We start from the raw sequence: 61,409 nt of genomic DNA on the forward strand, positions 1-61,409 counted from the left end.
CCCCATACAGTGTAACGCCTCCTTGTGGCCCCCCATACAGTGTAACGCCTCCTTGTGGCCCCCCATACAGTGTAACGCCTCCTTGTGGCCCCCCATACAGTGTAACGCCTCCTTGTGGCCCCCCATACAGTGTAACGCCTCCTTGTGGCCCCCCATACAGTGTAACGACGTCTCCCTGTGGCTGCCCCCATACAGTGTAACGACGTCTCCCTGTGGCTGCCCCCATACAGTGTAACGACGTCTCCCTGTGGCTGCCCCCATACAGTGTAACAACGTCTCCCTGTGGCTGCCCCCATACAGTGTAACAACGTCTCCCTGTGGCTGCCCCCATACAGTGTAACGTCTCCCTGTGGCTGCCCCCATACAGTGTAACGTCTCCCTGTGGCTGCCCCCATACAGTGTAACGTCTCCCTGTGGCTGCCCCCATACAGTGTAACGTCTCCCTGTGGCTGCCCCCATACAGTGTAACGTCTCCCTGTGGCTGCCCCCATACAGTGTAACGTCTCCCTGTGGCTGCCCCCATACAGTGTAACGTCTCCTTGTGGCTGCCCCCATACAGTGTAACGTCTCCTTGTGGCTGCCCCCATACAGTGTAACGTCTCCTTGTGGCTGCCCCCATACAGTGTAACGTCTCCTTGTGGCTGCCCCCATACAGTGTAACGTCTCCTTGTGGCTGCCCCCATACAGTGTAACGTCTCCTTGTGGCTGCCCCCATACAGTGTAACGTCTCCTTGTGGCTGCCCCCATACAGTGTAACGTCTCCTTGTGGCTGCCCCCATACAGTGTAACGTCTCCTTGTGGCTGCCCCCATACAGTGTAACGTCTCCTTGTGGCTGCCCCCATACAGTGTAACGTCTCCCTGTGGCTGTCCCCATACAGTATAACGCCTTGTGTTTTTTTTTCTTTTAAATGGGCATTTATCGCGATATATATCGTTATCGCGATAACTTTTTTAATATCGTTATCGTCTGAATATTTTTGATATCGTCCAACCCTACTCGAACCTTTTCTTGGTCCCCAAAAAAGAAGGCTCGGTGTGGCTGATCCTCGACTTAAAACGGCTGAACCGTTTTCTCCGCCTTCAGCGTTTCCGGATGGAGTCCCTCCGATCCGCGGTGGTTTCCCTGGAGAAGGGGGACTTTATGTCATCAATCGACATTCAGGATGCCTACCTCCACGTTCCGGTAGCTCGGTGTCACCATCGTTTCCTTCGCTTTGCAGTGGGGAACGATCACTATCAGTTTGTCGCCCTTCCCTTCGGCCTGGCGACGGCTCCTCGGGTGTTCACCAAGGTCTTGGCTCCTGTCCTGGCCTTGCTCTGCTCCAGGGGTGTTTTTCTGCTGCCTTACTTGGATGACGTCTTCCAACGGACAAGCGCCTGACCCTCCACCATTTGGTTCGCAATCTTCTTCTCCACCGCCGTCCGTCCTTTTGGTCAAGCATGCGGGTGTTGGGACAAATGGTTGCTTGCTTTGAGGCGATTCCGTTCGCACAGTTTCATTCCCACACCTTTCAGAGAGATCGATCCACTCTGCCTGGGACAAGTCTCCGGAGATTCTGGACCGGCCCTTCCTTCTGACCCCCCAGGTTCGGGCCTCCCTCTGCTGGTGGCTGCAAACCCCTCTCCAGGGCAAATCCTTCCTTCCAATGACATGGCAGGTGGTTACCCAGGGTTGGGGGGGGTGTTTCCTCCCCGGTCCGTCCAGGGCACTTGGTCTCCATCGGAGTCCAAGCTTCAGATCAACATCCTGAAATTGAGGGCGATCTTCTTGTCGCTCCGACACTGGACTTCCCTGCTAAAAGGCTATCCTGTCCGAGTCCAATCGGACAATGCCACGGCCGTGGCATACATAAACCACCAGGGAGGCACTCGCAGCGCCGCGGCAATGCAAGAAGCTACCTGCATTCTCCTCTGGGCCGACGCTCACGTTCAGGCCTTGTCACGGATGATGTTGCAGAAAGCTGGAACTTATAAATAAACATCCGACTGGCTTGATCCCAAACTAAGGAGCATATGGGTGAGCCCTATAAAACCTCTAGAGCTCTCCCTGACTGCTATGCCCATGCAAAGGTCTCTATGGTAGACGATTGCATGCCCACGTACCTAATACTGTGTGACACCTGAAAACCCTATAATAGTGAGGGGACACGACCACCGGCTCCCTGTGCTTAATACGGACGGAGTCAGGGTCACCTAGCATCAAGCCAGCAAGGAAACACAAATAAAGGAAAAAAGACTTATCTGAGGAAACAGCAGCCTCCAGCAGTGAACACCTCATCCAGGAAGTAGTATAAACCGCAAAGTGAGGCAGTATGGGAGGGAATATAAAGGGAGACAATTAGTCTCAATAGGTGACACCTGGGAGAAGGAAAGGAGATGAAAAAGTGAAACCAAAACAAAGAACGTCATGCAAGAGGTAGAGAAGAACGTCTGCCAGACCTTCTCACAGAATTAGCTGTGACAGGCCCTGTCAGCGATTTATATTCCTGGGGTGGAGAAATGGTCGGCGGACTTCCTCAGCCGGACCACCATCGACCCGGGCGAGTGGTCGCTACACCCGGACGTGTTTGAGTCCATTTGCCTTCGTTGGGGCTGTCCGGACATGGACCTCATGTCCTCCAGGTTAAATCACACGCTTCCCACCTTCCTGGCCAGGGCAAGGGACCCCAGGGTGTATGGCGCCGACACCCTCGTTTTCCCTTGGCAGGAATTTTCTCTCCTGTATGTGTTTCCTCCCATTCCCCTACTGCCTCGGGTTCTCCGGAAGATCGCGGCAGAGGGCGTTCCCACGATACTGGTCGCTCCAGACTGGCCTCACCGGTCTTGGTATGCCGATCTGATGCTGCTTCTGGGAGACGCGCCGTGGCCGTTACCTCTCAGAGAAGATCTCCTCTCCCAAGGGCCGATCTTCCACCAGCATTTCAGGTCGTTATGTTTGGCGGCGTGGCCATTGAAACCTCAGTCCTGACGCAACAGGGGTTTTCCGCGGACGTGGTTTGCACCATGATCCGCGCTCGGAAGCCTACCTCGCCCAAGATCTATTATCGAACTTGGCAGTCTTATTTGGGGTTCTGTGAGACTCGGGGTGTTCCCCCTCTCCGTTTTTCTATCCCCACGGTTCTCTTTACTCCAGTGCGGCCTAGACCTGGGGTTGGGTCTCAGTTCATTGTAGGGTCAGGTATCGGCGCTGTCCATCCTCTTCCAGCGTCCATTGGCTCCTCTCGGACCTGTTAAGACTTTCATCCAAGAAGTGGCTTACTCGGTTCCTCCATACCGTTCCCCCATTTAGCCCTGGGACCTGAATGTTGTGCTCTCGGCACTCCAGGCTTCCCCCTTTGAGCCGTTACCAAACATCTCACTACGCCTTCTGTCCTGTAAGGTCATGTTCCTTGTGGCCATCACGTCTTTCAGACGGGTGTCCGAATTGGCGGCCCTTTCTTGTTCTGAGTCCTTTCTGGTCTTTCACCAAAATAAGGTTGTTCTCCGTCCTGTCCCTTCCTTTCTTCCGAAGGTGGTCTCCGCCTTTCATCTCAATGAGGACATCGTCCTCCCCTCTCTGTTTCCCACCCCCGGGAACGGGAACTCCACCGCTTGGACGTTGTTAGGGCCTTGAAGATTTACTTGGAGATCACCGCCTTCTTTCGGCGCACAAACTCTCTTTTTGTGGTTCCGGAAAGTCCACGCAAAGGGGTTGGCGGCCTCCAAGGTGGCTATCGCCCGCTTCATCAGATTGGCTATTGCTGAGGCTTACCGCGCCAAAGACAGGGTTCTGCCTTTTGGTGTCACCGCCCATTCCACCAGAGCGGTCGGTGCCTCTTGGGCCCAGAGACATCGGGCTTCGGCTGAACAATTCTGCAAGGCGGTCACTTGGTCTTCCATGCACACCTTTTACCAGGTTTTACAAGGTGCACATTTATGCATCGGCGGATGCTGCTTTGGGCTGCCTGGTCTTGCAGGCAGCGGTTTCTTGATACCTACGGTGGCTTCGCCTTGGGTTGTGGTCCCTCCCTTCTTGGACTGCTCTCGGACGTCCCAAGGTCTCCTGTGTCTCCCAAGGAATTGGGCGAGAAGACGAGATTTTTGTATAACTTACCAATAAAATCTTTCTCGCTCTTCCTTGGGGGACACAGCACCCACCCATCAGTTTTGTTCTACGGGTTACGGTTTGGTTACACATTGTTGGTCATTGCCTTTTCTCACTACTTGGAAATGCAACTGGCAGTCTCTCTCTCCAGGCTGAGGGTATAGCTTAACAGTTTTCACTTGGTATCACGCCTCCTAGGGAGCTGAGCTATACCCAAGGTCTCCTGTGTCCCCCAAGGAAGAGCAAGAAAGAGATTTTACTGGTAAGTTATACAAAAATCTTGTTTTTACAAACTTTGTTAACCCTTTAGGTTTTTCTTTAACACATCAAGGGTTAACAGGCAAACAAAACTCAATATTTATTACCCTGATTCTGTAAATTATAGAAACACCCCACATGTGGTCGTAAACTGATGTAAGGGCACACTGCAGGGCGCAGAAGAAAAGGAACGCCATATGGTTTTTGGAAGGCAGATTTTGCTGGACTGGTTTTTAGATGCCATATCCCATTTTAAGCCCCCCTGATGCACCCTTTACAGTTAAAACTCCCAAAAAGTGACCCCATTTTGGAAATTAGGGCATAAAGGTGCCAGTTTTATTGGTACTATTTTGGGGCACATATGATTTTTAATTGCTCTATATTAAGTTTTTTTGTGAGGCAAGGTAACCAAAAAATGGCACTGTTTTTATTTTTTCCAACATTCATCTGACATGGTAGATCATGTGCTATTTTTATAGAGAAGGTTGTTACGGACGCAATGATATCAAATACAGACGTGGACAAAATTGTTGGTACCCTTTGGTCAATGAAAGAAAAAGTCACAATGGTCACAGAAATAACTTTAATCTGACAAAAGTAATAATAAATTAAAATTCTATAAATGTTAACCAATGAAAGTCAGACATTGTTTTTCAACCATGCTTCAACAGAATTATGTAAAAAAATAAACTCATGAAACAGGCATGGACAAAAATGATGGTACCCCTAGAAAACACAGAACATAATGTGACCAAAGGGACATGTTAATTCAAGGTGTGTCCACTAATTAGCATCACAGGTGTCTACAACCTTGTAATCAGCCATTGGGCCTATATATATGGCTCCAGGTAATCACTGTGTTGTTTGGTGATATGGTGTGTACCACACTCGACATGGACCAGAGGAAGCAAAGGAAAGAGCTGTCTCAAGAGATCAGAAAGAAAATTATAGACAAGCATGTTAAAGGTAAAGGCTATAAGACCATCTCCAAGCAACTAGATGTTCCTGTGAGTACAGTTGCACATATTATTCATAAGTTTAAGATCCATGGGACTGTAGCCAACCTCCCTGGACGTGGCCGCAGGAGGAAAATTGATGACAAATCTAAGAGACGGATAATCCGAATGGTAACAAAAGAGCCTAGAAAGACTTCTAAAGAGATTCAAGGTGAACTTCATGCTCAAGGAACATCAGTGTCAGATCGCACCATCCGTCGTTGTTTGAGCCAAAGTGGACTACATGGGAGACGACCAAGGAGGACACCATTGTTGAAAACGAATCATAAAAAAGCAAGACTGGAATATGCCAAACTACATGTTGACAAGCCACAAAGCTTCTGGGAGAATGTCCTGTGGACAGATGAGACAAAAATCGAAGTTTTTGCCAAGGCACATCAGCTGTATGTTCACAGACGAAAAAATGAAGCATATCAAGAAAAGAACACTGTCCCTACTGTGAAACATGGAGGAGGCTCTGTTATGTTCTGGGGCTGCTTTGCTGCGTCTGGCACAGGGTGTCTTGAATCTGTGCAGGGTACAATGAAATCTCAAGACTATCAAGGAATTCTAGAGAGAAATGTACTAGCCAGTGTCAGAAAGCTTGGTCTCAGTCGCAGGTCATGGGTCTTGCAACAGGACAATGACCCAAAACACACCGCTAAAAACACCCAAGAATGGCTAAGAGGAAAAAATTGGACTATTCTAAAGTGGCCTTCTATGAGCCCTGACCTCAATCCTATTGAGCATCTTTGGAAGGAGCTGAAACATGCAGTCTGGAAAAGGCACCCTTCAAACCGGACACAACTGGAGCAGTTTGCTCATGAGGAGTGGGCCAAAATACCTGCTGAGAGGTGCAGATGTCTCATTGACAGTTACAGGAAGCGTTTGATTGCAGTGATTGCCTCAAAAGGTTGCGCAACAAAATATTAAGTTAGGGGTACCATCATTTTTGTCCATGCCTGTTTCATGAGTTTATTTTTTTACATAATTCTGTTGAAGCATGGTTGAAAAACAATGTCTGACTTTCATTGGTTAACATTTATAGAATTTTAATTTATTATTACTTTTGTCAGATTAAAGTTATTTCTGTGACCATTGTGACTTTTTCTTTCATTGACCAAAGGGTACCAACAATTTTGTCCACGTCTGTATATCTACTTTCTTTCTTTCAGTTTTACATAATAAAGCATTTTTGAAAAAAAAAGTATGTTTTTGTGTATCTATTTTCTGAAAGCCATATTTTTTTTATTTTTCTGCCGATCTGCAGGGGCTCGTTTTTTGCAGTAAGAGTTGAAGTTTTTATCAGTACCATTTTTAGTACATATGATTTTTTTGATCATTTATTATTACACTTTATGGGGCAAGGTGATCAAAAAATTGGTAATTTTGGCACAGTATTTATTTATTTTTCCAGTGTTCACCTGAGGGGTTTAGTCATCTGATATTTTTATAGAGCAGATCGTTACGGACGTGGCAATATCTAGTATGTTTACTTTTACCTATTTAAGTTTTGCACAATAATAGCATTTTTGAAACCCCAAAAATTATGTTTTAGTGTATCCATAGTCTGAGAGCCACAGCTTTTTTTATTTTTTTGACCGATTGTCTTAGGTAGTGTTTTCTTTTTTTGCGGGATGAGGTGACTGGTACTACTTTGGAGGGAATACGCCTTTTCGATCGATTGGTGTTGCAATTTATTTTTTTACGGTGTTCACCTGAGGGGTTAGGTCATGTGGTATTTTTATAGAGCAGGTTGTTACGGACGTGGCAATACCTAATATGTCTACTTTGTTTTGTTTATTTCACTAACACAATAATAGCAGTTTTGAAGCAAAAAAATAATAATCATATTTTAGTGTCTCCATTGTCTGAGAGTGATAGTTTTTTTATTTTTTGACCGATTGCCTTAGGGTCTCATTTTTTGCAGGATGAGGTGTCGGTTTGATTGGTACTTTTTGGGGGGGCATACGCCTTTTTGATCGCTTGGTGTTGCAATTTTTGTGATGTAAGGTGACAAAAATGGCATTTTTTTAATACAGTTTTTATTTTTTATGGTGTTCACCTGAGGGGTTAGGTCATGTGATATTTTTATAGAGCTGGTTGTTACGGACGCGTAATATGTATACTTTTATTTATTTCACTTTAACACAATAATAGCATATTTGACACAAAAAATGTTTTAGTGTCTCATGTTCTGAGAGCTATAGTTTTTTAATTTTTTTAGCGATTTTCTTATGTAGGGGCTCATTTTTTGGCGGGATGTGGTGACTTTTATTGGTATCATTTTGTGGGACATACGCTGTTTTGATCGGTGGTGCACTTTTTGTGATGTAAGGTGACAAAAATGGCTTTTTTTGACACAGTTTTTATTTTTATTATGGTGTTTATCGGACGGGGTGCATCATGTGATATTTTTATAGAGCCAGCGATACCTAATATGTGTGGTTTTGTTTTTTACATTTTTTATTATAAATTCGGGAAAAGGGGCGTTTTTCTTTTTTCACGTGAAACTTTTAAAAAATTAAAAAACACAGTATTGTAATTTATTGCCTGTTAGTGTATTACACAGAGTAATACACTATCAGGTTGCCGTTGAGACCCAGCCTGAGGCTGGATCTCCTGGGCACCCGTAGATGGCAGGTCCCCGTGCTGTGCAAGGCATTGGGCAGCCTCTGCACGGCATCGGGCTGCCTTCTCACCCATCGGGTCCCCGCCACAGCACCAGGGGACCCGATGGGCTCCCTCACCCGCAGAAAACCCCTTCTATGTCGCGGTCAGTGCTGACCGCGGCATAGAAGGGGTTAATGTGCCGGCATCAGTGTTTTCACTGATGCCGGCGCATACAGCAGGGGTCCGGCTAACGGGAACAGCTGGTCCCTTGCAGCTGATCAGCACGTCGTAATAGTACTGCGCTGGGCGGCAAGTCACGTACTATTACGGCGCTGGGCGGGAAGGGGTTAAAACTTTGGACTTTATTTTGGACTAATATTTTGGTATTGTGTTTTAAGCTTTTTTTTTTTTTACTTTTTATTTAATAACGATTAGCCCCCTTAGGGGCTAGAACCTGGGATTTTTTAATCCCATGTCCTATTCACCCTAAGGGCTCGTTCACACGAACGTATTTTGCGTTCCGTATATGGGCCATTTTCTGCGTGCCGCATACGATCTGTATACAGAACCATTAATTTCAATGGGTCCTCAAAAGATGCGGACAGCAGCACTCTGTGTGCTGTTCGCATCCGTTGTTCCGTTCTGTTCCGTGGCCCTGCAAAAATTGAGTCCTGTCCTATTCTTGTCCGTTTTGCAGGGATTTAGACAGATTTGTGAACAATATTTGAGAGTAAAATGTGGGGGGTTCAGTCAGCACAACCCTATGCAGGTGCACATTGCTATGGCGAAATACAGATACAAACGCAAAAACACAAATGCAATCGCACTCTGCAAACCAGCACTCTGCCCTGCCTCTATGCTGTGAAGATACAAGACGTGCAGCACCTGAAACTACGGATACTGGAAGCCTGTGCTAGCACATTGAACACATTTTAAAAGTGGTCAAAAACTTGTAAATAACTCATGAAAGAATAAAGTTACGTTAAAACCAAGCACACCATTGTTTTTCTTGTGAAATTCCCAACAAGATTGATGTGTCACATGACCCTCTTCCTATTGAAAAAAACGAAAGTTGGATTCAAAATGGCCGCCATGGTCACCACCCATCTTGAAAAGTTTCCCCCCTCACATATACTTATGTGCCACAAACAGGAAGTTAATATCACCAACCATTCCCATTTTATTAAGGTGTATCCATATAAATGGCCCACCCTGTAGAATAGCCTATTCTTATCCGGATGTGACGGCACACGGATTTATCAATGAATGGATCCGCATTCAATGCACATAAAATGCGGATGATGCGGACCAAAAATACGGTCATGTGCATGAAGCCTTAAATACATATTTGGATGGACACTACATACGTCGCTGCTACAGGTTACAGCACTACATATGTCTCTTCATCTTCTCCGTTTGGAGATCAGACCACCATGATAACTTCTTCCAGCTGTGTCTAGTCTTTGCAGTGTTTGACACACAGACATCTTATAATCCTCACTTTTCCATCATCCTCCCCCCTTCTGGTGCCCCAACACTGTCATCCTGCTGCTATCCCTAATACTGTGGTTCTCAATGCCCACAAACAGAAATAAACGTGCTAAACAGATAGTCGCGCCCCCCCCCCCCCCCACCACAATAGCTCACAGACGGCCCTCAATAGTAATAGTGCCCCTTACAGTATCCCCAATAGCAAAACCTTTAATAGTAGTGCCCTCTAAATGGTACCCAATAATAATGCCTCTACAGTACCCCCAATAATAATAACCCCCCATAGGACATTAAAGCTCCCTATAGTGTCCCCAGCAGTAACAAGGCCCCTCTATAAGGCACCCCATTAGAGCCCCCAGTAGTAATAAAACCCCCATTGTGTACCTAGTAGTTATAATGCCCCCCTGTAGTAGTTCCAGTATTTATAGCCACAATGCAGTGCCCCCTGTAGTGCTCCGGCCTGTATTATAATGCCTCCCTGTACCGCCTCCTGTATTATAATGCTCCCTCTTGTTGTCTGGCCTGTATTATAATACCCCCAGTAGTGCCAGTATGTGTAAATGAAAATCAACATCCCGCCTGTATTATCATTTTTACTGTAATGCCCCGCCACCCCCCACAGTACTAGCATGTATAATGATCTTCTCACTCCCCCCCGCCACCAAAGTAGTGCCCTCTAGTTGTGGTAGTATATATAATGTTCTCCCCTCAATAGTGCTCCCATAGTATAATGCCCCTCTGCAGTGGTAGTACATATGTTTTCCCCAATAGTACAATGTCACTGTATATATAATGCCCTCCCCCATATAGGTAATGCTCTTCCCCCTGTGGTATATGCTCTCCCCCCTGTAGTATACTGCCCTAATTTATGTAATGATCTCTCCGTCTAGTATAATGGCCCCATATATAATTCCCTCCCCCTGCTATTATCATGCCCCCAGATATAATGCCACCCCCCACCCAGTATTTCCCCCAGTCGTGCCATACATAGATACAGTATATTTAAAACAAACAAACAAACATGATATTCAATTTGGGCCACAGGTTTCTTCCTTCATGTGGCCTTAGTCGCTGAATGGCCACATCATCATGGTGCCCATTATCCAGTGCAGGAGGTCGCAGTCATATCATGGCGGCTGCCTGTGCCATTCTACTGCCTCATAGGCTTGAGGCCTGTGCTGAACGGCGAGGACAGGAGCCAGATGCTCCCGTGCCCCACAGCAAACTGCCATCCTCCTGGGAGGCAGGTTGGCTGCCACCTGAGGCATGGCAGAAGCAGACCTGACAATGATACCACATTTGTATAGTTTTTGTTGTGTTTTAATACAGCCAATGACTTACGACTGTCATCCATCATAATCCGGACCTCGCACTCCTCTCTTCAAGACTTCTCTCAAAGAGTTGAGAGGACACCTGGATGTTCGGGTTCGGCCAAACTTCACATAAAAGTTCGAGTTCGGGACCCGAACTTGACCCCGAACCCCATTGAAGTCAATGGGGACCCAAACTTTGGAGCACTAGAATGGCTCTAAAAAAGTCATGGAAAAGGCAAATGGCAGCAAAATGTGGTTAAGAGCATGGCAAGTGCTCTGCAAACAAATGTGGATATGGAAATGACTTAAAATAACATGAAATAAAAGTAAAAAATAATAATCTTGATCTTGGAGGACGAGGTCCATATGGAGTAGGGGGTTGAGGAGGCGGTGGAGGAGGAGGGGGTAGCCAACACTGTTTTTTGGTTTTAATTTGTTTGTTTTGTTTAAATTAGGGTACACCCCAAAACATTGTGAAATATAACATGTGATAACCCCCTCCAGCCATGCTAAACAAACTTTCAGACAATACACTGGCTGCAGGTCAGGCCAGCACCTCCAAGGCATAAAGGGCAAGCTTAGGCCATGTGCCCAATTTGGAGGCCCAGAAGTTGAAGGTGGCAGACCCATCAGTCAGTATGTGGAGGTGTGTACATACATACTGCTCCACCATGTCGCACGTCCCCGTGATGTCCATGATCCAATTGGATATCTGCTCTATCAACTTTCGATGTTCTTTTCTGCGCCTACCATGTTGATCATGGTTAGCGGCGAATCAGGGTTCCCCGCCGGAGAGGGAGCGTGAGAAAGGGATACTACATCCAAGGGAGGTCAGTGGCTGCAATGTGATCGAGCTGAAATGTGGGACGTTATTAAAGTGGAAGGATCGAATGAAAGGGCCAATTAAAGTCCCTGTCACATATGCAGAGCAGGGCTTTTCATCTTCAAAAATGGGTTAATGTCACCCACAAATGGAACAGACGATTTGTAAAAATTTTGGGCCCTGTCAACTATGTAGAGCAGGGGTTCATTCACGGCAAAACTGTGTTCATGTCACCCACCAATTCAACAGACGATTTTACTAAAAATAAGGTCCTAGTCACCTATGCAGAGCAGGGGTTTGTATATGGCAAAATTAGTAAAATGTCACCTGACAATGTAACAGACGATTTAGGTCCCTGTCACCTATGCAGAGTGGGGGTTTATTCAAGGCAAAAATGGTAAAATGTCACCCAAGAATGTAACAGACGTATGTGTGAAATTTATTAACCTGTCCACTAGGTAGAGCAGGGGTATATCACAGCCAAAAATTGGTAAATTTCACCCGACAATGTAACAGACAAATTAGTGAAATGTATTAACCTGTCCACTAGGTAGAGCAGGGGTATATCACAGCCAAGAATTGGTAAATTTGACCCGACAATGTAACAGACAAATTAGTGAAATGTATTAACCTGTCCACTAGGTAGAGCAGGGGTATATCACAGCTCAAAATTGGTGAATGTCACCCAACTATGTAACAGACAAATTAGTGAAATTTATTAACCTGTCAACTAGGTAGAGCAGGGGTATATCACAGCCAAAAATTTGTGAATTTCACCCGACAATGTAACAGACAAATTAGTAAAATGTATTAACCTGTCCACTAGGTAGAGCAGGGGTATATCAAAGCCCAAAATTTGGGATACGTAACCCAACAATGTATCAGACAAATGATTGAAATTACTTAAAATAAAATACGTAAAAATTGACAAAAAATAATCTTGATGTATGAGGTGGAGGTCCATATGGAGTAGGAGGTTGAGGAGGCGGTGGACGTAGCGGTGGAGTAGGACGAGGTCGCCAACACAGGTTTTTGGTTTTATTTATTTATTTTAAATTAGGGTACACCCCAAAAGAGTGGGAAATATCAAAAATACAACAATGAGCAATTGTGCTGTAGTATAACAATGGCTGGGTAAAGCCGGTATACATGTCTATTATGTACAAGGTACGGAGAAGTCCTGTGGGATCCATGCCTGGTTCATTTTAATGAACGTGAGCTTGTCCACATTGGCTGTAGACAGACGGATGCACTTGTCTGTGATAACGCCCCCTGCCGTGCTAAACACACGTTCAGACAATACACTGGCTGCAGGGCAGGCCAGCACCTCCAAGGCGTAAAGGGCAAGCTCAGTCCATGTGCCCAATTTGGAGACCCAGAAGTTGAAGGGGGCAGACCCATCATTCAATACATGTAGGCGTGTGCACACATACTGCTCCACCATGTTGGTGAAATGCTGCCTCCTGCTAAGACATTCCATATCAGCTGGTTGTTGTGGCGTGCTGACAAAGCTTTTCCACATTTCGGCTATGCTTACCATCCCTTCTGAGGTGCTGGTGGTGCCCCAGCTGTGTTGGCGACCTCTTTCTCCTGCTCTGCCTTCGCCTTGTGCTTCCACTGTGCCCCGCGGTCAGGTGGGAATGCCACCAGCAGCACGTCTACCAGCGTGCGCTTGTACTCGCGCATCTTACGATCACGCTCCAGTGACGGAATTCAGGACAGTGCATTGTCCTTGTAACGGGGATCCACCAGCGTGGACACCCAGTAATCAGCACAAGTTAGAATGTGGGCAACTCAGCGATTGTTGCGGAGACACTGCAGCATATAATCACTCATGTGTGCCAGGCTGCCCAGAGGCAATGAAAAGCTGTCCTCTGTGGGAGGTGTATCGTCTGTGTCCTCTGTATCCCCCAGCCATGCACCAGTGATGGCCATGAGCTGGTTTGGGTGCCACCCTGCTGTGAACACGGTTCCTCCTCCTCCATCTCCTCATCCTCCACCTCCTCAGAACTGTGCCCTGGCTGGACAATTGTGTACCTGGCGTTTGTGGCTGCAGGAACCCACCCTCAGAGCCACTTGGGAATGACTGGCCTGAAACCCTATGAAATGATCCCTCTTCCTTCTCCTCCTGTGCCACATCCTTTTCCATCATCGCCCAAAGCGTTTTTTCAAGGAGGAATAGAAGTGGGATAGTAACGCTGAGAACAGCGTCATCGGCACTGGCCATGTTGGTGGAGTACTTAAAACAGCGCAACAAGGCACATAGGTCTCGCATGGAGGCCCAGTCATTGGTGGTGAAGTGGTGATGTTCCGCAGAGTGACTCACCCGTGCGTGCTGCAGCTGAAACTCCACTATCGCCTGCTGCTGCTCGCACAGTCGGGCCAGCATGTGCAAGGTGGAGTTCCACCTTGTGAATACGTTGCATATGAGGCGGTGAGCGGGAAGGCCGAAGTTACGCTGCAGCACTGACAGGCGAGCAGCAGCAGGGTGAGAACGCCGAAAGCGCGCACAGACGGCCCGCACTTTATGCAGCAGCTCTGACGTATCGGGGTAATTTTTAAGGAACCTCTGCACCACCAAATTCAGCACATGCGCCAGGCAAGGGATGTGCGTCAAACCGGCTAGTCCCAGAGCTGCTACGAGATTTTGCCAATTATCGCACACCACCAGGCCGGGCTTGAGGCTCACTGGCACCAACCACTCATCGGTCTGTTGTTCCATGCCCTTCCACAGCTCCTGCGCATGTGGGGTTTGTCCCCCAAACAGATACGTTTTAAAACTGCCTGCTGTCGTTTACCCCTGGCTGTGCTGAAGTTTTTTTGAATCAGATAATTTTTATTGGTTTTCCAAGAAAAATTGTAATACAATTACAATATAAACCCCACCCACCCCAACCCCCTCCCAGTGCACGACCATCTGTAAGAAGCAGTATCCAGTCCATAACTGCAATTGGAAAGTCCATCTGGAGACATCGTAGTCCATTCTCTCTAAATCTAATCCGTTGCATCACAGAGCTTCTGTATTGCCAAATAAGCAGCCACGGATCGCATCGGTACAGACATCCCATCACAATTTGTTCACTCATATCTGACCATTCAAACATCATACACTTCCATCCCTACCACTTCTCTCACACCCTGCAGACATACCTTCAGACAAGTTGTAGTGTGTAATCCACGAGGACCATATTTCCTCAAATTTTTTCCCCGAATGTCTTTTCAAATAAACATATTCCTCTAGTTTAACCAGTGTATGCACCCTCCCTACCACTTCCTGGATCGTAGGAGCTGTTTCATCAATCCAGTGAAATGCTATGCACTTCCTCGCTTGGTACAATACCCTCATGACAGCCACCTTTTTTTAAGCATGTTTCTGGGCACTGTCACATAGCCGAGTAAACATGTCAACGGTTTAATTTCCAAATTGACTTTAAAAATCTTGTTTATAAGTTCTACTATCTCAACCCAATACCTTCGTAATCTTGGGCAGTTCCACATAAGATGAATCAAATCTGCACTACTAATGTTACAGCGTGGGCAGACATCATTTTCCCTGTAACCCATTCTAAACAGCAATGTAGGTGTCCTGTAGACCCTGTGCAAGAGATATAGCTGTGAGAGCCTATACGACTCACTCAGCGATAGCTTCGGTAAATCAGTGAGAATTTCCTTCCATTGCTCCTCAGTCAGATCCTCAATATCCTTTTTCCACTTCACATATAGCTTCAGTGGGTTAGATTTATCAATTTCCTCCCTAAGTGTGTTATAGTAAAGGGATATCACCCCACTAGTGGTCCCTGACCTCGCTGTGTAGTCAACGATAATGCATCTGACTGCCTGTTAAATCTTCCCCTTCTTTTCCTGAGTATGAATAGCGTGCCTTAATTGTAAATACACATAGAAATACTTATGTGGAATATTACATTCCCGTTTCAATACCTCAAAGCTCTTCAAAGACCCATCCAAAAATAGTTGAGCCATCTTCCCCAACCCATATTGCTCCCACTGCTGCACACCACTGATCTTATTCAATTCAGAATATAAACAATTAGGCCATATAGGTGTGTGAGTGCTATATCCTGTTACATTCATTTTTTCCCTAGTTTTCCACCATATCTTATGCATCAAGTTTATCAGCGGGTATTGAGTACCATGAGAATGGAACGAACCATTTTCAAGGGCCGACAGTAAGCAAGTACGATGTATCAAATATTGAACAATGCGACCCGCATTATTCAATTGCGTCGCATCCCCCCATCCTCTAAAATGTTGTAGCTGAGCCGCAATGTAATAGGACCAAGGATCTGGTACTGCCAGTCCTCCTTGTGTTTTAGGCCGTTGCAGGGTTGAAAGCTTAATTCTAGGGATACCTCCCCTCCATATTAAATCCCTAAACACTGCATTGATAGTATTAAAAAACCTAAGTGGGATCCAGATCGGTGCGTTATGGAGAAGATATAAGAGTTTTAGCATTAATATCATTTTCAAGAGATTAACCCTTCCGATCACAGACAAGGGTAATTTGCGCCAGGCCTGTACCTTCTTCCGAAATTCCGCGAGCATGGGCACCAAGTTTAGACGTTCATAGTCACACAGATTTGCCGTTACCCACACTCCCAAATACTTTAGGGACGTCACTACCTGCAATCCTCCCGTATCAAGTGATGTCACAGTGATGCTACTACCCAAGGGCAGTAAGGCCGATTTCGACCAATTGATCACTAACCCAGACATGGTCCCAAATTTATTAATGATTGCCATAGCGGCAGGGAGAGACCGCTCCCAATCGTCCAGAAACAAAAGCAAGTCGTCTGCATATAACGCTACTTTTTCTATCCTGGGTCCATACTGAAGTCCTTTGACAGTAGCTGCCATCCTCAAAGCTTCCGCTAAGGGCTCCACCACCACCGCAAAAAGAAGAGGTGACAGTGGACACCCCTGTCTAGTTCCCCTAAACAGCATGAACGGATTAGATAGGTCACCATTAACCCTCACGACCGCTCTAGGGCAAAAGTAAAGTAGCTGAATCCATGATACAAATTCAACTCCAAAGCCATAAGTAGCGCCATTCCACGCTATTAAACGCTTTGGCCGCATCGAGAGATGCGACCGCCGCGGTCGAGGCGTGAACCTGTGCTGCTTGAATATTCAGAAACAGACGTCTGATATTCACTCCCGTCGACATATTTGGCATAAAGCCAGCTTGATCCTGACATATTAAAGTCGTTATCACTGAGTTCAGATGATTAGCTAAAACTTTTGCTAACAATTTAATATCAACTGGAAGTAAAGAGATGGGTCTATATGATTCAGATTCAAACACATCTTTACCTGGCTTGGGCAGTAGCGCCACAACCGCTTTATTCATGGAGTCCGGGAGTCGGCCCCTCTGCTTGGCATCATTACAAACCTCCAGTAATTGGGGGAGAAGAATGTCAGAATAACATTTATATATCTCAGCCGGTAGGCCATCCTTACCCGGGGCTTTGTTATTAGACATCGTGCTTAGCGCTACCTCCAACTCCTGAACGGTAATAGGGCCATCCAATAGTGCCTTATGCTCTTTTGATAGGGTACGCAATTTCAGGGGCTGCAAGAACTGGCCTATTTCCCCATCTGTGACTTTCAGCTTAGATTTGTAAAGCTGGGAATAAAATGAATACATGACCTGGAGCAAATGTGATGATTCGGTTTGAACAATACCATGTGAATCTCTAAAAAGCTGCAATGTACGTAGACTGTAATTCAGCTTTAGATATTAATGACAAAAGTCTACCCACTCTCTCCCCTTCTTCATAGAAGGTTTGCTTTTTGAAAGAATCTTTTATTTTCCGCCTGTACCAGTAACCTGTCATTCAATTTCTGTTGGGACTCTTTCCATTTCTCTCTAGTGACATCTTGTGGATGCAGGATAAAATCTGCCTCTGCTGCCTCTACTTCCATAATTAACTTTCTCGTGTGCGCCCTAGATTCACTCTTCTTCTTATTCACTTCTGCTATAAGCAGACCTCTTAAGAAGGCTTTCATAGCCTCCCAAACTACTAATTTAGTAGCGGATGGTAAATTAATCTGGAAGAACTCCTTAAGTTTCTCGCAAATTCCGCCGGCATCTGGTAGGAGAGGTAGCCAATAAGGATTAAACTTCCAACCCCCACACCTACTGCTCCATGATGTACGGAGATCAAGAACCGTTATTACCGGTGAGTGATCTGAGATCTTTCGCGGCAGATACTTCACATCTCCCACTTACTGTCCTAAAAGGGCATTTCCAAGAATGAGGTCTATCCTAGATAGGGAATTATACGTACTAGAGCAGCATGAAAATTCCTTTACTACCGGGTTTTTCAGCTTCCAGAAATCTAACAACATGGCTTCCTGCATCAGAACACCAAACAACGTCATCCCTGTCCCTTGAGGGTTTTGACCCAACCCCATTCTGTCTAGGTCGTGGTTAAGAACATTATTGAAGTCTCCCATCAACAGAACCGGAATATCAGGCACATCTGCTATAAACTGTAGAATACTTTTAAGTACCACTGGTGAATATGGCGGTGGGACATACAATCCCTCTAGGACACATGTCGTTGCAAAAATCATACAGTGCAGGCAAATAAATCTCCCCTCGCTATCCACCTTTTTAGCAATACACTGAAATGCAATTGATCTGTGTATCAGGAGACTCACCCCCCTCGCATATGACGAGAATGTGGCATGATAGCAATGTCCTGCCCATCTAGGGGTAAGCAATTTAGTCTGATCTGAGGTAAGATGAGTCTCCTGCACACAACATATTACAGGTTGATATTGACTCAGACAGTCCATAACCGCCCGTCTCTTAATCGCATCTTTAATCCCCCTCACATTCCAGCTAATAACATTAACCTTCTCTGCCATATTCGAATATCATAGAATATGCAATCCTAGCATCCAGATTAATAACAGTAAGAGAATAGACATAGTAATAGGACATTCCATATTTGAACCACAGACTTATACTTATACCTTCATATACAGTGCGTGCACTTGAGTTAAACGAAACCCCCCCCTCCCACCCCCCACAACTTGCCCTCTCAGACATTTCAAAACTAGTACTCAACACAGCGACCATCTCACCAGCGAGCCCCACAATAACACCTAATGGAGGCCAGTGGGAAAAAGGGTACACAACCCGCTGCTGAAATCAGTCGCGTGCCAAGAACCACCTCCAGATACTTGGAGAAGAGGTTGAAGCGCACCAAAAAATAACTTAGGAAGGGAGCTCAGAAAAAACGGACCCTGGGCCTCCCTCTCCATGCCCCTCGGACAACTATAGGGAAAACAATTAAGGAGTGGTTATACCTACCAAACAATACCTTCCAGTAGAATATAATAATAATTATATACCTGTTCACATACTCACATCATGCATACCACCACACTCGGACACTCGCATTCCAATATCAGAAGGCCACATCCAACAGGACAGAGTAACCTGAGCCTATAAACAAAATGGCACTCCCTCTAGTGCAAATCAGCCTTGTTCTGCCGCCAGCTGCCTTTCATGTCGATCAGTCCACTTCGCCGCCTCAAAAAAATGTGTGGTTCCTAATGCGGCAACCCGTAGCTTGGCCGGATACATCATGGAGTAAGATACGCCAAGGGCTCGTAAGTGTCTTTTCACATCAATAAATCTGGCTCTTTGCTTCTGGACCTCTTGCGAGTAATCCGGGTATAGTGCTACTTTATGACCATCAACAGACAGGTCCGGCTTATCCTGCGCTTTTCTTAGAATAATGTCCCGGCCTCTGAAGTGTAAGATCTTGATCAGGACTGTTCTGGGTGGGGCACCCGGCGGTAAGGGCCGCATAGGGACCGTATGAGCCCTTTCCACGGCAAATAAGGGGGTCAATACATCTGCGCCAAAGTTCTCCCTTAGCCAGGATTCAAAAAATTCTGACGGATTCCCGCCTTCTACTTTCTCTGGTGCTCCCACCACCCGCACGTTATTTCTGCGAGATCGATTTTCGAGATCGTCTTGCTTTGCGGCAATAATGTCCAATCTCCTGGAGTAATCCCTCACATTGTTGGTCAAAGGTGTCATAGCGTCCTCCATTTCACCCACTCGGCCCTCCAGAGCTGCAGTGCGATCCGCCAGCTTTCTCATATCGTGCCGCACTATTGAGACATCCTCCTTAATGGCCCCCACTTGCAAAGTTAGCGTGTTCAGGGACTTGCCACATTTCGCTATGGCTTGCATAACATCCTTTAACGTCGGCTCCTCTGTGTCCGAATCTGTCGGTTCTGAGGGCGGACAGTCGTGCGCACCAGCCAGCGCGCCATACTGATTAGAGCAGGCCGCCGGAATAGTATCCGGATCAGGCCCTTCAACATCAGAGTCTGCATCAGACATGTCCTCAGCACCCCTCAGTTTCCTAGGAGTACCTTTCACGGAGGCTGCCGACGATAATCTGGCATATTTCACCAACTTGGCCGCCGCTTCTTTCTGGAGGTCCGTGACACGGCCTGAGCGCCCTGGAGTGCCGCCGGCGCCATCTTGGGTCTCCTTCTCCGGCCCACGCTGCTCCTTTTTACGGGTCATGCTGACCTGCTATGGACACCCCAACAATCCAGAAAGGTTCCCTGATGACTGTCCGACCAGGTATATGTAGGAGAAATTCTATAGTAGGATTTTAACAGGATATTATATCCGAGGTAGCGGAGGAGCTCTGCAACCCACGTCCGCTCACATACTCCGCTAGGCCACGCCCCTGGCTGTGCTGAAGTTGGTGGTGAAGGTGTTATGCTGACCGACTGAGTAGGTGGTAGAGGATGAGGAAGCGGAGTAGGAGGAGGAAGCAACAGGAGGCAAAGAGAAGCGCCCTGAAGTCCTCGGTGGTGGAAGGACATGCGCAAAACTGCTATCCCCCTCAGGCCTAGCCGCCACTGCATTTACCCAGTGTGCTGTTAGGGAGATATAACGTCCCTGTAGGTGCTTACTGGTCCACGTATCCGTAGTTAGGTGGACCTTGTCACAGATGGCGTTGCGCAGTGCACACCTGATTTTGTCCCCCCACCATAAGGCTTTTAAAACTCTCCATCTCCACCAGACGGAATGACAGCATTTCAAAGGACAGTAATTTTGAAATGATGGCATTCAGGGCCAGGGATCGCGGGTGGGTAGGGTGGTACTTCCTACTCAGCTCCAGTGTTTGGGAGATAGAGAGCTGAACGCTACCATGGGACATTGTGGAGATGCTTGGTGACCCAGGTGGTGGTGTTGCTGGCAGATCCTCTGTTTGCGGGGTGGCAGGTGCCGCTGTTACTCCAGAGGTGGACGAAGAGGCAGAGACTGCAGCAGAAGAGGAAGCAGGAGGAGCCAGAGACCTTTCTTGGTTTTTGAGGTGTCTACTCCACTTCAGCTCGTGCTTTGCACTTAGATGCCTGGTCATGCAGGTTGTGCTCAGGTTGAGAACGTTTATGCCTCGCTTCAGGCTCTGATTGCACAGCGTGCAAACCACTCGTATCTTGTCGTCAGCACATTGTCTGAAGGCTGGCTGGCTTTGGTGTGCTCGGTTCCTTGCTGCGTTGGGCAGTAGCAGGCGTACTGTCTAGGGGATGGTCGCATCGCTTTTGCACCCTGCTCCCTCTTCTGCTGTGCTGGTGGCTCTGTGCGACCACCGCCTGTTTCTCCGAACTGCACAGGTCACTCGTATGACCTTGATTCCATGTCGGGTCGAGGACCTCATCGTCCTCCACATCATCTTCGACCCAGTCTTCACCCCTGCCCTACTTGTCGGTCTGCACACTCCTGAAAGCCACAGCAGTTGGCACCTGTGTGTTGTCATCATCCGAGACGTGCTGCGGTAGTCCTCCCATGTACTCATCCTGAAACATAAGTGGTTGGGCATCTCTTCCACTTCTGGGGCAGGGCTATGTGGATGGCCCTGAGAAACCCTGCTAGCAGAGTCAAAAAGCATAAGAGACTGCTGCATGACTTGGGGCTCAGACTGCTTGGCTGATTTGCAAGGGGGTGAGGTGAAAGACTGATGGACATCAGCTGCAGGTGCCAACTCTGATCTTTCTGCAGGAGACAGGAGACAATGTGAAGGAACTGGAGGCACTGTCAGCAACCCAATCTAATATCGCCTGTACTTGTTCTGGCCTCACCATTCGTAGAGCCGCATTAGGCCCAACCAAATAACGCTGAAGGTTCTGTCGCCTAATCGCACCTGAGGAAGGTGTTTCACTTGTGCGTGTATCTGGCACAGATCGACCACGTCCTCTCCCTGCAACAGGAGCTCCACCAGCAGCACCACGACCGGGGCCATGTCTCTTATTTGACGCTATCCTCATTCTCCGCAAATTTAGGATCTTGCCCAAAATGGGTGTTTTTTTTATAACCGAATTTAACAGCAGTATCTAACGCATGTATTTCACACTAATAGATGCAGCAAAGGCCGCAAATTTTCTTAAACCCAGAATATTATTGCAGTATTTCAAGCTTGTATTTCACACTAACAAATGCAGCATAGGCCCCAGATGTAGAGTATTACCAAAAAAATAGTTTTTTTTAATAACAGAATATTTTTGCAGTATTTCAAGCTTGTATTTCACACTGACAAATGCTGAAAAGGCCCCTGATGGTAGGGTATTACCAAAAATTGGTGTTTTTTTAAAAACACAGAATATTATTGCAGTATTTCAAGCTGTATTTCACACTGACAAATGCTAAAAAAGGCTCCTGATGTAGGGTATTGCCAGAAAATGGCTGTTTTTTTAATAACAAAATATTTTTGCAGTATTTCAAGCTTGTATTTCACACTGACAAATGCTGAAAAGGCACCAGATGTAGGGTATTGCCAAAAATGGGTGTTTTTTTTTAACCACCCAGAGACGTAATATGCAAGTTTCTGCATTACCCAGTTAAAGAAGCCATATAAAATCGTGCTAGAGTCACTTCAACAATTTAATGGAAAGACCACCACATATCTGTCTTTCAAGATCTGGGCACAGTCAACATTGAAAAAAAGGAGAGCCTTAAAGCCCCTCACCAATTGGCTTCGTGCCCACAAGATAATTTACAGATGGAACTTTCCGTTTGGCCTCTCTTTCCTACATAAAGGCTGGTGTATCAATATCTCTTCATTCTGCGACCTGGACAAGGCCTACGACAAGCTCAAGATCACATCACTTCAGAATCGAGAACTAGGATCCTGTCCTGAACTTAGCCATGCTCCCTGATCTTCCCTTGATCACGCCATGGGAGACGCCTAAGATTCCGAAGTCCCAGAGAGCCAAGAGAACCAACTCCTCGTCCACACCAAGAAGAATCTTTCTAGACGACAAGGACTAGTGGATTTGCTCTTATGGTCCTCATCCTCTACAAAGAACTCTTTGTTGTCACATAAGTATTGTTCTTATTCTCAAGTGTTCCCTATATAGAGATCTCTGGATGTCATTGCACTTATAATAGCCATACGGGCTACTTGGATGCCCCCCCTCTCTTTGATTCCTATCATGGGGAGGTGGTTATCCAGGTTTGTTTTGTCATCCTTCACCCTTTACCTCATTGAGGGTGCTACAACATTCCCCCTTGTGATCTACAATTCCCCCTTGTGATCTACTAGAGCTCATATGCTTTGGCAGTTCTCAGTTTGTCCTCCTTATTAGAGGCCATCATGTTTGTTCTCTTCTCTTCTTTTTTTTTTTTATTTCTTTACCAGGATTGACCATTCTAACATGTCCAGTACTTGCATGGGGGAGACCCCCCTGTTGGATCCCACTGCTCCGCCCTGGAGGGTTAAGTATATCAATACCTTGTACATACACAAAACATTGATTAACAGTGATGGTGAAAGTGAATTATCCATTTTCTATGGGAGAGATGGCTAACATCACAGTGACATCCTTTAATGTCAAAGGTCTTAACTCCCCTTCAAAACAGAGCCAAATTTTCTCCTACTTAAAAAAAGAAAATTGCTCTATTATGCTTCAGGAGACCAATTTTAAATTCAATAAGTACCCTAACCTTAAATATTCTATATTCCCACATTGGTATCACTGTGGTGCCAACTCAGCAGCCTCCAGGGGCATGAGCATCGGGATCAGGAGGGATGTTCCTTTGTCTTACATCTCACACATTCAAGATACTGAGGGTAAATATATTCTGCTTAAGGGCAATATTGCTAAGCAGACTTATACCTTTGTAAACTTATACGCTCCTAATGCTAATCAGATTGGATTTTATCAACTCTATCCTTATTGGAACCTACTCTGGAAGGTGTGGCGGTGCTTGGAGGCGACCTTCATTAGATTCCTCAACAAAGAAATCCACTATCTCCACTAAAGCCCTTAATAGCCTTAAGAAAAGGCTACATTCCCTTTCTTTACATGATGTATGGAGATTGACTAATCCCTCCACGAGCGACTTCACCTTTTATTCTAATGTCCATGGCTCCTATCAGAGACTTGATTATTTATTTATCTCTAAGGAGCACTTACAATTTTGTTTCAAGACCTCCATAGGCAATATTCACTTATCAGACCATTCTCCTGTGTTCATTACCATCACTGCCATGACATCACTCTCCATATCAGACTCACAAGCAAATACTCTACAAGCCCCCTTCACTTTAAGGGAACTAGAAATGGCCATTAAACAACTTCCCAAAGGGAAATGCCCTGGTCCCGATGGACTCCCTGCCCTATACTACTTTTCAGAAGATTCTAAACCCACACCTCCTTGCGATCTATAATAGTGCCCTGTCTGGTGTTCCATTCTCAGAGGATATGACAAGAGCTCACATCTCCCTGATCCCAAAGGAAGGAAAAGATAGATCTGATTGGGCAAATTATTGCCCGATTTCTTTATTGAACCTAGATCTTAAAATTATTCGCAAAAATACTAGCATCACGCCTTTCTCTGCTCCTACCTGGCCTAATTCATGTTGACCAAGTGGGCTTCATTCGAGGCAGAGAGGGAGAGGGTAAAGATAATACCTCCAGAGTTCTTAATGCTATACATCACTCAAAGAAAACAAAACAACCCATGATCTTTCTTAGTACTGATGCTGAGAAGGCATTTGACAGAGTGGATTGGGAATTTATGCGCCTGACATTACTTGCTTTCGGGCTTCCGACTCCATATGTCAATTCAGTCTTCTCTATGTATTCAAATGCCTCAGCTTCCATAATCATTAATAGTACTCTGTCCCCCTCTTTTGTTATCCAAAATGGCACCAGACAGGGATGCCCTCTCTCACCACTTCTCTTCGTTTTAGTTATGGAATCCCTTTTACAGGCGTTAAGAAGAGACTATAGAATAGAGGGGGTTAAACTAGGTCACCGTACACATAGTCGCTGCCTTTGCTGATGACTTGTTGATCCTATCCACTAATCCTACAACATCTCTCCCTGTCATCTATAATACTTTAGAACACTTAAGCTACTTATCCAATTTCAAAATTAACATGAAGAAATCCCAAATTTTAAGTCTAGATCTTCCCTCTTCTATTAAATCCGAACTTAAGGCCTTCCCCCCTTTCTCATTGGATTCCCCATTTATTACATATCTAGGCGTCAAAATTGGTCCTAACCTATCGACATTATTTAACTTAAATTACACTCCCCTCCTACACCCCATAAAAACTCTAGATGTGTGCGAACACAAGAGAATGGGTATAAAATCCTAACTAGATGGTATAAAACCCCTAAAGTCACATGTCTTTTCAAGCCTTATAGTTCAGATGTCTGTTGGAGATGTTGTGAACAGAAAGGCTCCTTGTTTCACATTTGGTGGATGTGCCCACAGATTCAGACATGGTGGTCTGAGATCTTTGTCAATTGTAACAAAGTGTGTAAGACAAATTTCCCTATATCACCTCAACTAGCTGTACTGGGGCTTTCACCCCCAGATTCTCTTTTGTTCTCCCCAAAATAATTCAAATTCCTATTAGGTGCAGCAAGACTGCTGATCCCTAAATTCTGGCTCAATACAGATCTACCCCCCATGTCCCAATGGATAAACAAGGTTGACCAAGTCTATAGATTTGAAGAGTTAGCAGCATGGGAGATCCATACAATTACCAAACATAAGGAATGTTGGAAACTGTGGAGGTCTTTTAGAAATTTCTGACATGCCCTTTATTGACTATAGAAACATAGAAACATAGAATGTGTCGGCAGATAAGAACCATTTGGCCCATCTAGTCTGCCCAATATACTAAATACTATGGATAGCCCCTGGCCCTATCTTATATGAAGGATGGCCTTATGCCTATCCCATGCATGCTTAAACTCCTCCACTGTATTTGCAGCTACCACTTCTGCAGGAAGGCTATTCCATGCATCCACTACTCTCTCAGTAAAGTAATACTTCCTGATATTACTTTTAAACCTTTGCCCCTCTAATTTAAAACTATGTCCTCTTGTAGCAGTTTTTCTTCTTTTAAATATTCTCTCCTCTTTTACCTTGTTGATTCCCTTTATGTATTTAAAAGTTTCTATCATCTCCCCTCTGTCTCGTCTTTCTTCCAAGCTATACATGTTAAGGTCCTTTAATCTTTCCTGGTAAGTTTTATCCTGCAATCCATGTACCAGTTTAGTAGCTCTTCTCTGAACTCTCTCCAAAGTATCAATATCCTTCTGGAGATATGGTCTCCAGTACTGAGCACAATACTCCAAATGAGGTCTCACGAGTGCTCTGTAGAGTGGCATGAGCATCTCCCTCTTTCTACTGGTAATTCCTCTCCCTATACGCCCAAGCATTCTGCTAGCATTTCCTGCTGCTCTATTACATTGCCTGCGTACCTTTAAGTCTTCTGAAATAATGATCCCTAAATCCCTTTCCTCAGATACTGAGGTTAGGACTGTATCACTGATTTTATATTCTGCTCTTGGGTTTTACGCCCCTGGTGCATTATCTTGCACTTATCAACATAAAATTTTAGTTGCCAGATTTTTGACTATTCCTCTAATTTTCCTAAGTCCTTTTCCATTTGGTGTATCCCTCCAGGAACATCAACCCTGTTACAAATCTTTGTGTCATCAGCAAAAAGACACACCTTACCATTGAGGCCTTCTGCAATTTCGCTGATAAAGATATTAAACAATATGGGTCCCAGAACAGATCCCTGAGGTACCCCACTGGTAACAAGACCTTGGTCTGAATATACTCCATTGACTACAACCCTCTGTTGCCTGTCCCTCAGCCACTGCCTAATCCATTCAACAATATGGGAGTCCAAGCCCAAAGACTGCACTTTATTGATAAGCCTTCTATGTGGGACAGTATCAAAAGCCTTACTAAAGTCTAGATAAGCGATGTCTACTGCACCTCCTCCATCTATTATTTTACTCACCCAATCAAAAAACTCAATAAGATTAGTTTGACATGATCTCCCTGATGTAAACCCATGCTGTTTTTCATCTTTCAATCCATGGGATTTTAGATGTTCCACAATCCTCTCCTTAAGTATGGTTTCCATTAATTTCCCCACTATTGATGTCAGGCTTACTGGCCTATAGTTGCCCTTTTCCTCCCTAATACCTTTCTTGTGAATGGGCACAACATTTGCTAATTTCCAATCTTCTGGGACGACTCCTGTTGCCAGTGATTGGTTCAATAAATCTGTTAATGGTTTTGCTAGTTCACCGCTGAGCTCTTTTAATAGCTTTGGGTGTATCCCATCAGGCCCCTGTGACTTATTTGTATTAATTTTAGACAGTTGACTTAGAACCTCTTCCTCTGTAAAGACACATGAATCAAAAGATTCATTAGTCTTCTTTCCTAACTGAGGTCCTTCTCCTTCATTTTCCTTTGTAAAAACTGAACATAAGTATTCATTGAGGCAGTCAGCTAGTTCTTTATCTTCTTCCATATACCTTCCTTCTTTTGTTTTTAATTTGGTAATTCCTTGTTTTAGTTTCCTTTTTTCATTTATGTATCTGAAGAATGCCTTATCGCCTTTTTTCCCTGACTGAGCTAATTTCTCTTCTGCCTGTGCTTTAGAAGCTCTTATAACTTGTTTGGCCTCTCTCTGTCTAATCTTATAAATTTGTCTGTCATCCTCGTTTTGTTTTGTTTTTTATAATTCCTAAATGCAATCTTTTTGTTTTTAATGATTTGGGCCACTTCTGCTGAGTACCACAGTGGTCCCTTCCTTTTTTTGCTTTTACTGACAAGCCTAATGCAATTTTCTGTTGCCTTCAATAGTGCCACTTTTAAGTAGTCCCATTTCTCCTGGACTCCAATGAAACTGTTCAAGTCTGATAGGGACTCGTATACCACTAATCTGATTTTAGAAAAGTCAGTTTTTCTAAAATCTAAAACTTTTGTTTTTGTGTGGTGTGACTCAGTCACTGTACTTATAGTAAACCACACTGACTGGTGATCACTAGATCCCAAGCTTTCCCCTACAGTAATATCAGATACCAAATTCCCATTTGTGAATACTAAATCTAAAATGGCCTCCTTCCGGGTTGGCTCCTCCACTACTTGCTGTAGAGATAATCCCAGTAGGGAATTTAGAATATCTGTACTCCTGGCAGAACTAGCTATTTTGCTTTTCCAGTTTACATCTGGAAGATTGAAGTCTCCCATTATGATAACTTCCCCCTTCAATGTCATTTTAGCCATTTCCTCAACTAGTAGATCATCTAATTCTTTGACTTGGCTAGGTGGTCTATATATCACACCTACACGAGTTACCTTATGATTATCATGCTGCAAGGTAAACCAAACTGACTCTAAATTGTTCTCGCTAACTTGTATCAAATTAGATTTTATGCTATCTTTCACATACAGGGCCACCCCTCCCCCTTCTTGCCTTCTCTGTCTTTCCTGTATAGAGAGAACCCTGGTATTGATATATCCCAGTCATTACTCCCCTTGAACCACGTCTCAGTAACAGCCACTACATCTATATTCTCAGATGCCATTATAGCCTCAAGTTCATTAATCTTATTCCCTAGACTGCGAGCATTTGTAGACAAGACTCTGAGCTTGTCATTTCTTAACCTTTGTGCTACTGGCCTCTTCTGGCATTGTTCCGGGGGGCAGTTGGACTGCTGGATTATCACTCTTTTGCCCCCCTTTCCTAGTTTAAACGCTTCTTAGCAAATACTTGGAACTGTTCACCGAGGACATTCGTTCCCTTGAGAGAAAGATGCAAACCATCTTTCTTGTACAGTTCTTTTCCATTCCAACAAGAGCTAACATGAGACACAAAGCCAAACCCTTGGTTCAGACACCATTCACCAAGCCATTCATTGAATTCCTTAATGCACATCTTCCTGTCATGCTGAAGGTTATGCACAGGCAAAACTGCAGGAATGAAACAGTTGATGCAACCTCCCGTATATCCTTTCCAAGTGTGTGAAAAGCTTCTTTCACCTCTGAAACCTCATTGCAAGCCAGATCGTATGTCCCAAGATGGAGAATAACATCCACTTCGCTTTCCTGCTTTGCTTGCCTAACAATATTAAGGATCCGTCATCTATCCCTGTTAGCGGTAGCACCAGGGAGACATCTCACAACACCATTCTCCTCAAACTTCACACCTCTTATGATGGAATCGCCCACCAACAGCTGCTTACTATCAATCCTCACCTTCTCCTTTTTGTCTTTGGCTGCAGTCTTACATACTTTAGGCATGGGAGATGATTGTTTCTCACCCACTGTGCTTGAGCCATCCTCCATGTTGCTCTTGCACTCTGAAAGTGCTGCAAATGAATTATGGAGAGCCACAGACTGTGGGACATGCCTTCTATCCACAACTCTCAGTCTACCAGAACCTACAGTAACCCATCTTCCATTTCTAGGGGGCCTCTGTGGCAGTGGCATTGCAATGTTCTCAGCCTGAGTTTGTTTAGTGGTTAATTTAAAAATCTCATATTTCAAAAAGGTAATTTCCTGCTGCATTATGGAGAGCTGTCTACAGATCAGACAGTATCCAAACCTCTGAAGAGTGGAACCTAAAATAAAAGCACAACAATTCCTGCACAGAACCAAGTCTGCCATTGTAAAGAGGGGAAAGATTTTAAACAAACAAATCTTACTTGTTTAGATTGTATCCACCTCCAGATTACCTCCTGGGTATCTCCTGAATATCTCCAATGCTCTTGTAGATCAGCTCTTGGTAAAGCAGTCTTGGAAAAGCAGCAAGCTATATGGAAAATCAGCAAGCTATGGGCCTCACCCGCACATCTACACCCATATAAATAGAACAATATACGGTAGAGTGAGAATTGGGACTCATATGTTCCCTAAGAAATAATTCTGCTTAATTTGCTGGACAAATTTCATCATTGTATTACATTACATTGTACCTGGTGATGCTTACTCTTTTTCTTTTCTTTTCTGTTTATAACTTTTAAGATGCATCATTGTGTAGCCTGATTATTTTCAATAAAGAAAAAAAAACAAAAAAAAAACAGGATTGGAGCCTCCACAGACATAAGGTATAAGGGAAAGATCTGCACTTGTTCTGTGTTTAGAGCCGCACCTGGTTTTGGCTCGAAATCACTGACCGCACACTGATGTGTGAATAAAGCATTTTTGTGAGCCAAAATCAGGATTGCAAACTCCACAGAGATAAGGTATACTGGTGAGCAAAAGGGTAATGTTTTGGACTTTTGACTTTCAGGCTCCATATCTCACCATCCACTACAGCTTCTTCAACTGTGAGACTACCATCGTTTTTAGATAATCATCTTAGCTATCGCATACATAAATTGGACTTACAACTATTTAGCATGATTAGTTATGCAGAGTCTTGTCATGTAACTGCATTGTTACTGTTTTGCTCCTAAAATTCTACATTTAAATTTTTATTATTTTGTTAGTGTTTTGTAAATTCACCTTTGTCTTTCAACACTGTCTGAATCCTTCTAGGCATGCTATCAGATTCAAGCATGTCTCGTGTCACTGAAATCTGTTCCCAGGTCTCTTCTACACGCTCCCAATGTTTGTTCATACTGGTCGACACACTGGGGTACGAATACAGCTCTTTCTTCAACTCTATCCACAAGTGTTTGATTGGGTTGAGGTCTGGGGGGGGGGGGGAATCCATCACTTCTACTTCATTGTCATTGCACCATTTCTTCACCAATCTCAATGTATGCTTCAGGTCGTTATCCTGCTGGAACACTATGTCGTATACTCTTGTGTACGAAGTAACTCGTCTTTGTAGGATACTCACATATAGCTCAGCATTGAGACTACCATCGATCCTGGTCAAGTATCCAACGCCTTTGGTTGTTAAACAACCCCATATCATCAGACTTCCTCCACCGATTTTGATAGTTCCTTCAGTTTCTTGTTCCGTTAGCCCCTTTTCCCTTGTTTCTTTCAGACCTATTTGCTCCCATCAGAGCCAAGTCTATTAACTTTCTTCTCATCGCTCCAAATCACCAGTTTCCAATCTTCTACTATCCACAATTCGTACTTTTTTGCAAACTCGAGCCGACGCTTCTAATGAAAATATTGAAGTCAAGGCTTCTTCACCTTTTTTCGGGCCACCATTCTAGACTTGTGTAATGTGCATCACATGGGGCTTGCATGGACGTCTGAGATCTCACTATTACGGAGCACAATAGCCACCTCCATTGCTTGTTTGTCACGCCAGAACCTTGTGATGAGCCAACTTGTTGACTTCGATATTTTGCCTGGACGTTCACCTCTTGACTTTGAAATGGATGGACAGACTTCATTTCATATTCTTCCAACTGTCATGGCGCCCACATGATGCAGTTTGGCAATTTTCTTGGCCGAGATACCGCAATCGATGAGTTCGATGATGCGGTTTCTCTTTTCTTGGGAAATATTCATTGATGCTTGGATTTGAACCAGTGCCCTTTTTGTGTGGGAATCAACCTAATCATACACTGAGCTGTTAGGAAACGTGAGAGCAGGTTGCAATTTGTAGTATACAAGAAGAAAAAGATTGTTCCACCACCAGGAGCAAAACAGTAACAATGCAGTTACATGACAAGAATCTGCATAACTAATTTCAGGTATTTGCTAAATAGTTGCATGTCTAATTTATGTATGAGATAGCCAATATAAAATGATGGTAGTCTCAAGTTCGAAGCTGTAAGTGGATGGTGAGATATGGAGCCTGAAAGTCAAAGGTTCAAAACATTGTTACCCTTTTGCTCATCAGTGTATAAGTGAAAGATCTGCACCTGTTCTTTGTTTAGAGTCACACCTGGTTTTGGCTCAAAATCACTGATGGAAGTCACTGACCAAACACTGACTGTGTGAATAAAACTTGTATTATCATATATATTTTTTTTATTCCATTTTTGTTGACTTTATTCACTGAACTGCAGAAAATGCAAGGACGCATTCACAGCTTTACCAGTCGTACGTTTGTTTAATGGTCCCTTTAACTGAAGCTGACATTAGATAGTTGGTCGACCTTGCGGAAATTGGCAGACTTGGCCGACTTCCTACACCTTGACTACATCACCGGGATGGAGCAGACACAGCAGTCATGTCCGTGCCACTGGCAGCAGGAGACTGCTGTAATATGCAACAGGGTTTCTGTTGCAAAGTCTGAGCTAGCGTTGTTCCCAGTTTACTATCAGCAGGAATAATAAACTGAAGTGCAGCTCCCACAAGTTCCCAAAAGGTGGTCCTTCACTATGAAGTGCTCTCTGCATTGAGCTGTTGGACAACCCCCCCCCCCCCCCCTTCCACATCTGCTCTGAGTGACAGCTGTAGTGGCTGGATGCTAATTCTGTCACTCAGAGCTGAATGATGGGGCTGTGAAGAAGCTCAATGCAAAGTGCTGGGAGTGGGAGATCACCTTTTGGGCACTTGATTTAGCAACGCTTGGTAAACTCAGTTCTACTGATAATAAAATATATGATAGAGATATGATTACCCACCTCACCCCGACCACTACTTACCGCAATTAGCAGTTTTGCAGTTTCAGAACTGCTGGCAAACCCCCTTCAAAGAGGTTGTCTGGTTTTCTCATATTGATAACCTACAATGCATCAAAGTCTTTAGTCTCTTTCACTTTTTTATATTTTGTTTTGTTGTGGCCTTGTGTAAAATAAAAATAAATAACATTTTTCCCCCATCAATCTGCACCCAGGGCCCCAGACTAAAAAAAATATCAAAAAGCCATTGGCTCCTAACCTGAAAAATGTAGTCGCCAAATTTTAAATACATATAATTAAGGTATAATAAAAAAAAAAACATGTCTTACCTAGGGTTGTCACAATACCAAAATTTTGACTATTTCGATACCATAAAAAAGTATTGCGATACTTGATACCACGTGAAAAAAATAAAACACTAAAAAAGCCTTGTGCATTCCACATTTTATGGAACGTCTGGACCATAATAGAACAGTCCGATCCTAATTTTTGTCGGGACAAAGTGACAAAAAAATTGCAAATTGCAAGTTTTTTTTTTCTGTTACGGCGTTCACCGCATAGGAGATATTTTTAAATATTTTAATAGTTCTCACTTTTTTGGGTGTGGCGATATGTAATATTTATTTATTATTTATATATTTTATATGTAAAATTGGGAAAGGGCGTGATTTAACCCCTTAAGGACACAGCCATATTTCACCTTAAGGACCAGGCCATTTTTTGCAAATCTGACCAGTGTCACTTTATGTGTGAATAACTTTAAAACGCTTTTACTTATCCAGGCTATTCTGAGATCGTTTTTTCGTCACATATTGTACTTCATGACAGTGGTAAAATGGAGTAAAAAAAAGTAATTTTTATTTAGAAAAAAATACTAAATTTACCCAAAATTTGGAAAAATTAGCAAATTTCAATTTTTCGACTTTTATAATAGATAGTAATACCTCCAAAAATAGTTATTAGTTTACATTCCCCATATGTGTATTTCATGTTTGGATAATTTTAGGAACACCATTTTATTTTTTGGGGACGTTATAAGGCTTAAAAGTTTAGAAGCAAATCTTGAAATTTTTCAGAAAATTTCTAAAACCCACTTTTTCAGGACTAGTTCAGGCCTGAAGTCAAGTTGTGAGGCTTACATAATAGAAACCACCCAAAAATGACCCCATTTTACAAACTACACTCCTCAAAGCTGATTTTACAAACTTTGTTAACCCTTTAGGTGTTCCACAAGAATTAATGGAAAATAGAGATAACATTTCAAAATTTAACTTTTTTTGCAGATTATGCATTTGAATAAATTTTTTCCAGTTACAAAGCAAGGGTTAACAGCCAAACAAAACTCAATATTTATGGCCCTGATTCTGTAGTTTACAGAAACACCCCATATGTGGTCATAAACTGCTGTACGGTCACACGGCAGGGCGCAGAAGGAAAGGAATGCCATACGGTTTTTGGAAGGCAGATTTTGTTGGACTGTTTTTTTGACACCATGTCCCATTTGAAGCCCGCCTGATGCACCCCTAGAGTAGAAACTCCAAAAAAAGTGACCCCATTTTGGAAACTACGGGATAGGGTGGCAGTATTGTTGGTACTATTTTAGGGTACATATGATTTTTGGTTGCTCTATATTACACTTTTTGTGAGGCAAGGTAACAAGAAATAGCTGTTTTGGCAACTTTTTTTGTTATTTACAACATTCATCTGACAGGTTAGATCATGTGGAATTTTTATAGAGCAGGTTGTCACGGACGTGACAATACCAAATCTGACAACTTTTTTGGGTTATTTGTTTCAGTTTTACATAACAAAGCATAAAAAAAAAAAAGATTCTTTAGTGTCTCTACATTCTGAAAGCCATAGTTTTATTTATTTTTTGGGCGACTGTCTTCTGTAGGGGCTAATTTTTTTCGGGATGAGATGACGGTTTGATTGGCACTATTTTGGGGTGCATATGACTTTTTTATCGCTTGCTATTACAGTTTTTGTGATGTAAGGTGACAAAAAAATAGCATTTTTTACACAGTTTTGTTTGTTTCGTTACGGTGTTCCCCTGAGGGATTAGGTCATGTGATATTCTTATAGAGCAGGTTCTTACGGACGTGGCGATACCTAATATGTCAACTTTTTTTACTTATATAAGTTTTACACAATGATTTCATTTTTGAAACAAAAAAAATCATGTTTTAGTGTCTCCATAGTCTGAAAGCCATAGTTTTTTCAGTTTTTGGGCGATTATCTTGGGTAGGGTATGATTTTTGCGGGACGAGATGACGGTTTGATTGGCACTATTTTGGGGTCCGTATGACTTTTTGATCGCTTGCTATTACACTTTTTGTGATGTAAGGTGACAAAAAATAGCTTTTTTACACCGTTTTTTTTATTATTTTTTTTACGGTGTTCACCTGAGGGGTTAGGTCATGTGATATTTTTATAGAGCAGGTTCTTATGGACGCGGCGATACCTAATATGTATACTTTTTTTATTTACTTAAGTTTTACACAATACCAGCATTTTTTAAACAAAAAAATTGTTTTAGTGTCTCCATATTCTGAGCCATAGTTTTTTTTATTTTTTGGGCGATTGGCTTAGGTAGGGGCTCATTTTTTTTCGGGATAAGGTGACGGTTAGATTGGTACTATTTTGGGGGCATATGCCTTTTTGATAACTTGGTGTTGCACTTTTTATGATATAAGGTGACAAAATTAGCTTTTTTTTTCACAGTTTTTTTTTTTTTTTTTATGGTATTTATCGGACAGGGTGGATCATGTGATATATTTATTATGGACGCGGCGATTCCTAATATGTGTTTTTTTATTTTTTTCAGTTTTTTATTATAAAAAAGGGGAAAGGGGCAATTTTTTTTCTTTATTAATTTTATTACTTTATATTTTTTTTTACTTTACTTTATTTCTGATGTTCACTTTTGGGGATCTAATCCCCTCTGCAATGCATTACAATACATTTGTATTGTAATGCATTGCCTGTTCGTGTACTACAGTGAGTAGCACACAAACAGGTAGCCTAGGAGACCCAGCCTATGGCTGGATCTCCTCGGCTCCCGTAGAAGGCAGGTCCCGATGCCGTGCAAGGCATTGGGTAGCCTCTGCATGGCATTGGGCTGCCTTCTGAGACATTGAGTCCCCGCCACAGCAGCACGGGGGCTCGATGCTCTCCCTCAAACACAAACCCCTTCTATGCTGCGGCATAGAAGGGGTTAATACACCGCGATCGCCGATACTGGGGGGTTACAGGACCCCCCTCGGCATTGACGCAAGGTGCACCTTGTTCCGATCACTGCCCTGCGCGCAGCGGTGATCAAAAATACACAGGGCGTACAGGTACGCCCTGTGTCCTTAAGTACCAGGACAACATTTTGCATTGACATAAGTATTCAGAGCCTTTGCTGTGACACTTGAAATTTAGCTCTGGAGGCCTCCCATTTCTCTCGATAATTTTGAGATGTTTCTACACCTTCATTGGAGTCCACCTGTGGTAAATTCAGTTGACTGGACATGATTTGGATAGACACATGACTGTCTATATAAGGAACCACACCTGACAATACATGTCAAAGCAAACACCAAGCTGCGAGGAGGAAAGAACTTAAACAGGATTGTGTGGGGGCACAGATCTGGAGAAGGGTAAAAAAAATTCTAATGCACTGAAAGTTCCCAAGAGAACAGTGGTCTCCATAATCCTTAAATGTAAGATGTTTGGAACAACCAAAACTCTTCCTAGAAGTGGCTGTCCCTCCAAACTAAGTAATCTGGGGAGAAGGGCCTTAGTAATACCAAGAACCCAAAGGTCACTGTGACTGAGCTCTAAAGATCCTGTGTGCAGATGGGTGAAGTCAACCGTTAATGCAGCACTCCACAAATCTGGGCTTCAAGGCAGAGTGGCCAGAAAGAAGCCTCTCCTCAGTAAAAGACACATGAAAGTTTGCAAAAAAAAGGCACGTAAAGGACTCTCAGATTGTGAGAAACAAGATTTGCTTGTCTGATGAAGCCAACTTTTTGGCCTTAATTCTGTCTTGTTTGGAGGAAACTAGGCACTGTTCATCATTTGCCCAATACCATCCCTACAGTAAAGCATGGTGGTGGCAGCATCATGCTGTGGGGGTGGTTTTAGCTGCTGGCACAGGGAGACTGGTCAGGGTTGAGAGAAAGCTGAATGGATCATACATAGATATTCGTAATGAAAATTTGATCCAGTGTGCTCTGGACTTCAGACTGGGCTGAAAGTTTTCCTTCCAACAAGAGAATGACCCTAATCACACAGCCAAGACAACACAGGAGTGGCTTAGGGACATCTCTGTGAATGTTTTTGAGTGGCCCAGCCAGAGCCCTGACCTGAACTCAATTGAACATATCTGGAGAGACCTGAAAATGGCTGTCCACTGATGGCCAGATACCTGTCTAACCTGACAGAGCTTGAGAGTATCAGCATAGAAGAATGAAAGAAAATCCACAAATCCAGATGTGCAAACCTTGTGGCATCATACTCAAGAACACTGGAGGATATAATCACTGCCACATATGCTTCAACTAAGTCCTGAGTAATCATTTGTTACATATAGCAGACAACACATGATTCTTCATCAAACTAAAATATTTTGAGGCAGGGGAGAGTGCGGGTAGTCTGCTGGCCAGAGTGGTCCGATCACAGGAAGGTACGTCCAGAATAGCGGCGATTAGAACCGCTAATGGGGAGCTCTCTGCGGAAGATTCTGTAATTCTTGATGCATTCCATACCTATTATAAGGACCTCTATTCCTCTAAACTATCCCTGGGTAGGCATGCTATTAAAGAATATCTTGGTCGGATATTGATGCCTACATTATCCTTAGAATCGGCCGAGTACCTAGATGAGCCTTTTACCCTGGAGGAACTTAGGGCAGCTTTGAGTTCCTTTCCTAATGAAAAAGCCCCGGGATCGGACAGGCTGCCGGTGGATTTTTTTAAACGATACCAGGACTGTCTCCTCCCTCATCTCTTGGAGACCTTTAATGATGCTCTTCGTGTTCGTAAATTACCTGCATCCATGAGGGAGGCGATAGTGGTGGTTATTCCGAAGCCGAACAAGGACCCTACCAGGCCTGATTCCTATAGACCCATCTCCCTTTTACCAAATGATGTGAAACTACTGGCTAAACTACTGGCCAATCGGCTTATTTCTCCTTTAATACACGAGGATCAGGCTGGCTTCATGCCGGATAGGAGTACGGCCAATAATCTCCGTAGACTGTTCCTAAATCTCCAGAGACCATTACATACTGGGGGTTGTCGCGCTATAATATCCTTGGACGCTGCCAAGGCTTTTGACAGCGTAGAGTGGGACTACTTATGGGAAGTCTTGGCAGTTATGGGATTTGGTCCGGGTTTTATCTCCTGGGTTTAATTACTGTATAACTCACCACTAGCACGGATCAGGGCGAATGGGATACTTTCCGATCAATTCCCTCTACATAGGGGTACGCATCAGGGCTGCCCCTTGTCCCCTCTGTTGTTCGCGATAGCGGTTGAGCCTCTAGCCTGTCTGCTGAGATCTTCTCCACACTGGCAGGGATTTCCCGTAGGCCCGCGGGAGGAAAGAGTCTCGCTTTATGCCGACGACTTGTTATTATATGTGGGAGATCTGCGGACGTCTATAGATGCCGTAATGAAGGAGATTGTCGATTTTGGCAACTATTCTGGCTTAAAAATGAATTGGGATAAGTCCACAATTCTTTCGCTGGATTCTACCCCGCCGCAACTGGACCCCGGTCGTGTACCTCTACAGATGACCTCTAGCTTCATATATCTGGGAGTGGTGATAACCCCTCTACCGGCCAGGTACATAAAAATGAACATAGAGCCGTTAATTGCTAAATTTGTGACCAGAACTAATGCTTGGTGTAAACTCCCCCTTACGGTCATTGGCTGGTGTAACTTAATCAAGATGATACTCATGCCACAATTATTATACCTGTTACATAATTCTCCGATATGGGTCCCTCACAGAATATTCTACAAAATTCAGGGGATTTTTAGGTCATTTCTCTGGAAAAAAAAGCAACCGAGAATTCGCATAAGGTAAAGATGAGGGCGGCCTGTCCCTTCTGAACCAGTGGTTATACTTTATAGCTGCACAATTGCAACATATTACAGGGTGGTCGCGGATCAATAACTTAGACTCCTTGTTTCTCCTCCCATGGTGAAGCAATTGTTGGAAGGCAGGTCTACCAAAGGCCTGATATCTCAGCTGTATAAATATATGCTTAATGCCAGTCACTCATCGATCCCTCTGGGGGTGAAGGGCAAATGGGTGGAGGATCTTGGGGCCATTTCTCAAGACCAATGGAGCGATATTCTGGCCTTAACTCCTAGTCTCACACTCAATGAATCTCAAAGATTGTCTCAGATATATCTTATTCATAGAGTATATAGAACTCCCAAGCTCCTATTTAAAATTGGTTTACGTCCAGATTCCGCATGCCCTCGTTGTGGATCACCAGAAGTGACACTGCTTCATATGGTTTGGGGCTGCCCGCAACTTGGTAAATATTGGGAGGATGTACGAGACATTGTCGCTGCAACGACCCAGATAGTGTTACCCAGTGATCCCAGGGTCTGTGTGTTTGGGTATGCTGGATTCCCCAGGAATGGACGATTCAAAGTCCATGTGTATTCACCGGATGTTATTCCAGACGAGGGTCCTAATCGCTAAGCATTGGATACAGGTGAAACCTCCCACTAGACAGGAATATATTAATAGGCTGAATACTTTGAAAGAGAGGTGTATGTTAAACGAAAATGTCCACATAAATTTTTGTCCATATGGCAGGGCTGGCTTGAATCTGGAATTCTGGCTTCATTAGCATTAACAAGAGATTGCTTGAGGGGGCAACTATCCCTGCTTGGCCTTAGTTTATTAGATTAGATATTATGGGTGATCATGTCTATGCATCAGTAATATGCAGCATTGCTCTTCTCTTTTTGTCTTCTGACTACTGAACGGGTGTACCCATCTCTCTGCATGGTCAAGGGTGGGTGGGGAGTTGGAATGTTATGGAGTTACTTTTCTTTTTCAGACATGTCTATATGTAATCAGGTACTATAAATGTACTACGATTTTGTATACATGACTTATGTCAAGATGTGTTGCCCTGATGACCGGGTGATACCACTATGTTTTCTGGACATTGATGTATAACCTGACTGACTCCTTGATGTTCTATGCATACCTTTATTGCTAAAAAAGATGACTCTGATTTTAAAAAAACTAAGTCCTGAGTAAAGGGTCTGAATACTTATGTCAATGCAAGATTTTAGTTTTTCAATAAATTAGCAATGATTTTGCACATTCTGTTTTCACTTACTCATTATGGGGTACTGAGTGCAGAATGATGGTGAAAAAAAGTTTTTTTATATTTATATATTTTAGTACAAGGCTGCAATATAACAAAATATGAAAAAGTGAAAGGGCCTGAAGACTTTCTGAATGCAGTGTGTGTATGTATATATACACATATATATATTATTATAATTTTTTTTTTCTTCAAGTTCGGGTTATCTAAGAATCCCGTTATGGATTCCGCTACCACAGATCTTAACGGAATTCTATGACGGCATGCACCACGGAAGCCTATAAGAGGCATTCCGTATTCTTTGGCCAGCATAGACTTCTATTATGATGGAATGCCTCTTATAGACTTCCGTGGTGCATGCCATCATAGAATTCCGTTATGGTCCATGGTAGTGGAATCCATAAGGGGATTCTTGGATAACCCAAACCTGTACGCCGAAATTCAAACCACACGCTCGCTTAACACCATGTATGACTCATTGCCATCGCTCGTCCCCATAAAGTGTAAATTCAGCTCTCCACGACCAGCAGGCAATTATCTGGAAGAACCGGTTCTTCCCAACAATTGCCTTCTCAGTAGGGCAAGTGTACATCTGCATTTACTGTACATGGGTTGTTCATGCTTTTTAAAAGTGCATTTTTTTTTTTTTAAATGAGACAATGCAGGGAAATTCTTATCTTTAGTTATAAGCGGGGGTAATAGGAACAGGATGCCCGCTGAAATCATTCAGCGGGCATCCTGTCACAACGCCGGGGGGCGATCGCCGCAAACCGCAGGTCATTTCAGACCTGCGGTTTGTGGCTTTTACCTGCGATTGCGCGGGTGGTGCCATCGGGTCCCCATGGGGCTGTAGTGGGCACCCGATGGCATGGAAGGCAGCGCGATGTCTAAGGAAGTATTATATTCAAAAGATCCACTGGACCCAGGAGATCAATATTTATAATCCAATAGTCATAAGACCAATATTCCTGTTTAAGGTCAATTTTAAAATATTACTTTTATTATTTATTCCCATATATAACACATAGTACAAAACAAGAAGAACTCTGTTGAGAGTCTTTAAAAATATCTATGACAAGGGAAAGTGTTCACGGGGTGATTGTGACACAATGTCACTAACTATTAGGGCTGCGCATCTTCACTCGTCTCACGATTCGATGCGATTACGATTATCAAGTCCACGATTCGATTCGATTCGGCGATGCATCACGATGCATCAAGATTATTACCCAAGTCCCCTTGTTTTTCAATTTTACATCAAAAAATTAATTCAATCAGTCAGAAATTGCACAAAAATATTTATTTGTATCTATTGTCAGGCGGATCCGTCTGACAAATGCATTGAAATACCGGATCTGTCTCTCCGGTGTCATCTGGAAAAACGGATCCGGTGTTTATTTTTTTCACAGATTTAAAGGTCTGCGCAGATCGGAAGAACGGATCCGTCAATGCAGCAATTTTAATGCCGGATCTGGCACTAATACATTTCAATATAAGTTTAAAGCTGGATCCGGCAAGTGTTCAGGATTTTTGGCCGGAGAGAAAACTGCTGCATGCTGCGGTATTCTCTCCGGTCAAAAAACGTAAGAGGGACTGAACTGATGCCTCCTGAACGGATTGCTCTCCATTCAGAATGCATTAGGATAAAACTGGTCAGTTCTTTTCCGGTATTGAGCTCCTAGGACGGAACTCTATGCCGGAAAAGAAAAACGCAAGTGTGAAAGAACCTGAGAGACCATCAGTATTAGGCTAGTTTCACACTAGCGTTCGTCGGTCCGTTCGTGAGCTCCGTTTGAAGGGGCTCACGAGCGGACCCGAACGCCTCCGTCCAGCCCTGATGCAGTCTGAATGGAGCGGATCCGCTCAGACTGCATCAGTCTGGCGGCGTTCAGCCTCCGCTCCGCTCGCCTCCGCACGGACAGGCGGACAGCTGAACGCTGCTTGCAGCGTTCGGGTGTCCGCCTGGCCGTGCGGAGGCGAGAGGATCCGTCCAGACTTACAATGTAAGTCAATGGGAACGGATCCGCTTGAAGATGTCACCATATGGCTCAATCTTCAAGCGGATCCGTCCCCCATTGACTTTACATTGAAAGTCTGGACGGATCCGCTCAGGCATCTTGCGCACTTAGAAAATTTTCTAAGTTATTAATGCAGACGGATCCGTACTGAACGGAGCCTCCGTCTGCATTAATATGATCGGATCCGTTCAGAACGGATCCGATCAAGCGCTAGTGTGAAAGTAGCCTTAGTCCTGGAGGTTTCAGGTTGATAGATCCTGTGTATCCACAATCACCATCCTCTCAGTAGGGACTGATACACGTGTGAAGGGGCTCTGATGGTGCAGGATCAGTAACTGTCAGTAAATCTGACACCCCAGCAGTTTCAGATCCCTGCCCTTAGCTGAGAGTTGTCAGTGTGGATCACCTCCTGCTGGGAGCAATCTCCTGAATAGTGTGAGATAAATGTAGACATTCCCAGACTGGCCACTAGGGGCCGCTGTTTGACCGCCTTTCATAGACCCGGAACCTAAAGTTCCGTCCACTGTAGACGGAGGGGAAGAATAAGAAGATACACAACCGGAAAAATAAAGAAGAAACATGGCGCGGGCGGCAAAGGTATGAGAAGCGGCAATATGAGCTGTGTAGGTGGCAGGCGGTAGGTGTATATGCTGTGTAGGTGGCAGGCGCTTTGGAGGTAGATATTACATAGGTGACAAAACTCACCTCGCCGCCAGCCACCGCACGTCCGCACTGCCGCCTGCTTCTGAGTGTCTGACTGGGAGCCGGAGATGCGCGGAAACCACGCCTCCGGCTCCTCCTCACTCAGTCAGACCCGGCTCACTCAATGTTGTGGCCACCCCCTCTGACACGTCAGCGGGAGGCGGGAAAGAAGGCGCCCAAAAACTTTTTTCCGACTCGGCTGCACGGCGGACGCGTCGCTAACGTCATTAACATGCATCGATTATTTAAAGCAACCGCATCGATGCAGAATCGCCGGGGGTCGAATCGCGATGCATCGCTGCATCGATTATATTCGACAGCCCTACTAACTATACCACGATTGTATCCTTTTAAGAATGATGTTTATTATTTGTCACGTGATATAACTCAAAAGTTTGCCTCTGGCATTTCCTCACTTTTGGTTAGATACTGGTGTTATCTCCCACCAGGTTTAAACGATCATTCAAGCGATGTATTGGCTGCGCTGTCTGAAGACAGTATTATTAGTTATTAAAGGAATAATTCCTACTGTTTAATTATAACATTGTATCTACTGCCAGCACAGTCACCTACATCTACACAACCCTCGTGATAATGATCCAAAGCGCACTGCGTCTGCAGTTCACAGTGCTATGGATCCACTCTCCCTAGCATATTATTAAAATTTATTACGACGCAGCTCCCCCTGCCTTCCAATGACTAGCCTGTGAGATCCAGCCCCCTGGATCTCACAGGCCGGAAGCTGTATAAGTAAAACTCACTGTAAGGCCTCATGCACACGACAGTTTTTTTTCACGGTCCGCAAAAACGGGGTCCGTGGGTCCGTGATCCGTGACCGTTTTTTCGTCCGTGGGTCTTCCTTGATTTTTGGAGGATCCACGGACATGAAAAAAAAGTCGTTTTGGTGTCCGCCTGGCCGTGCGGAGCCAAACGGATCCGTCCTGAATTACAATGCAAGTCAATGGGGACAGATCCGTTTGATGTTGACACAATATGGTGCCATTTCAAACGGATCCGTCCCCATTGACTTTCAATGTAAAGTCTGGAGTTCTTTTATACCATCGGATTGGAGTTTTCTCCAATCCGATGGTATATTTTAACTTGAAGCGTCCCCATCACCATGGGAACGCCTCTATGTTAGAATATACTGTCGGATATGAGCTACTTCGTGAACCTCAGATCCGACAGTATATTCTAACACAGAGGCGTTCCCATGGTGATGGGGACGCTTCAGGTTAGAATACACTACAAACTTTGTACAAGACTGCCCCCTGCTGCCTGGCAGCACCCGATCTCTTACTGGGGGATATGATAGCACAATTAACCCCTTTAGGTGCGGCACCTAAAGGGGTTAATTGTACTATCATATTCCCCTGTAGGAGATCAGGGCTGCCAGGCAGCAGGGGGCAGCCCCCCCCCCCTCCCCAGTTTGAATATCGTTGGTGGCACAGTGTGCCAACCACCATCGGCCCCCCTCCCTCCCTCTATTGTATTAAATCGTTGGTGGCACAGTGTGCCAACCACCATCGGCCCCCCTCCCTCCCTCTATTGTATTAAATCGTTGGTGGCACAGTGTGCCAACCACCATCGCCCCCCCCCTCCCTCTATAGCAGTAACATTGGTGGCAGTGTGCGGTCTCAACAGTAGAAGATTCATACTTACCGGCTTGCTGCTGCGATGTCTGTGTCCGGCCGGGAGCTCCTCCTACTGGTAAGTGAAAGGTCTGTGCGGCGCATTGCTAAAGAACTGTCACTTACCAGTAGGAGGAGCTCCCGGCCGTTCACAGACATCGCAGCAGCAAGCAGGTAAGTATGAATCTTCTACTGTTGAGACCGCACACTGCCACCAATGTTACTGCTATAGAGGGAGAGGGGGGTGGCGGGGGGGCGATGGTGGTTGGCACACTGTGCCACCAACGATTTAATACAATAGAGGGAGGGAGGGGGGCCGATGGTGGTTGGCACACTGTGCCACCAACGATTTAATACAATAGAGGGAGGGAGGGGGGCCGATGGTGGTTGGCACACTGTGCCACCAACGATTTAATACAATAGAGGGAGGGAGGGGGGGGCGATGGTGGTTGGCACACTGTGCCACCAACGATATTCAAACTGGGGAGGGGGGGGGTCTGCCCCCTGCTGCCTGGCAGCCCTGATCTCTTACAGGGGAATATGATAGTACAATTAACCCCTTTAGGTGCCACACCTGAAGGGGTTAATTGTGCTATCATATCCCCCTGTAAGAGATCGGGTGCTGCCAGGCAGCAGGGGGCAGTCTTGTACAAAGTTTGCAGTGTATTCTAACTAGAAGCGTCCCCATCACCATGGGAACGCTTCTGTGTTAGAATATACTGTCGGAAATGAGTTTTCACGAAGTGAAAACTTAGATCAGAAAAAGCTTTTATGCAGACGGATCTTCGGATCCGTCTGTATGAAAGCAACCTACGGCCACGGATCACGGACACGGATGCCAATCTTGTGTGCATCCGTGTTCTTTCACGGACCCATTGACTTGAATGGGTCCGTGAACCGTTGTCCGTCAAAAAAATAGGACAGGTCATATTTTTTTGACGGACAGGATACACGGATCACGGCCTCGGCTGCAAAACGGTGCATTTTCCGATTTTTCCACGGACCCATTGAAAGTCAATGGGTCCGCGAAAAAAAACGGAAAACGGCACAACGGCCACGGATGCACACAACGGTTGTGTGCATGAGGCCTATTACTCATACAGCCAATGCATTCCAATACAGAAGTATTGGAATGCATTGTAAAGGATCAGACCCCCAAAAGTTCAAGTGTCAAAATGGGACAAAAACGAAAGTGAAAAAAAAGTTGAAAAAAAAAAATTTTCCCCCCCAAATTCCCCCCCCCAAAATTAAAAGTTTCAAGTAAAAATAAACAAAAACGTAATTTTCCCCAAATAAAGCTTAAAAAAATTGGTAAAAAATAGGGGGGAAAAAAAAGTATACATATTAGGTATCACCGCGTCCATATCTACCGGCTCTATAAACATATCACATGATCTAACCCCTCAGATAAACACCGTAAAAAATAAAAAACTATGCTAAATAAACAATTTTTTTGTCACCTTACATCACAAAAAGTACAACAGCAAGCGATCAAAAAGGTGTTTGCCCACCAAAATAGTACCAATCTAACCGTCACCTCATCCCACAAAAAATGAGCCCCTACCTGAGACAATCGCCTCAAAAATAAAAAAAAACTATGGCTCAGAATATGGAGACACTAAAACATCATTTTTTTAGTTTTAAAAAAAGCTGTTATTGTGTAAAACTTACATAAATTAAAAAAAATAAAAGTATACATATTTGGTATCGCCACGTTTGTATCGACCGGCTCTATAAAAATATCACATGACCTAACCCATCAGATGAACACCGTAAAAAATAAAAAATAAAAACTGTTTACTAAATAAACCATTTTTTTGTCACCTTACTTCACAAAAAGTGTAATAACAAGCAATCAAAAAGTCATATGCACCCCAAAATAGTTCCAATCAAACAGTCATCTCATCCTGCAAAAAATGAGACCCTACCTAAGATAATCGCCCAAAAACTGAAAAAACTATGGCTCTCAGAATATGGAGACACTAAAACATGATTTTATTTTTGTTTCAAAAAAGATATTATTGTGTAAAACTTACATAAATAAATAAAAAGTATACATATTGGGTATCGCCGCGTCCGTATCGACCGGCTCTATAAACATATCACATGATCTAACCCCTCAGATAAACACTGTAAAAAATAAAACTGTGCTAAAAAAACATTTTTTTGTCACCTTACATCACAAAAAGTGTAATAGCAAGCGATCAAAAAGTCATATGCACCCCAAAATTGTGCCAATCAAACAGTCATCTCATCCTGCAAAAAATGAGACCCTACTTAAGATAATCGCCCAAAAACTGAAAAAACTATGGCTCTTAGAATATGGAGACACTAAAACATGATTTTGTTTTTGTTTCAAAAATTATATTATTGTGTAAAACTTACATAAATAAAAAAAAAGTATACATATTGGGTATCGCCGTGTCCGTATCGATCGGCTCGATAAACATATCACATGATCTAACCCCTCAGATAAACACCGTAAAAAATAAAATACATAACTCTTACCGGTAATTGGATTTTCCTTTAGCCTCCACAACAGCACTTACCTGGAGGTTGGCCCGCCTTCTCAGGGACAGGAAACAATTAGCGAGATCAGCCAATAAAGGGTCCCCTCCCTCTTACCTCTCCAGTTAATAACCTAGGACTCAGAATAGGCATGAAAACAAGGAGTAATTTAATGAGGTATAAACATAAACAACAGAGATAAACTCACTCAAAATAGAAGCACTTCAAAACTTCATAATGTGCTCAAAAAGAAAAAAAGGTAACTACTCCTATTTCATCAAAAGAGTATAAAGCAAAAACATATGTAGAACTATCTACATACTGAACACTTTTTCAGGTGGGAATCCTGTGCCGTTGTGGACTACCTCTTGAAGCTCATCAAGAGAATGCCAAGAGTGTGCAAAGCAGTAATCAAAGCAAAAGGTGGCTACTTTGAAGAACCTAGAATATGACATATTTTCAGTTATTTCACACTTTTTTGTTATGTATATAATTCCACATGTGTTAATTCATAGTTTTGATGCCAGGCACATTCCAAATCAATAAAAACCACAGGTCGTCCCACAGAAAATGAGCCCTCACACAGCTTAGTAGACATAACTATAAAAAAGTTAGAGGTCAGCATAATTTTTTTTCTAAGTTTTTATTTTATTTAAGTATTAAATAATAAAAAAAAATATTAATGGTTGTAATCATACTGACCAATGAATGAAGGGCACAGGTCAGTTTTGTTGCACAGGGAACGGTTTAGGGACAAAACCCGTATAACAGGCTGAATTATATTTTTTTCCAATTCCACCCCATTTGGATTTTTTTACTGCTTCTCACTACATTGTAAGCCATATTAAATGGTGGCATTAGAACGTACAACTTGTCCTGCAAAAAAACACCCCTCATACAGCTATGTGAACGGAAAAATAAAAAAAAGTTATAACTTCGTCAAGACGGGGAAGAAAAAGTAAAAACGCAAAAACCTCCAGTATCCAAGGGGTTGTGCAAGAATAGTGGAGTTTGGCAACCCCCACCACCCATTCATCTTGACCTGTAAAGGAAAGATGACAACCTACTTCCCTTCGCTGGCTCCCCGCTCCTTCTCCTCCAGGTCTGCGATAGGCCTCTTTCACACTACAGTATGTCCATTTCAGTGTTTTGCGGTCCGTTTTTCACGGATCCGTTGTTCCGTTTTTTGCTTCCGTTGTGGTTCCGTTTTCGTTCCGTTGTTCCGTTCCGTTTTTCCGTATGGCATATACAGTATACAGTAATTACATAGAAAAAATTGGGCTGGGCATAACATTTTCAATAGATGGTTCCGCAAAAAACGGAACGGATACGGAAGACATACGGATGCATTTCCGTATGTGTTCCGTTTTTTTTGCGGACCCATTGACTTGAATGGAGCCACGGACCGTGATTTGCGGCCAAATATAGGACATGTTCTATCTTTCAACGGAACGGAAAAACGGAAATACGGAAACGGAATGCATACGGAACACATTCCGTTTTTTTTGCGGAACCATTGAAATGAATGGTTCCATATACGGACCGTAAACGGAACGCAAAAAACGGACCGCAAAACGGAAAAAAAAAACGGTAGTGTGAAAGAGGCCATACTCCGATGGGCTCCCTCGATGTTAACATCCAGTTTGACATGGCCATAGCCAATCACTGGCCGATGCAGTGGCAGGCTCACTCATGACAAATGGTCACATGACGTAAGGGGATCCATTCTCCGTTGCAGCCAGTGATTGGCTTTGGTGATATCAAACTTAAGGTTGACATCAAGGGAACCCAGCGGGGCATCGCAGACCAGAAGGAGCGGGAAGTCGGCGACGGGAAGCAAGTCACCTTTCCTTTACAACCGCTTTACGATGTGAAAACGAACACCAGCTGGATTATGCAAGCAGCTTTAGATTATATACTTTTTGCATTGTTTACTCACACTCCCTGTAGAAACTATTTTATGCCATGATGTTTTTACAATTGGACTTTTTCCTTTTAGGATTTATTTGGAAAATTACAATGAAAAAATTAAAATATATGCTTAAAAAAAAGAATAAGTTATAGTATGTGCATATACAGTACATAATACTTCCATAACCACTGAACCAGTAATGTCAATACAATAAAATACAGGACTCCAACTACAGTGAGAAAATAAATAAAAAAAGATGGTGGACGGTTTATACCCCCATAATGTGATGCTCTTTAAATTGGATAGTTGATAACGGGTCATTGATGATAATGTCACCCAGGTAGTCAAGTGACAACTTCAGAGGTGGACCATAAAAGGAACCTTGAGAAGTTTTTTTTGTTATTACAAGGGTAAGTTATGTGCATATTTTTCAATGAATTTTGAAATCTGCAACATAAAAGGCATGCTGTGGATTTGAAAACCTGCAGCACGCCCATTCAGATCTTCTCAGTTTTCTTATTTTATTTCTATTCACCTTATTGTACAGTCTTGAAAACGCCTACACAGTGCACTGTAAAAAATAAAATAAAATAAACCCTATGAGGACAACATGATGTCTTGTAACACTAAGGTCCTGGGCTCGAATCTGACCAAGGGCAACATTTGCATTGACTTTGTATGTTCTCCCCATGTTTGCATGGCTTTCCTTGCACACTCAAAAAAAAAAAAAAGGACCTGTATTTAAAATAAAAAAACTTGATACGTCATAGTGACCTATCGATAGCTTTAAATCAATGGTGGTCTGAGTGTTGAGAACACCCGCCAATCAGCAAAACGAGGAGAAAGAAATGTTCACACAGAACGCTTTCTCTCCTCGCAGCACGAGATGGCTTTGACACAGGCTTGTAGACTTTCTATAAGGCTTCATGCACACGGCCGTTGTTTTGGTCCGCATCCAAGCCGCAGTTTTGGCGGCTCGGATACGGACCTATTCGCTTTCAATGGGGCCGCAAAAGATGCGGACAGCAATCCGTGTGCTGTCCGCATCCGTTGCTCTGTTCCGTGTCCCCGCAAAAAACAAAAAAAAAAAAACATGTCCTATTCTTGTCCGCACTTTGCGGATAAGAATAGGCAGTTATATTAAAGGCTGTCTGTGCCTTTCCTCAAGTTGCAGAACGTGCATGGACGCCATCCGTGTTTTGCAGACTGAAAAACACACCACGGTCGTGTGCATGTAGCCTTAAGCTCATTTTGTGCAGCTGAGAGAGACAGCACTTCTTTCTCCTTGTTTTAGCGATCAGTGGGGGTCTCAGTTCCAGAACCCCACCAACCAAAAACATTGATCTGTTAAGACATATCAAACGTTTGTTAAAAAGAACAGGTACACATAGATTCATTTGGAATTTATACTGGGAGCCTCACTGGGTGCAATGCGATGTCAAGATAAAAATTTGCGACAATCATAGGCCGTTACCAGAAATGCTTGGATTACCCTGTTCCCCTGTAAATAGCACAGCTCGTTTCATCAAAAATCATTGAATTGTTTTATTGGTCATAGAAAAGTTATGTGACGCGCGCAAAAAAAACAAAACATTATATCGCTCACTGCCAGGTCTCATTAGAAATGTTAACAGTAACCTATTGTACGTTACGCTCATCTCTTCAGATCCTTGGCCATCGAGGTGGCTGTTCTTCTATGGTATATAAGACAATAAATACCAATCAGGAAATTGAGCAAATTTAAGTTACACACATAAAGAGGGGCCCGACTCGCATTACAGTTCAGTCCGTTTTTGGAACTAGTGATAATGCACCACCCGAGAAAATATTCCGTCAGGTTCCTTCCCATCTCCAAGTGCCGCCAACAAACCTTCTTCTCTTCTCCTCTTTGACAGAGCTGCCAGTGATTTGAACGTCTTGGGTTCGAAGATGGCCAGATCAGAAATGATCTTCCTGTTTACAGCCACCTGACACTGAAACAAGACAAGAAACAGATTAATACGGCTCTCTTCAAACTATACAAGCAATATGTTTGAAAGGAAGAGAAACTTACCTTTGCAAGATTGGCAATAAAGTGTGGGTACTTCATGCCATGCTCCTGGAGGGCTCCTGCGATACGGGTTACCCATAGCTGAAAGGAAGCGAAGACACATAATTTGAGGATAAGAATGTGGGGGAGTTTTATCAAGCCAAAAAAAGTTGTCAAATTGTGTGCACGCTCTATTTGCCACATAAACGTGTCATTTTCTGCCCATTTATGAGGCACTCGACTGTTTTGTTAAAAGTGGTCAGGGCCTGCGCAGCAAGTAACGCCTGAGATGTACATCAGCTCCTAGATGGGCATAGATTTTAAGTTCTGGTTCACAGGCCTGTCAAGATACACCAGATTATTAGGAGGCTGTGTTTCCTGCGAATGTCATGTTTCACAATAGACTTTAAAGGCATTGTACTTATTTTAGGCTAAAACTATTTTTTATAAATGTTCAGCCGTTTCTGAAATACAAGGGTTAAAAATCACTGTTTGCAAGCTGTCACATTCTATTTTCTTTGAATCCCATCATCTGACAGCTCATGTGTAGCTCTTATCTCTGATCTCCTGACCTCAAGCTCAGATGAATGAATGAATGAATGAATGAATGAATGAATGAATGAATGAATTATGAGCTGTTAAGTGCACAGAGGGAGGGCCCAAGCCACTTTATGCATATTTGCTCCTCCTGCTTCCTTTGCCAGCCTCTCCTTTACTGACAGGGCCAGATTCCTGCATAGCCACCTCGCCTGGCCCTGTCAGTCAAGAAGGCAGGAGGAGCAAGGGTGCACAGAGCATCCTGAGCCCTTCCTCAGTTCACATAACTGCCCATTTACTTATTCTCCAGAATGACGCAACATTTCACCAAGTCAAAGATATCATTACATTCTGCCCTACAAGGCCTTGTGGATGGTTTAACAGGGATTTCCTGGTGATAGATACACTTTAAGGTCCCTTTCACACTAGCGTGATTTCCGCGCGGGTGCCATGCGTGACATGAACGCATAGCACCCGCACTGAATCCGGCACCATTCATTTCAATGGGGCTGTGTACATGAGCGTTTTTTTTCACGCATCACTTCTGCAATGCTTTGAAATCGCAGCATGTTCTATATTCTGCGTTTGTAACGCAGGACAGGCCCCATAGAAATGAATGGGACTGCGTGAAAAACGCATTGCATCCGCAAGCAAGTGCGGGTGCGATGCGTTTTTAACTGATGGTTGCTAAGAGACGTTGTTTGTAAACCTTCAGTTTTTTATCACGCGCGTGAAAAACGCATCAAAATGCATTGCACCCTCGCAGAAAAAAACTGAACAACTAAACGCAATCGCAGACAAAACTGACTTGTTTTAGTGCCAAAATCGCAGCATTTTCACTGAACGCATCCGGATCAAATCCGTCACGCCCGTGTGAAACCAGCCTAAAGGGCTGCTTTTGTATGCTTAGGAGTCCAGTGAGTGGTCCCATCAATGACTGCCAGTTGCATATCTCCAGCCGCCTGATCCGGCAGAGAATGCTGGGAATCGGCTAGACACAAATCGCAACAGTTTGTGTCTGGCTGATTCTCAGCGTTGTTGCCGGACTGCGACCAGATCTCCACCGGACCCCATTGTACCTAAAGGGGCTGGCGGGCATTCCGTTTGCATCTGGTAGCACCGGATCTGGAGAATACTGGCAGGCTGTTCTCTGTCTGAACAGCCTGCTGGAATTGCTGCCGGAGATGTGAAACTTGCCTTAGGCCTCATTCTCACATATGAGGGCCATGGTCTGTGAAAACCCGTCCTGCTGAGTGCACGGCGTCATTGGTTGCTATGACGCCGTGCGCTTCGTGCCGCCGCTGTACAGTAATACTCGTATGATCATGAAGGAGTGTATTACTGTACAGCGGCGGCACGAATCGCACGGCGTCATAGCAACCAATGACGCCGTGCACTCAGCAGGACGGGTTTTCACGGACCGTGGTCCACGTATGTGTGAATGAGGCCTTAGTAGGATTGTCCACTGGACTAGATAGAAAGAGCAGAGATTGACATGAAGAAATGACAAACCATAATGAACCTTTCCCTACAAAGCTATACATCAATCTGCTCAGCAGCTCCTGCTCTACAACATGCTGCCGGTAGATTGCACTGCATTAGCATCTCAGGCCCTTTTACATAAGCGAGTTTTCCGCGCGGGTGCAATGCATGAAGTGAACGCACTGAATCCTGACTAATTCATTTCAATGGGTCTGTGTACATGAGCGTTTTTTTCCACGCATCAGTTCTGCGTTACGTGAGAATTGCAGCATGTTCTATATTCTGCATTTTTCACATCGCCCTGGCCCCATAGAAGTGAATGGGACTTCAGTGAAAAATGCATTGTAATCCAGATGCGATTCGTTTTTCACTGTTGGTTGCTAAGAGATGTTGTTTGTAAACCTTCCGTTTTTTGTTTTTTTTCATACACGTGAAAAACGCATCAAAACTAACTGCACCTGCGCGGAAAAAAAAACTGAACGCAATTGCAGACAAAACTGACTGAACTTGCTTGCAAAATGGTGCGAGATTCACTGAACGCATTCCGAGTCAATCCGTCACACTCGTGTAAAAGGGGCCTCATTCTCTTTAAGAGCCTCTTACAGGCAGCAGACATTTTCCACATGCAGCGGTCACTGGAATTGAAATCCCTTTAAGAGAAATAGCAGAGGTCCATAATGCTTGTGGGGGAACAATGTATTTATTGGGATGTCTCAGACCGAGCGGGGGAGGGCCATACATCGGATTGGGTGGTCGTAGAGAAGTTCTTCATTACCTTTCTCATTATGTGCTTCTTGGCTTTCCTGGCTTTCGTTGAATACACAAAGGCTCGGCGAACAGCTCGTATGGCCAGGCTGAAGCAACGATTCTTTCTTCCACGGAAATGCTGTGTAATAACAGAAGAAATACATGAAATGTCCTATAGAGTCCTGGTTCAGGCAGGATATTCAAAAGTATCTCAGAACCCACAAGGGTTGATTATTTCAGCAAAGAAAAAAATAAATTCAACTGAAATGCAAAACCTCCGTTATCATCCTGTACAATCTAATAAAAATACCAACTAACGTAAATGTGCTCCAATATGTCCTGCATAGAATGTACAGAAAATAAGGGCTCAGATCTGCGGACAACTATCAGCAGGCAAAGAAAATAAAAAATTTAGCCCTTAAAAGGGACACGTCCACCTTTGAAAGAATTTTATTTATGGCTTTGAAGCATTTAAAGGATTGTGTCATCTGGGACTTTGATATTGTATATTACTAGGATATAACACAGATAGGTGCTGGTCTCAGAGGTGGGAACTGCACCTGTCACTAGAAAAGGCCCCCAAAAGTTAGGGAGAGCACACCACCCATGTTGGGATAGGGTGTTAGGGTAATTTCAGCAGTCTCATAGAAATGAATGGAGAGCACACCACGCAAGTGCAGCCATTGCTCCATTCACTTCTATGGGAACGTCGGAGATAGCTCGGCAAGAGCTCAGCTATTTTCTGCAGTCCCATAGAAATGAATAGAGGGCAGCCACACATGTGGGTGCTCTCCGCTCAATTCGGGTGTCTTGTTCTGGAGATAGGTATAAAACCGCTGGGACTGGCACCTATGACATTGTCTGACCTGTTCCATGTGCACTTGGCAGCTGAAGGCATCTGTGTTGGTCCCATGTTCATATGTGTCCGCATTGCTGAGAAACATGATGTTTTTATATATGCAAATGAGCCTCTAGGAGCAACGGGGGAGTTGACTAACCCCCTTTTCCTCTGCACTTTGATTGACAGGACCAGGTATGATGAAGTTTTCACTGCCTGGCCCTGTCAAAGCGCAGAGAGAGCTGAGCCTCTAGGTGTAATGGCAACGCCCCCGTTGCTCCTAGAGGCTCGTTTGCATATATAAAAACATCATTGTTCTCAGCAATGCAGCACATAAGAACATGGGACCAACACAGATGTCTTCAGCTGCCAAGTGCACATGGAACAGGTCAGACGGTTTCATAGGTACAAACCTGCTGACAGATGCCTTGTGTCGAATTACTCAATTCAATCGGGTAATCGTTTCAGCCCTATACAAGGCAGAAGGAAAGAAGTCATGACCACACATGGGTCTGCATGGGAGCTGTATACACAAAACGGCAACTCATTTTAAAAGCTTTGCTCATAGATTTCCACATCCATCTGATCCATGCACCATTAGTCTCTTTCCACCTTGAGGATCCGTAGGGGTTGAACAGACCCCCCCAAAACCCCTTTTGCTCTAGAAGAATCATGTGACTTATCCAATTAGCAGCAGGTGTTTGATCCTGATGCATGCTGGGACTTGTAGTGCAACTTCAGCAGACGTGTCCCACACACAATGGGCAACCACTGTGCCATCCAGGGCTTCAGTGATGACCAGTGAATGGTGGGGCATTTCTGCAGTGAGGGCAGCGTGCTGTGAATGTCACTGTTCACACAGGGCAGACACCAATGACCTCCCCCTCCCGTCCGTCTGCCCCTCACTCACCCTGGCATGTTGCAGCACCTCCTGAGCCCGCCAGTAATGATCAGGACCCCGGCTCCGGACCCACCGTGACAGGCTCAGGAAAACCATGTTTCGTCCTTTAGGAAGTTCCCCAGCTGCCCTTAACAAGCATGGGCGCCTCTGACAACCTTGTCGAGCGCAGTGTACGTCACGTTTTTTTTTCTTCTTTCAAGCTTTATTTACACATCAGCTACACAATATCCATAGACCTTGCGCCTTTACAGCTTTGTCCACTGGGGGGCAGTGCGCTTGTGTTCTGCTTCTAACATTGTGTGGTGACATTGGCTTTATAATGGCCATAGCATAATTATGGCGCAGTGCAGTTATAGGGGTCATGTGGCTGAGTTATGGGGCACTGTTGTCACAGCTTGCACTACCTGAAAAACGTGTGGTGGGGCACGTGTCAACCCATTTCATTCAGGTGCACAATTAAATCTCATAATAATGACGTACTCATATTGCTTCTCAGCTCGGTGCAATGTTAGACTATGGCCAGAGGCTTGCACCACGTACTGAGACGTTATATGAACATTTTTATTGTGCGTTTTTCTGGTAGGACTGGAGCAGTGAGAAAAGTTGCGTGCCTCAGGGCGCAGATGAGTCACATCGGGCGTTGTCGTGTAACACATGGAACAAGTCTGTCTGTCTACTTCAGCCCAAAATGCCAGACATTGTGTTGCCAGTTCACATTGTGGACAATCTAATATGTAATTCCTCTCTATCTACCAATGGCATATGCAGGGCCGGACTGGGACAAAAAATAGGCCCGGGCATTTTTAACTGAGCAGTCCAATCACATGACCCACAACAGGCCCCACCCCCTTGCAGTCTAGGGGCAGAGCCAAAACCGGAAGCACAATTGAGAGGCAGGGCCAGCCACCAGTAAGATAGGAAGGCTTTAGCCAACACACAAGCTTCTTTGGGGGTCCCCAGGTGACATTAGGGGTCTTAGTACGATCCGGCCACCTAATTCGGCAGAAAATGCAAGGAATCGACTGGACACAAAGCACAGCATGCAGCGGTTTATGTCCCGCTGATTCTCAGCATTTTTCCCAGATTGTGGCCTGATTTCTGCCGTACCCCATTATAGTTAATGGGGCTGGCGGGCATTCCGTCTGCATCCAGCAGTGCCGGATCCAGTGAATCTCAGCTGGAACAGCCGCCAGGATCACTATCGCAGATGTGAAAGTAGCCTCATACAGCGCCCCATACCTCTTATATCCAGTGACGTCTCCTCTGATGTAGATGTTCTCTTTCTTCATCTTCTCCATTCAGACCAGACCACTGTGATAATTTCTTTCAGCCATCTCACGTCTCTGCAGAGTTTGACAGACATCTTAGTTTCCTACTTTTCCATCATCCTCCAATTAACATCCCATCATGCACCCCCAATACTGAGAAACTGTGCTCCCCAAAATTATACTGCAAAAAGAACTGTAATAAGCTGATGCTGTGCCAGGGTGCCCCCAAAGTAATGGTGCTCCCAAAGTCAGTAATGTGTCCCACAAGTAATAATGCTCTCGTAGTCCCCCAGTTGTAATAAAGCCCACCATAATGCCCCGATAGTAATAATTATCTTTATAATGTGTGACAGTAGAACCCCCCCCCCCCCTTATAATGTGCACCAGTACAAAAAATGCTCAGTCGTGTGGCAGTAAAAAAAGAAACACCTCCTCTTAGTGCCCCCAGTAGAGCCAATGTCTCCAGAGTGCCCTCATGTGTTCCAATGACCTGCACTGTGTGCCACTACAAAAAACACTTAGTGCCCAGTTGAGCTTAGGTGCCCATAGTGACCTTATAATTTGTGCCTGTATAAAATACTCCTATATAGTCCCCCCAGAAGATGCCCCCATAGTGCTCCTTCCCCGTCTCCATAGTGCCCTCCATAATGTGGCACTATAAAATGCCCCACATAGATACCCCCATAATGCTCCTTTCCTCCCTTCCCCATAGTGGCATCAAAATGGGTGCCAGTATTAAATGCCCCTCTATAATGCCCTCATAGTGCTCTTGTCCCCCACTTCTCCATAGTGCCCCCCTATAATGCGTGCCAGTATATAGGGCCCCCAGTAGATGCCCCCATAGTGCAGTCATACATGCACTCTCCACATACATGGACGCAGTCATACACGCACTCTCCACATACATGGATGCACTCATACACGCACTCTCCACATACATGGACGCACTCATACACACACTCTCCACACACATGGACGCACTATCCACATACATGCGCTCACCATATACATAGATGCACTCATACACACACTCTCCACATACATGGACGCACTCATACACACACTCTCCACATACATGGACGCAGTCATACACGCACTCTCCACGTACATGGACGCACTCATACACACACTCTCCACATACATGGACGCAGTCATACACGCACTCTCCACATACATGGACGCAGTCATACACGCACTCTCCACATACATGGACGCAGTCTCCACATACAAGGACGCAGTCATACACACACTCTCCACATACATGGACGCACTCTCCACATACAAGGACGCAGTCATACACACACTCTCCACATACATGGACGCACTCTCCACATACAAGGACGCAGTCATACACGCACTCTCCACATACAAGGATGCAGTCATACACGCACTCTCCACATACATGGACGCACTCTCCACATACAAGGACGTAGTCATACACACACTCTCCACATACATGGACACACTCTCCACATACATGGACTCACTCATACACGCACCCTCCACATACATGGACGCACTCATACACACACTCTCCACATACATGGACCACGTCATACACAGCACTCTCCACATACATGACGCAGTCCTCCACATACAAGGCGCAGTCATACACGCACTCTCCACATACATGGACGCAGTCTCCACATACAAGGACGCAGTCATACACACACTCTCCACATACATGGACGCACTCTCCACATACATGCGCTCACCATATACATAGATGCACTCATACACACACTCTCCACATACATGGACGCACTCATACACACACTCTCCACATACATGGACGCACTCGTACATGCGCTTACCATATACATAGATGCACTCATACACACACTCTCCACATACATGGACGCACTCATACACGCACTCTCCACATACATGGACGCACTCATGCACACACTCTCCACATACATGGACGCACACATATACCATACACATATATAGACACCCAGCTTTCCTGCTGTGCCTCTCCCCCATACTCTAATGCCTCTGCACTTGTGCCATGCAGGATAGCAGGGAAGCTGGATGACATTTCATGATATAATTCACCCAGCTTTCCTACTGTACTGCAGGTCACATGTGCACAGTCTGGGAAAGCTGAATATAACCGCAGTAGTTCCCCTACCACTCACATCACTGGTGCAGTTAACTGGTGACAATCCAACTGATGTTCAGCTTGCTGCTGGGCAGGAAAGGTTCAGGCTGCAGGAATCACTTCGCGTGTAGAAAAGGGGCGGGGCTATGACGTCCTGTTGCTGGTCACCACTGTCCATCATAAGAACTGAGGAGTTGGAGAGGCGGAGCAATGTCACTGTTGTCAGGTCAGTGACAGAGTGCAAGTGCGGACTCTGGGCTCGGTGCAGGAGAAGTCAGCTGCTCTGACAGGGGCCCGGGGTGACGAAGTACAGCGACTGCTCTCGGGCCCCGAAGCAGCTGCTTCCCTGATAGTTACGCCACTGGGAAGCGCTCATCTCCACTCCTGCCTGGCTGCTGCCTGCCACATTAATAAAAAAAAAAACTCAGCCGGCAGCCCGGCTGATTGTGTTCGGCCCGGCCCACCAGGCGGCCCGGCCCACCGGGCAAATGCCCGGTCTGCCCTATGGCCAGTCCGGCCCTGGGCATATGTCATAGGATATCAGCATGCCCTATTCTTTGTCTTGCAGGTCTGAAATAAAATGCCGTATACAGTGCCCTTAAACAGTCCTCCTTATAGGTCCTGTACTTCTTATATAGATACATCAGGGGGTTCTGAATCACCAGGCTTTGAATTTAAGCTGCTCCATAAATAAGCTGATCAATTGCGGTCTGGATGTGCAGCGATCCCCTGAGGAGCCGGTGAAGAAGATAGGAGTGGTAGTGACCCTTAGGTCCCTTTCACACGAGCGAGTTTTCCGCGCGGGTGCAATGCGTGATGTGAACGCATAGCACCCGCACTGAATCCGGACCCATTCATTTCAATGGGTCTGTGTACATGAGCGTTGTTTTTCACGCATCAGTTCTACATTGCGTGAAAATCGCAGCATGTTCTATATTCTGCATTTTTCACGCAGCCCTGGCCCCATAGAAGTGAATGGGGCTGCATGAAAAACGCATTGCGTCCGCAAGCATGAGCAGGTGCGATGCGTTTTTCACTGATGGTTGCTAAGAGATGTTGTTTGTAAACCTTCCGTTTTTTATCACGCGCGTGAAAAACGCATCAAAACGCATTGCACCCGCGCTGAAAAAACTGAACAACTGAACGCAATCGCAGACAAAACTGACTGAACTTGCTTGCAAAATGGTGCGAGTTTCACTGAACGCACCCTGAAGTCATCCGGACCCAATCCGTCACGCTCATGTAAAAGGGGCCTTATGTGTCAAATGTGTCAAGTGAACTCCCTCGGGCTGTTGTTTCCTGGGGATCGGGGTAGTGGAGTTATAGTACTGAAGAATCAGGCCCGAGTTAAACTAAGTGCAACATAGAACTTGAAATCAGGGGCGGATTGGCCATAGACCTTACAGGGATGCTCATGGGGCTGCTGAGCCCTCCTAATGGCTGTCGGCCGGCTACATAAAGATCTGATGCTCTCAGCATTAATTAGGCCAGCAGCCGCAGTTGCCCTCCTGAACCAGCTGCATCACAGCGACACAGTGCAGCAGTTGAATACTGTGATGATGCACACCACACAACTTTTGAAAAGAAGAGGGACACTATGAAGCGAAAAAAAAAAATCAGCACTAGGCGTGGCCTAAAACTCTGCCCAAAACATAACTAAACCCCTAATCTAGGGTGGCCAGACATCCGGTTTTAGGCTGGACAGTCCGGTTTTTAGACTCCTGGTCCTCCGTCCAGCGCAAGGCCAGGACCCACAGCCAGGAGTCCTCCTTTTTAGAGTGATACAGGGCCAGGCTCCATTTAAGGCAGGGGCAGACAGGCAGCACGTCGTCCGCACAGTGTGCTGTTTGAGATGACGTCACAACGCCATCCATCGCTGCCTGCGTCGTCGGAGAGAACTGTTATCTACAGCAGGCAGGACGGAGCGCGGGTGCCACTGCCAGCATCCATGCCGCTCTAGCGCCACTCTTTGCCTCTTCCAGTCTTCCTTTCTTTGGCCTGGCCCTGACTTATTTATTATGTCCACACACAGCCCAGGTACTTAAACTGACTATGCCCCTGGCCTGCCCTAATTTATCAACATGGTTAGGGCATGTCTTGTATATACAGGGAGTGCAGAATTATTAGGCAAGTTGTATTTTTGAGGATTAATTTTATTATTGAACAACAACCATGTTCTCAATGAACCCAAAAAACTCATTAATATCAAAGCTGAATATTTTTGGAAGTAGTTTTTAGTTTGTTTTTTGTTTTAGCTATTTTAGGGGGATATCTGTGTGTGCAGGTGACTATTACTGTGCATAATTATTAGGCAACTTAACAAAAAACAAGTATATACCCATTTTTATTATTTATTTTTACCAGTGAAACCAATATAACATCTCAACATTCACAAATATACATTTCTGACATTCAAAAGCAAAACAAAAACAAATCAGTGACCAATATAGCCACCTTTCTTTGCAAGGACACTCAAAAGCCTGCCATCCATGGATTCTGTCAGTGTTTTGATCTGTTCACCATCAACATTGCGTGCAGCAGCAACCACAGCCTCCCAGACACTGTTCAGAGAGGTGTACTATTTTCCCTCCTTGTAAATCTCACATTTGATGATGGACCACAGGTTCTCAATGGGGTTCAGATCAGGTGAACAAGGAGGCCATGTCATTAGATTTTCTTCTTTTATACCCTTTCTTGCCAGCCACGCTGTGGAGTACTTGGACGCGTGTGATGGAGCATTGTCCTGCATGAAAATCATGTTTTTCTTGAAGGATGCAGACTTCTTCCTGTACCACTGCTTGAAGAAGGTGTCTTCCAGAAACTGGCAGTAGGACTGGGAGTTGAGCTTGACTCCATCCTCAACCCGAAAAGGCCCCACAAGCTCATCTTTAATGATACCAGCCCAAACCAGTACTCCACCTCCACCTTGCTGGCATCT

General features: G+C 44.6%; 1 protein-coding gene across 1 annotated transcript; it reads right to left on the reverse strand.

Moving 5' to 3' along the window:
• Positions 1-50,085: 50,085 nt before the first annotated feature.
• Positions 50,086-55,262, reverse strand: MRPL20 (mitochondrial ribosomal protein L20). The gene is made up of 4 exons (XM_044278274.1): positions 55,109-55,262; positions 53,389-53,499; positions 50,619-50,696; positions 50,086-50,538 (listed from the first exon to the last, which is right to left on the reverse strand). The coding sequence occupies exons 1-4, from the start codon at positions 55,193-55,195 to the stop codon at positions 50,365-50,367; spliced, it is 450 nt and encodes a 149-aa protein (XP_044134209.1). The 5' UTR covers positions 55,196-55,262; the 3' UTR covers positions 50,086-50,364.
• Positions 55,263-61,409: the final 6,147 nt, after the last annotated feature.

Source organism: Bufo gargarizans, chromosome 2 (assembly GCF_014858855.1).
Source record: "Bufo gargarizans isolate SCDJY-AF-19 chromosome 2, ASM1485885v1, whole genome shotgun sequence".
NCBI classification, from domain to species: Eukaryota; Metazoa; Chordata; class Amphibia; order Anura; family Bufonidae; genus Bufo; species Bufo gargarizans.

What these genes read in the sequence shown, in the direction of transcription:
- MRPL20 (XM_044278274.1), bottom strand. Translation starts at nt 55,195, where the DNA reads ATGGTTTTCCTGAGCCTGTCACGGTGGGTCCGGAGCCGGGGTCCTGAT. An exon ending in AGAAGCACATAATGAGAAAG is followed by an intron (nt 50,697 to 53,388) that starts GTAATGAAGAAC and finishes GCTTCCTTTCAG; the next exon opens with CTATGGGTAACCCGTATCGC. An exon ending in TTATTGCCAATCTTGCAAAG is followed by an intron (nt 50,539 to 50,618) that starts GTAAGTTTCTCT and finishes GTCTTGTTTCAG; the next exon opens with TGTCAGGTGGCTGTAAACAG.